The following is a 72,089-nucleotide window of genomic DNA, read 5'->3' as shown; positions in this document are numbered from 1 at the left end:
GTTCGTTAGGTTGGTAGTACGGAAGGGGAAAGTTCGTCTTCCGTTTATTGGCTGTACGTAAGGTTAGCCCGTCCAGACAGGACGTCACGTGTAGAACACTTGTGCAACCCATTGTTGATTACCGCTCTGCTGGTTGCGATCTCCACGAGGTCGGGTTAAGGGAAGAGATCGAAGGGATTCGGAGGTATGCTCCTAGATATGTAACCGGAAGGTTCGATCAGCATGCGAGTATCGTGAAAATGTCCCAACAAGTGAAATGGCAATGCCTCGAGGCAGGATAACATTCCTGTTGCGAAACATAATTGAGAGATTCTTCAAAAATGAACTACAAACTGCTGTTGTATAACCATTTAATACATTACCCGTTTCACAACGTTAGAGTTGCATCTTCAGGTACATGTAAAAAAATGAGAATAGTACATAGGGGAACTAAAAACATTAAAAAGAATAGAAATGGCAAACCTCTAGGGAGAAGACAGAATGACGTAATTTAACAGGTGGACAAAAGCAGCTTTAACCGCAGAAGACAAATTACTTATTTTCAGAAAGTTTAGAGGTTAAAGTTGAAAGCATCGGACGTCGCGTCATTCCCAGTCAGATTGTAGTGAATTCACAGAAATATCGACAAAAGTCAAAATTTAAAACATGTAGAGTGAAGAACTCGGTCGTAAAGGGGGGCATCCATTGCATTCAACTTTTTCTATTTTTCAAGAATGCATATCTTCGGATGCGGATGACCATATTACAAAGTTTACCATCGAGAAAGTTTAGAGAACCGAAATTTGCAACTGACTGCAGAACGATTCTACTTCCAAAACGTCGCGTAAGGATCACGAAGGCAAGACTAGAGAGATCAGGACTCGCACGGAGAAGGCATATAGGCACTTATTTTGTGATCACTCCATTTACGAGTGGAAAAGTAAAGCAAATTTTCTTCTCCATGTTTGTTTCCATCAGGAACACAGACCGTATAAATGAGACCGAAAGTAGGAGGAAGGGCAGTAACAGTTGTAAACTGTTAATCTGTTTATTGCAGATCGATTTAAAGTACTGAAAGCAGATACAGAGTAGCTTAAGTCGATCTTCAATAATCAGTTTAAAAATTTACGACCGACGCTGCCCTTCCTCCTGTCTTAGCAAATGAAATGGTTAGGAATGTTATAAGCCACCCTCAGTCATGGCTTGAACAGAATGTACGTCGACATGGAAACTATTCTCCGTTAGCGCTGCTCTGAGGCACTGCTCTGATGCCAGTACAATCACTGGCATACAGTAGTAACGATTTTTTGCACCTGTGTTGTGTTCCCGTCGTCCGGTTCTCTGACCTCTCAGTGCCTTTCCGCTAAAGCGACAGGCCTAAGTATTCTGCTTCTAGGTAATACTCATCAAATGCCGTGTCGGCGCACTCGAGTGACATAATGACCAGGGAGGGGCTGGATGAAGTGATGAATGCCAATCATGTATCAGCCCCAGATTTTCCTGTCCACGTTCTATCTGTCGCAGTTCGGTGTATCAGCCCACGCACCCTGAATACAGACAATCCCGAACTGTGATGACAGGAAGTAAGTAATTAGCCAACAGCTGGTGGGGGAATCCATTCCACTCAAGGAGTTACCGCACTGCTCAAAAACCTGCGTCTAACTACGTTCAGTCAAAGTCAGGAGAGTTCTTGCCTCTTAGCTGACAGCGGCGTTACGTCGGGTGATGAATAGGCGAGATGGCGCACAAACAATATCCGAGGAAAATTCCACTCTTGAAGTTTTATCAAAGTAATAGACTGAAGACCGGAATAAAGCGAAATTTGAACAGCGTCAAGTTGATCAAGTTAAGCCTGATCCCATTTATATAGCAACTGTAGTGTTGCTATCTTCTAGAAATCATCGTTTATTCTCAGTTTACGAAAAACAAAGGAAACAACTGAGTAGCAAGTTTCTTTCCGCGAATAAATATGTATACGTTTTTCTGTAGAAGTTAATCCTGAAATCACCACAAATTAACTGTCATCACAAACACACAATCATAATGAATCTGTAGAAAAAAAGATAAATCATGAATTAGAATAATGTTGTGATCGGTAAAAGGGCAGCTTTAGGGAGTGATGATGCCACGATTTTTATGCATTAGGAACAGCTTGCTTTCTGTGATGAACGTGATATTTCTGAATAGTAACAATAGTGCCATATACAAGACGTGCACCTTAATGAAACACAGACAATGTCTTCTAAAATCGCTAACTATGCATTTCAGCCTCAGGTCATACAATTACAAGTTTGTAACTCTTCAGGCTTTCCCGGCGAGATCTTGACATGTGGAATAATCAGGTCTACTGCCGGATGTTTATGTCGCTCTGGCACAATATTTGGGCCACGTAACTCGTTGCCTTCTTCTGGTGCTACCTGAGACTGCCGTATTGGAGGATCGTGTCCAGTATTTCTGCCCCGAGGGCGCTGGGTGCTCTCTTTGCCGTCCGGTACCGCCTGGCACTGCTTGTAATGCGTTGTCTCTTGCCCGGTGCTCCCTCGGACGTCCGCACCCGACTAGGTTGCCATCTGTGGCAGCTCTCCAAGGCCCGTCCTGTGTCGAGCGTTCCGTTCATGGTCCGGGCCCGCCTAGTGCTGCTCCTGAGGTTTTGGCCCTTTTGAAGAAAAAAGGACGACTTGTATGAATATCAACACCTCAGATGAAAAACCAGTTCCAAGCAAAGAACGGGAGGAAGATGGAAGGAGTGTATAGGATCTATACAATGTCAATGTACTTGAGGGCAATATTTTGGAAATGGACGTAGATGAGGATGAAATGGAAGATATGATACTGCGTGAAGAGTTTGGCGTAAGTCTAAACAAGACGTAAGTCGAAAGACCTAAGTCGAAACAAGGCCCCTGGATTAGACAACGTTCCATTAGAACTACTGACAGCCATGGGAGAGCCAGCCCTGACAAAATTCTACCATCTGGCAAGCAAGATGTATGAGACAGGCGAAATACCTTCATACGGACGCAGGAGGAGCTGGCCACTCTTCGCGAACAGCTGAGCGTGTTGATGGCCGCGGTCAGCCGTCTTCAGGCTGCTGCCTCGGAGTGTAGCGGCAGTGGGGAGTCTGGTGCGTCGCAAGGTACACCCCAGGTGTTACATGCTTCACCCACTGTCCCTGCTGTCGAGACATCTTCGCGGGTACCGGGCCCGGTTGGGCCACCCTCTCCCCAAGGGGAGTGGCGGGTTCAGCGGCGTTCGCGCGCACGAGGCGGAGGGTCAATGTGGAGGCTGGTCGTGTGGCATCGTCCGCTCTGCCTGTGAGTGGACATGTGGCTGCTCCTTCAGCAAGGTCCGAGCAGGCACACGGGGGGAGTGGTTTATTAGTTATTGGGAGCTCCAACGTTAGGCGGGTGATGGAGCCCCTTAGGGAATTAGCGGAAAGGTAGGGGAAGAGGGCCAGTGTTCACTCTGTCTGCTTGCCGGGGGGTCTCATCCGAGATGTGGAGGAGGCTCTACCGGCGGCGATAGAGAGCACTGGGTGTACCCGACTGCAAATTGTTGCTCATGTCGGCACCAATGACTCCTGCCGTCTGGGTTCAGAGGTCATCCTCAGTTCGTACAGGCGGTTGGTGGAGTTGGTGAAGGCGGAAAGCCTCGCTCGCGGGGTGGAATCAGAGCTAACTATTTGTAGTATCGTTCCCAGAACCGATCGCGGTCCTCTGGTTTGGAGCCGAGTGGAAGGCTTAAACCAGAGGCTCAGACGATTTTGCGGAGAGCTGGGGTGCAAATTTCTCGACCTCCGCTATCGGGTGGAGAAATGTAGGGTCCCCCTGAATAGGTCAGGCGTGCACTACACGCCGGAAGCGGCTACGAGGGTAGCGGAGTACGTGTGGAGTGCACATGGTTTTTTTTTAGGTTAGAGAATTCCCTCCCTAGGCCCGACAAGACGCCTCCTGAGACGCGGCAAGGCAGGAGTAGGCAAAATGCAACAAGGAATAACAATATTAATGTGCTTATAGTAAACTGCAGGAGCGTCTATAGAAAGGTCCCAGAACTGCTCTCATTAATAAACGGTCACAACTCCCATATAGTACTAGGAACAGAAAGTTGGCTGAAACCAGACGTAAACAGTAATGAAATCCTAAGCTCGGATTGGAATGTATACCGCAGAGATAGGCTGGACAGTGAAAGGGGGGGGGCGTGTTTATAGCGATAAGAAGTGCAATAGTATCGAAGGAAATTGACGGAGATTCGAATTGTGAAATGATTTGGGTGAAGGTCACGGTTAAAGCAGGTTCAGACATGGTAATTGGATGTCTCTATAGGCCCCCGGGCTCAGCAGCTGTTGTGGCTCAGCACCTGAAGAATAATTTGGAAAATATTTCGAGTAGATTTCCCCACCATGTTATAGTTCTGGGTGGAGATTTTAATTTGCCGGATATAGACTGGGAGACTCAAACGTTCATAACGGGTGGCAGGGACAAAGAATCCAGTGAAATATTTTTAAGTGCTTTATCTGAAAACTACCTTGAGCAGTTAAACATAAAACCGACTCGTGGCGATAACATATTAGACCTTCTGGTGACAAACAGACCCGAACTATTTGAATCAGTTAATGCAGAACAGGGAATCAGCGATCATAAAGCGGTTACTGCATCGATGATTTCAGCCGTAAATAGAAATATTAAAAAAGGGAGGAAGATTTTTCTGTTTAGCAAAAGTGACAAAAAGCAGATTTCAGAGTACTTGGTGGCTCAACACAAAAGTTTTGTCTCAAGTACAGACAGTGTTGAGGATCAGTGGACAAAGTTCAAAACCATGGTACAATATGCGTTAGATGAGTATGTGCCAAGCAAGATCGTAAGAGATGGGAAAGAGCCACCGTGGTACAACAACCGAGTTAGAAAACTGCTGCGGAAGCAAAGGGAACTTCGCAGCAAACATAACCATAGATAAGCCTTGCAGACAAACAAAAATTACGCGAAGCGAAATGCAGTGTGAGGAGGGCTATGCGAGAGGCTTTCAATGAATTCGAAAGTAAAGTTCTATGTACTGACTTGGCAGAAAATCCTAAGAAATTTTGGTCCTATGTCAAAGCGGTAGGCGGATCAAAACAAAATGTCCAGACACTCTGTGACCAAAATGGTACTGAAACAGAGGATGACAGACTAAAGGCCGAATTACTAAATGTCTTCTTCGAAAGCTGTTTCACAGAGGAAGTCTGCACTGTGCTTCCTTCTCTAGATTGTCGCACAGTTGAAAAAATGGTAGATATCGAAGTAGACGACAGAGGGATAGAGAAACAATTAAAATCGCTCAAAAGAGGAAAGGCCGCTGGTCCTGATGGAATACCAGTTCGATTTTACACAGAGTACGCGAAGGAACTTGCCCCTCTTCTTGCAGCGGTGTACCGTAGGTCTCTAGAAGAGCGAAGCGTTCCAAAGGATTGGAAAAGGGCACAGGTCATCCCCGTTTTCAAGAAGGGACGTCGAACAGATGTGCAGAACTATAGACCTATATCTCTAACGTCGATCAGTTGTAGAATTTTGGAACACGTGTTATGTTCGAGTATAATGTCTTTTCTGGAGACTAGAAATCTACTCTGTAGGAATCAGCATGGGTTTCGAAAAAGACGGGCGTGTGAAACCCAGCTCTCGCTATTCGTCCACGAGACTCAGAGGGCCTTAGACATGGGGTTCACAGGTAGATGCCGTGTTTCTTGACTTCTGCAAGGCGTTTGACACAGTTCCCCACAGTCGTTTAATGAACAAAGTAAGAGCATACGGACTATCAGATCAATTGTGTGATTGGATTGAGGAGTTCCTAGATAACAGAACGCAGCATGTCATTCTCAATGGAGAGAAGTCTTCCGAAGTAAGAGTGATTTCAGGTGTGCCGCAGGGAAGTGTCATAGGACCGTTGCTATTCACAATATACATAAATGACCTGGTGGATGACATCGGAAGTTCACTGAGGATTTTTGCAGATGATACTGTGGTGTATCGAGAGGTTGCAACAATGGAAAATTGTTCTGAAATGCAGGAGGATCTGCAGCGAATTGACGCATGGTGCACGGAATGGCAATTGAATATCAATGTAGCGAAGTGTAATGTGATGCGAATACATAGAAAGATAGGTCCCTTATCATTTAGCTACAAAATAGCAGGTCAGCAACTGGAAGCAGTTAATTCCATAAATTATCTGGGAGTACGCATTAGGAGTGATTTAAAATGGAATGATCATATAAAGTTGATCGTCGGTAAAGCAGATGCCAGACTGAGATTCATTGGAAGAATCCTAAGGAAATGCAATCCGACAACAAAGGAAGTAGGTTACAGTACGCTTGTTCGCCCAATGCTTGAATACTGCTCAGCAGTGTGGGATCCGCACCAGGTAGGTTTGATAGAAGAGATAGAGAAGATCCAACGGAGAGCAGCGCGCTTCGTTACAGGATCATTTAATAATTGTGAAAGCGTTACGGAGATGATAGATAAACTCCAGTGGAAGACTCTGCAGGAGAGACGCTCAGTAGCTCGGTACGGGCTTTTGTTAAAGTTTCGAGAACATACCTTCACCGAAGAGTCAAGCAGTATATTGCTCCCTCCTACGTATATCTCGCGAAGAGACCATGAGGATAAAATCAGAGAGATTAGAGCCCACACAGAAGCATACCGACAATCCTTCTTTCCACGTACAATACGAGACTGGAATAGAAGGGAGAACCGATAGAGGTACTCAGGATACCCTCCGCCACACACCATCAGGTGGCTTGCGGAGTATGGATGTAGATGTAGATGTAGATAGATACTTCAAGAAGAATATAATAAGTCCAATCTCAAAGAAAGAAAGTGTAGACTCTTGTGAAAATTACCGAACTATCAATTTAATAAGTCACAGCTGCAAAATACTAACGCGAATCACTGCAGACAAAGGGAAAAACCGGTAGAAATGTTGGAACACGTGAGGTAAACTGACCCTACGACTTATCTTAGAAGGTAGATTACGAAAAGGCAAACTAACGTTTAGACATATAGACTTAAAGAAAGCTTTTGAAAATGTTGACTGGATTACTCTCTTTCACATTCTGAAGGTGGCCGGCTTCAATTACAGGTAGCGAGAGGCTATTTACAATTTGTACAGAAACCAGATAGCAGTTATAAGAGTCGAGGGCACGAAAGGGAAGCAGTGGTTGATAATGGAGTGAGACAGGGCTGTAGCCTGCCCTGATGTCGTTGAATCTATATACTGAGCAAGCAGTAAAGGAAACAAAGGATAAATTTGGATTAGAAATCTAAACCCATTGAGAATAAATAAAAATTTTGAAGTTTGCTGTCGACATTGTAATTCTGTCAGAGTCAGCAAAGGATCTGGAAGAGCGGTTGAGCGGAATGGACAGTTTCTTGGAAACAGGATATAAGACGTACATCAACAAAAGCAAAGCGAGGATAATGTAATGTAGTCGAAGTAAGTCGGGTGATGCTGAGGGAATCAGATTAGGAAATAAGCACTTAAAGTATAAATGAGTTTTTCTATTTGGGGAGCAAAATAACTGATGATGGTCGAAGTAGAGAGGGTATAAAACGTAGACTGGCAGTGGCAGGGAAAGCGTTTCTGAAGAAGAGAAGTATGTTAACATCGAGTATAGATGTGTCAGGAAGTCTTTTCTTAAAATATTTGTTTGGAGTGGAGCTATCTATGGAAGTGAAACATGGTCGGAAAGTGGTGGTACAAAAGAATGCTGAAGATTAGATGTGTAGATCATGTAACTAATGAGTAGGTACTGAACAGAATTGGGGAGAAGAGGAATTTGTGGCTTAATTTGACTAGAAGAAAGCATTAGTTGGTAGGACACGTTCTGAGGCATCAAGGGATCATCAGTTTAGTATTGGAGGACAGCGTGGAGGGTAAAAATTGTAGAGGGAGACCAAGTCATGAATACACTAAACATATTCAGAAAGATATACGTTGCAGTAGTTACTCGGAGATGAAGAAGCTTACATGGGATAGAGTAGCATGGAGAGCTGCTTCAAAATCGCTCAGCAATGAATGTAGAACAAACGGAATTACCATTTTGGTCACCTAGTTGCATATGAGTATCGCAGGGGAGAAGTAGTGCAAAATTAATCACCGATTTCGTAGTACTACCACGTGGCTTAGCTCAAGCCAACACAACAACTTGACTTCAGAACTTTAAGTTCCATATGAAGTGATTAAACTTCGCACACAAAGGAAAATAAGTAAACTTGATAGTTTCCGACTTCTTTTTGTGCTGATACCGCGTAATCTGAACCTTACTTAGTTTGTAACTTTACACCCCATCAGTAGTTTGTACTGACCGGCTGCTCGCATCCTAATGTCTCTGTAACGAAAATGCACAATCCTTCCCCAGACACTGTGTCCAGAGCGACTTCATTATAGACGGGAGGCATCTGACCAACCACAGCGCCTGTTGAAAAGCGTGAGCCGCTAAGCCTACCAGAGCAGCTGGAAAATCGAGGGCAACCGTTGCCCCTAGGTTCTTCTTTCCCAACAGAGAAAGATACGAGAAAGATCTAGAAATTTCTGCACGGGCTTCTATACAGCCACTCAAAGAAATCAGTTTTAGAAATGGCGGGAAGGCTCATTCTGCCGTTGAGACTTATTGCTGCCAGGCAGGCACAAAGAAACCAACAAACTCTTCCATAACCCCGAGAGACAGAAAGAAAGTGACTTCCTCTGATTGGAAGCTATGTCTCATTTTCAAATCTCATCCAAATTACTGCACTAAAGCAAAATGAGGCTGTTGATTCCAATAATTAAATTGAAGATAAAATGAAAAATATCCAGCTGAAAATCCTTCTGCAATCATCGCCAAGTGACAGACAAAAATGTATCTAACAGAAATAATGAAAGAGAATAGGTCAGGGAAACATAAATTTATGAAGGAGGTGTTGTAATAACGGACCCCTCTCATCATAACGATATTACAAGTTATTATATTTCCCAGAAGCAATTTCACAAGTTCACTACAGGTACATTAATTGAAATATTGTCACAACATTCATACAGAAAAAAATCAATTATTTTCTACTGTTGCAGCCTTACTTCAAATTTCTGCCACAAGAGTGCTGCAGTGAGCAGTTAGGCAAGATGACTACAGGCGGCGAGAAGCGTATGTTGTGTCTGTAATGCATTCACGTCAGCCTACCGTAATAGTGCAACGGCACTTCAGAACAAAGTTCAACAAAGATCCATCAACTTCCCGCTCCATTCGGCGATAATATGTACTGTTAAAGCTTGAGGATTCTTTTGCAAGGGTAAGTGAGTGAAGAAACGGTTGACTGCCTACGGGCGGCTTTCGCTCGTAGAGTACATAAGTCGACTAACAGAGCCGCAGAGTTGATCATAACTTGATTGACTGTTTGTGATCTTAAGGAGGCGACTGAAGTTAAAGCCTTACCTCTTGCAACAGCTACAATCCCTGCCTGCCGAAGACAATGTCAGACGATTTGAGTTTTAGGCACAGTTGCAGTAAATTACGGAACACTATGCGTTTTGTGATTAACTCATCTTCAGTGAAGGAGCAACACTTTTTGTGAGCGGTCCAGTGAACAGGTACGACATGCGAGTTTATGGGGCAGAGAATCCCCACGCTATCGTGCAGCACATTCGAGATTCACCAAAAATTAATGTGCTCCATGCAACCTCACCGTGTAAAGATAACGTTACGGTTCCCTTTTCTTTTGCGAAGAGATTGGTCAGTACACGCGTATCTGGACATGCTGGAAAATTGGCTCCTGTCGCTATTGGAGACTGACAGTGTGGAATTCACCTGCAGGCGGGACGATGCTCCACAGTACTTCCATCATGCCTTTCATCTGAGCTCTTGATATTCATACAACTGGTTCTTTTCTTTTCAAAGGCCTCTTTAATTTTTCTGTAGGCAGTATCAATCTTAACTCTAGTGATATGTGTCTATACATCCTTACGTTTGTCCTCTAGCCATCCCTTCTTAGCCATTTTGCACTTTCTGGCAATCTCATTTTTGAGACTTTTGTATTGCTTTTGCCTGCTTTTTTTTATATTTTGTCGTTTCATTAATTAAATTCAATATCTATAAGCTCCTTATCTTGAGCGAATTGAGTCCTGTGAGTATATGGATCACGAATAGTCATTGTATGAAATGAATAATCCGTGTATCTGTAGAATTTATTGAGGTTCGGGACGATGGGATTTCCCCTCTCGCTAATTTCTGCCTCTCTGAACTCCCTGTGAGAGTGCAAATCCATAGAACATTCTAAACTATATAATTATCCCGAAACTATGAAGAAGACTTTCGTGTTGAATTCCAATACTAAATCAGAGAAACAAGCCCCTCTTTTGCTTGTACATTTGAAACTAAATTAGTATAAGATTGTCCATAATTAGCATATGTCTGATCTGGCATCAAACTTTGTAATAAATAACCTGATTTCTGAAAGCAGTTTCATTGTCATTTAAGATTAATCAGCCTACATTTTCCTTCAGAGAGTGTTGGAATGACATGAGCAATCTACCAAAGGAACTGCAAGCTGAATGAAATTGAAGAGCTTCGTCACTACATGATCGTGCCACATCTTGCGATGCGTTTATTGCTTTCCTTTTAGTCAGATAAGTTATAAAGTTTAGATGCTTTATAAACTGATAAGCCAAAACATTATGACCACCGCCCATCTCGTCGTTGGATGCCGCCTTGCAGCGTTGCGGACAAGCGACGCATAGCAAAACTATGTAGGCTGAGCAGATATGGCCGGCGGATCACCCTAGCGAAGATATGGGCTGCTAATGGGGAAATCCACTGAGATAAGCGACTTTGACAAAGATATTATTATTACTACGCAGAGCCTTTGAATGAATATCTCGAAAACGGCAAAGCTGAAAGAATGTTGACGCGCTACTGTCGTGAAAACCTACGAAAATACACTCCTGGAAATGGAAAAAAGAACACATTGACAGCAGTGTGTCAGACCCACCATACTTGCTCCGGACACTGCGAGAGGGCTGTACAAGCAATGATCACACGCACGGCACAGCGGACACACCAGGAACCGCGGTGTTGGCCGTCGAATGGCGCTAGCTGCGCAGCATTTGTGCACCGCCGCCGTCAGTGTCAGCCAGTTTGCCGTGGCATACGGAGCTCCATCGCAGTCTTTAACACCGGTAGCATGCTGCGACAGCGTGGACGTGAACCGTATGTGCAGTTGACGGACTTTGAGCGAGGGCGTATAGTGGGCATGCGGGAGGCCGGGTGGACGTACCGCCGAATTGCTCAACACGTGGGGCGTGAGGTCTCCACAGTACATCGATGTTGTCGCCAGTGGTCGGCGGAAGGTGCACGTGCCCGTCGACCTTGGACCGGACCGCAGCGACGCACGGATGCACGCCAAGACCGTAGGATCCTACGCAGTGCCGTAGGGGACCGCACCGCCACTTCCCAGCAAATTAGGGACACTGTTGCTCCTGGGGTATCGGCGAGGACCATTCGCAACCGTCTCCATAAAGCTGGGCTACGGTCACGCACACCGTTAGGCCGTCTTCCGCTCACGCCCCAACATCGTTCAGCCCGCCACCAGTGGTATCGCGACAGGCGTGAATGGAGGGACGAATGGAGACGTGTCGTCTTCAGCGATGAGAGTCGCTTCTGCCTTGGTGCCAATGATGGTCGTATGCGTGTTTGGCGCCGTGTAGGTGAGCGCCACAATCAGGACTGCATACGACCGAGGCACACAGGGCCACCACCCGGCATCATGGTGTGGGGAGCGATCTCCTACACTAGCCGTACACCTCTGGTGATCGTCGAGGGGACACTGAATAGTGCACGGTACATCCAAACCGTCATCGAACCCATAGTTCTACCATTCCTAGACCGGCAAGGGAACTTGCTGTTCCAACAGGACAATGCACATCCGCATGTATCCCGTGCCACCCAACGTGCTCTAGAAGGTGTAAGTCAACTACCCTGGCCAGCAAGATCTCCGAATCTGTCCCCCATTGATCATGTTTGGGACTGGATGAAGCGTCGTCTCACGCGGTCTGCACGTCCAGCACTAACGCTGGTCCAATTGAGGCGCCAGGTGGAAATGGCATGGCAAGCCGTTCCACAGGACTACATCCAGCATCTCTACGATCATCTCCATGGGAGAATAGCAGCCTGCACTGCTGCGAAAGGTGTATATACACTGTACTAGTGCCGACATTGTGCATGCTCTGTTGCCTGTGTCTATGTGCCTGTGGTTCTGTCAGTGTGATCATGTGATGTATCTGACTCCAGGAATGTGTCAATAAAGTTTCCCCTTCCTGGGACAATGAATTCACGGTGTTCTTATTTCAATTTCCAGGAGTGTAGGTATAAGGGCAGTGAAACTACCACCAGGCGCTAAGTGGTTGGATATCCAAGACTTCTCCACAGAACGTGGAGTTCGGAGGCTTGTCTGTTCTGAAAATAGGATAGATGGTGATATGTAGCATCTCTGCCGAACGAGCACAATGCTCCTGTACGTGTAATTGTTTCAGACCACACCGTTCCTAGTACATTATTGGGAGCTCCACAGAAGACCACCGCTGCATGTTCATATGTTACAGTGGACACGGGACCTTCGGCTCTTCGGGTGAATCGTATTTTCGACACTCTAGGTCGGTGGCCGTCTCCACAAATGGCTCGAAATGTGCGGCGCGCCACGGACTATGCTGGTGGGGCCAGTATTATGCCATGGGAGGCATTCTCCTGTGCCTGCATGGGACCTGTGTTAGTAGTCAAAGACGCTCTAACAAATGCGAACCACCTGAATTCGTTCATGATTGAGGTCTTGTCCAATGGCGAAGTCATCTTTCAGCAGCATAATTTTCCGTGTCTCGGAGTCAGACCCGTGCTACAGTGGTTTGAAGAGCATTATATTGAACTCACGTTGAAGTTTCGGCGATCAAAGTCGCCTGATGTGAATCCTATGGATTCCATCGTAGGTCACTATCTGGCGCCATCACCGCGTATGCAAATCAACGGCGTTATTTAAGCGAATTACATGATATGTGCGTGGACGTCTAACGCAACGTATCTTCACAAAGCTACAAACTGACGGTTCCCTGATACGCAGAATCAATTATGTACTTCGTTCCAGAGACGAACAAACAAGCTATGAAACAGGGTATCATGGGGAATTAGCTCATCGCTGTATTTACAAGTGACGATCCAATACGATCCTTGCACATGCAGTGCACGATTTACCTACTCATAAGGCGAGACTTAGAAAGTGAAACTTTGCCCAGTGTCCTAAATAATTAGAATTCTCCACTGTTATCGTGAGAACAACGCTCACTACTGCCCAATTTATGAGATAATATGGTACAAGTAGTTTCACATTGTTATCGGTGGTAATTATACATAATTAAGACACCGCAGGTTTGCGTAGAATGACTGCTTGGGCTTTTGCCTTTGGAATGGATGTTTTGGAATACGTACTCTTGCATGAAAAACGTACAGAATCACTGATCTTACAAGGCAAACCATACTCTAAACTCTGCCACAGTTGGAACAAATTTGGTCAGAGCCACACTCCAGTTTCAGGTACCGTTGTGCTCGCTGTCACTTTGCAGTCCACAGAACTGAAAGTGATCGCGGAAAACATCTTCACGGGTAAAAGCAATCGACTGATTTTAAACTCTTGAATTTTTTTGTCGAGGAGTAACGGAAAGATGTGACAGACAAAGTAACAAGCAATTCGAACTAGTGTAAATTACGGAGGGTGGAATACAATGTCAAGCTGAATGATATTTAAGTATATAGCCCAAAGCAAAAAGAAGCGAAGTGCACACACCAAATATTTCATGGGTGATACGATGTGGTATTGCTAAACAGTTTCTGTGCTATTATGAACTTAAAGCCTAGTAATGAAGCTGTGAAAAAGATTTTCTGCGGCGTTTTGGTTTCAAAAGGTGGCCGAATAAATGAATTAACATTGAATTCTTACGAAAAAGTGGAGATACAGAATTAAAGCAGCCAGTGGTTTTTATGGCAAAATAAAAGTTTAGTAAGTGACAGTGTACGAGGAGTATTCCCCACTAACGTTCAGTTGTTGTCCATATTGGCAGAGACAAGAACCTGTTGATCATTATCGTCTGCTTCTAAAGCTACAGACACTGAAGAAACTGCAGATATCAGTATCTAAAGTGGAGTTACGGAAACAGCCAGCGAAGCGTCATGTGTATCAAAGTCACGATGAATTTACTGTTGAGTCCCGTTTCTGTTCTTGTTCTAATTGGGCAATTATTTCTGTGCCCTGTGTTGACGCAGAGCGTGTGACTTCGTTTCACCTGTTAGGATGATGTGGTGTCTCTGCTGGCACCTCCAGTTGCTCTTTATCGAGCGTAAACATATCACGACGGTGCTGCCACCCTATTAAGGCGCTCCTTGTGGTTGACAATCTTGTGAGGTACCCCTTCTGTTCACGCCACATTTTATTTCTATATTTTCCACATCAACTATTTGGTATCATACATGCAGGCATCATATAGCATTCAGTGCGTAAAGCGGTACAGCAGAAAGCACCCATTCGACAGCAAGATTTCAATTCACACGCTGGCAGAAAGAGCCAGTGGACCATATGGCGTTGCCAGTAGACCGTGACGTCAGAGGCTATGTGGCTGCACGTCGTTCAAAGAATAAACCTGATGCCAACAAACACAAACCAAATTCTTGATCAGCGGTGTTGTTCTGCCCTTGTAAGTAGTACCAACTTTGTATTAGATCTTATTACTGTGTCACTATAATGAAACTTTAAGGCCTTCAACGTTTTTCTTAATTATACATTCTTCTTCTGTAGTGGTCAATCCAAGGATTGGTTTGCAACAGCTACAATGGCAGCTTGTCTCCATTCTGTGCGTCTTTCAGCTTTTCTCTTCATTTCTTTATAGGTGTTACATTCCACATCTTTCACGATTTGATTCATGTACATCAGTCGTGGTCTCCTTCTTGGTCTTTTTCCCTCGACATATCCCTCTATGATTGTGTTCAGGAGTCCTTCATTTCATAATAGATGGCCTGCAAATTGCACTCTTCTTTTAACAATGAAACTCCAGAAGCTTCTCTTCTCACCTGCTCTTTACAGAACCACTTGGTTTGTGACCTTGTCGACACATTTTATTTTGAGCATGCGTCTATAGCACCACGTTTCAAAAGAATTCAGCTTCTGGTCTTCCTCTGTCCCGAGAGTCCATGTTTCACACCCATAGCATGTGATTTCAAGGCTGATTCTCTTAGATGTTAAGATTTTTTCTTCTTCTTAAAAGCAGCTTTTGCTTGAGCAATCTACTTCTCACTTCTGCCTTGCTCCTTCCATCCCTGGTAATATTACTGCCCATATATACTTAAGCTATGTAATCTTCATTCCAAAAGTCATCTACAGTCACAGTCTCTGTAAGCGCTACCTCGACTCCGATTGTCTCACTGTTCATACGTATTACAAAAATGGATGACAGTGCTCCCTGCTTGCTAGAGAAACGCGTGCGCGGAGCTCTGTTAATGGCTAGAAAGAAGTTGATCTTCATGTTTCTTACAAGATTACAGAGAAAAAAACATTTTTAACATTTCTCGAGAAACGCTACGTAACAGATATCACTGAGCATTCCGTTACGTGGGTGGTGTAATCGGTAGCGTTCTTGTTTGATAATCGTGTGTGCTAGAGAAAGGCATTTCGTAACCCGTTACGGTCTGCAATTTTATTGTGTAGTTTGAATACCTAAATCAATTAAATACGAAATTCATCAAATATATGGTATTAACTCATACTTCACCATCATTTTTGTAAAAAATGCACGTATTCTAGTTTCCAGTTATATATAGCACGCAAAATTCTGGTTATCGTTTCAAGTACAAATTCTTAACTATCGATATTTTATAAGAGATTGTTAAAGAATGCTCAAGTTAAGAAAACATTTCACAATTAAATTTTTTGGACATAAATGAATAATCAAATATACTTTTTTTAATATGCCCATTGCTTTGTACGACAGATGTGGTCTCACATGAGCCACGGTGATAAGCATCGTAGAAACGGGAACCAATAATTTTCATAGCGTCGAGCACACTGTACAAATACTTCATTTTTACAGTTGTCACCGTAGCTGTGCTACCTCATTCCAACAGACCTAATCTAGAGCCAAGTTAACGGATCTGTCGCGAGAAATAACAAGACATATAAGCTGCCAAAAGTACTGGAACAATGTACGAAGTTGTTCCACAAAATTTCGGGAAAACTGCCGGATGTCTGTAACTTCCTATCACAATGTTTCGGCGCAGAGTCTACTGTCCCTCTTCAGGTGATACTGGCGAAACCACATTCGTGGTGGATTCACTTGGGGTTGCTCGTGCGCTACTTGAGCGCGTGCGCTACTTGAGCACGTTCGATTCTGCTGCGTCGCGCGCCCTCCGTGGTGAAAACTCGCCGCATCGGTATCAGTTCGATTGCCTTCCCTCGTTTCCATCACAGAGCTACGCCGGATACGGAGGACATGAAGTATTTCAACGACTGGATTACATGCCGAATTAATTGAAAACCGCCGTTTCGATTAATAAGAGGCACACTATCAGACAGTCGTATTTCCACAGGTTCATTAATAACAGAACTCCAAAAGTTTGCCATACGGGCCACAATTTTGTCCCACTATAATTCATTACATGACCGGTGGAAATACAGTGTCCGGCGATGGCAGACTTATAAGGCTGAAGGAAGCGAGTATGCCGCTGATGTTTTGCTTCATTCGCACGGAATGCTATTAACTCCTGCCTTGCGCTGCTCTAGGTCGTCTTTGACAGACATTTTGCAATGACGTTGCTGGCCAGATGAAAGTGCTGAACTTATATTTCACAGGAGTGGAGACTTTTCATAGATGCATCGAAAACAAGTCTGAAGGGTGTTTTGCTCCATAACGGAAATAAAATACCCTCTGTTCCAGTAGCTTACGCTAGTTCGACAAAAGAGAATTACGAATTCGTACAAAGGATGCTAAATTCATTAATAATAATGAACACAAATGGAAAATATGTGCAGATTTCATGGTAAGTGCTATGGTACTGTGAATGCAACGAGGCTACACAAAGTATGATTGTTTTCTTTGCGAGTGGGATAGTTGAGACCGAAATTCTCACTACGTGAAAAAGAAATGGCCTAGGCGAAGAAGGAAAGTTGGCGAAAAGAATGTACAACGTGATAGTCTGGTAGCTCCTACATATATACTACTTCCACCGCGTCACATCAAACTTGACCTGATGAAACAATTCGTGAAGGCCATGGATCCAACAGGCTGTGGGTTTGCATATCTAGCTACCAAATTCACCCGTCTGCAAAAAAAAAAGGGAAGGTGAATTTTTGGGCCCACAAATCAGGGAGCTGCAGAGAGATGCAAATTTTGAAGCATGTTTAACTGATAAAGGAAAAACCGCACGGGACTGTTTCATGATGGTGTCGGAAAACTATCAAAGCATATCATGATTTGGGATGCAATATGTCTTTGAAGGTAAATATAATGGACTCTCATCTGGACTACTTCACAGAGAGTTGTAGTGACGTATCGGATGAACATGGGGAAAGATTCCATAAAGACATTTCTACCATAGAAAGGCGCTGTGAAGGGAAGTGGGTACCTTGTATGTTAGCAGATTATTGCTGGAATATCATTCGAGAGAAGAAAGATTCACAAATCAAGAGAACAAAGTGATGTGCATTACAAGGCAGTGGCTCATTGTTTGTCAATTTTCTGTAATTTCTCATGTCAAATAAATGCTTCAAAGTGTATACACAAAGGTTACTGTGTTATATGTTAAATGCAACACTCCATTAATGTGATGCACTTATAACATCATAAAGACGTGCATTTATTTGTCGAATTTCAGGTCACGTTTGCTGCACTACATCAGAAACTGAAAAGAGAAATAAAATTGTGATTACTCATAAACTACCCATGACAGAAAAAAACCAAAAACAGTTTTCAATTCAGCACTCAAAATACAACTAGGATCACAATATTTTTTTATCAGAAATAGAAAAAATGTTTTTTTTTGTAGAACTGTGTTATCGGTGTCATAGTTGACGTGGGCTCGGTGAATCAAAGTCTTCAAAACACCCGTCGTTTGTGCCGGATGGTGGCAACTAGCGGCTTGCAAGTAAAGGTCTGTGTGACTAAGCGTTCTATTCACTGAATGACCAAGTGTGCCATCGGTCTTGCGTCGCACCAAGATGTGTAAACACGGCAGGCTACCCTTCTTCTGCAAATCCATAGTAAATTTTATGTTTTCGTTTATGGGGTTCAGATGTTGTAGGAATTCTCGCAGACGATCCACACCATGAGGCCAAACTATAAACGTGTCGATAACATAGCGCCTAAGTACTGTTGGTTTAAAAGTGGTTGAAACGAGTGTTCGTTCCTCAAAATTTTCCATAAGAAGATGGGCTACCAGTGGAGACAAAGGACTCCCTGTGGCGACACCGTCTGATTGCTCATAAAACTCGTTGTTAAATAAGAAATACATAGAGGGGGAAAGTGTGCTCAATCAGCGCTTTAATGCCAACTCCAAACTTATTGCCAATGAGATGTATTGAGTCCACAAGAGGTACATTTGTTAAAAGTGAAACCACGTCTAAACTAAGAAGCAAGACATATCTTTGTGGATGCAATAACTTATGTCTGATGATGAAATCACTAGAATTTTTCATGTGATTTGGACATTTTCAAACCATTAGTTTGAGTAAAGACGCCAAGTACACTACTGGCCATTAAAAGTGCTACATGAAGAAGAAATTGAGATGATAAACGGGTATACTTTGGGCAAATATATTATACTAGAACTGACAAGTGATAACATTTTCACGCAATTTGGGTGCATAGATCCTGAGAAATCAGTACCCAGAACTACCACCTCTGGCCTTAATGACACCTTTGATACGCCTGGGCATTGAGTCAAACAGAGCTTAGGTGGCGTGTACAGGTACAGCTGCCCATGCAGCGTCAACACGATACCACAGTCCATCAAGAGTAGTGACTGGCGTATTGTGACGAGACAGTTGCTCGGCCACCATTGACCAGACGTTTTCAATTGGTGAGAGATCTGGTGAATGTGCTGGACAGGGCACCACTCCAACATTTTCTGTATCCAGAAAGGTCCGTACAGGACCTGCAACATGCGGTCTTGCATTATCCTGCTGAAATGTAGGGTAACGCAGGAATCGAATGAAGGGTAGAGCCACGGGTCGTAACATATCTGAAATGTAACGTCCACTGTTCAAAGTGCCGTCAGTGCGAACAAAAGGTGACCGATACGTGTAACCAATGGCACACGATACCATCACGCCGCGTGACACGGCAGTATGCTAATGACGAATACACGCTTCCAATGTGCGTTCACCGCGTAGTCGCCAAACACGGATGCGACCATCATGACGCTGTAAACAGAACCTGTCTTCATCCGAAAAAATGACGTTTTGCCATTCGTGCACCCAGGTTCGTCGTTGAGTACACCATCGCAGGCGCTCCTGTCTGTGATGCAGCGTCAAGGGTAACCGCAACCATGGTCTCCGGGCTGATAGTCCATGCTGCTGCAAACGTCGTCGTACTGTTCGTGCAGATGGTTGTTGTCATGCAAACGTCCCCATCTGTTGACTCAGGGATCGAGACGTGGCTGCACGATCCGTTAGAGCCATGCAGATAGGTTGCCTGTCATCTCGACTCCTAACAATACGAGGCCGTTGGGATCCAGCAAAGCGTTCCATATTACCGTCCTGAACCCACCGATTCCATAATCTGCTAACAGTCATTGGATCTCGACCAACGAGAGCAGCAATGTCGTGATAGGCTACAATCCGACGTTTATCAAAGTCGGAAACGTGATGGTACGCATTTCTCCTCCTTACACGAGGAGTAAGGAACTGTTAGATATTCTGCTGCTTTCCATACCAGTCGGCTAGTAGGATCCTTATCGATTTTGTGGTATGATGAGTCGCTTAATAAAACAATGATCTTATTAATATAGTCATTCCGTAGTACCACTGTGTCCTGGTCTGCTCGCAAGTTCCGGAGGACTGCCCTCTCCATAGGCGAGATGTTGCTCTTCGGCGGTGTAGCTCTTGTCAACACACGACCAGACTCCTTGGGCATGTCCTCTGCTTCATCTGTAGCAGGACGGCTCACAGCTTCTTCCATGGAACTGACGAAGTCCAGCAGTGGTGGTGGAACAGGTGTTGGAGCAGAATTAGGATCTCTTGCTAACACAGACGTAGTCGCGTCATCTATAAGTTTCCCCGTCAAGTTCATAACGGATCGTCGAGTAGGAACTTCCTCCAGCATCTGTGTCGAAAATCGGATGAAATTGACCATTTGCCTTGTCGTTGCCTTGTCATGGCTCCAGTTTGTTTGGCCGATGTCACACCATCCACTCATTGCCAACCAACTGAACAGCTGCTGGCGTGGAAGTACATTATGGTGCGCACACAGAGACAGCTCTTTTACTACTAAGAACAGCGAGAAAATAGCGCAGATATCGTTAATGGATGCATCAAATTCTCAGTCAAATACGTGTGAAAAGCCAGTTTCACAAACTGTACGAAAAGTTACAAAAACAACCAAATAAATTCTTTCAGCACTATCGAATTAGTAAGAACAGTTTCAAGCAATAGGACCGAAAGTAAGAAAACAAGGCACGACATGGAGAAACTGTACGTTCTAGGAGGAGCGCTTATCAGTTACCTTGGACCAAACACACATTATTTTATTCGACAGTTTTTATTTCCCTTTTCCGTTATTGACCAGAGACATCAAGAAGATCACTACCACAAGTCGAAATTGGTGAGCTTGTTTTCTGTGAAAACTGATAAAAGAAGTTGTGCGTAGAAGTTTCTGTTGCAACTGTCAGCAGACAGTTTCATTTGACGAATACGGCTGAAGGAATGAAGTTGCTGAAGAACAAGGTGACTGAGTGGTTTTCTTACATGCATGTTCTAATGCTGTGGAGGAATTGGTGGAACCTGATGATATGTGGCATTCCTCATAACGTTCAGTATGTCTGCTTTCGATTAGTGTTAATGTTCTTCGCTTAACATCTCCGGCACGGGGACAGCAAAATTTTGGTCCTTGTTAATTTGTTCATTTTGTTTCTGTTACAGTATATGTAAGAGAGTCCTTGAATGAGATAAGTGATTACCTCTCAGTCTTGAATACATTATAATCCCCACTGGCACAGAATAAGCCCGTGTCCATCCTAGTGAATCAATAGTCGGCGCCAACTACACGCTAAAGTATTGCTGAAAAATAATTTTTGTAATTATGAAACTGTAAGACTTTGTGAGGAGATTTCTTAAGTCCAACATGTTTTATGTCGAGGCTCTACCACTTGCATTGGTGCTGTGGACGGTAAATATGTAGGACTTAAGTCTCTCAGCGTTTTACAATTACAAGAACGTTTTTCGACAATGCATTTGGCTGCAGTTAGCGCTGACTACTGTTTCACTGTGACAGACGTGGGATTGTACGATGCCTGTGGGGATTCTAATGCATTCACTAAATCTAAAGTCTATCAAAGACTGAGAGGTAATAAATATTTCAAATCCTCCAAAATTACCTCACCACGCGAAGGAGAACTTCGGCCTTTTAATTTTGTAGGAAATGAAGAATATACCTATCTAGATATATTCTGCGGCCTTATTGCAAGAGAAATCTGACACTTAAACAGCATGTTTATAAATACAGAATTTGTCCAGCTCGTAGAATGGTGGATTGTTCTTTTGAGATTTTGGCTAACAAATCGAGAAAGTTTTATCTCTCTGTCAATGTGGATGTCGGCTTTTCAGACATAATAATAAAAGCACCTTGTATTACGAACAATTTAATAAGAGGAAATGATGAAACTTTCTAGCAGATTAAAACAGTGTGCCGGACAGAGACTCGAACTCGGGACCTTTGCCTTTCGCGGGCAAGTGCTCTACCAACTGAGCTACCGAAGCACAACTCACCCCCCTTCCTCACAGCTTTACTTCTGCCAGTACTTCGTCTCCTACCTTCCAAACTTAACAGAAGCTCTCCTGCCAACCTTGCAGAACTAGCACTCCTGAAAGAAAGGACATTGCGGAGACATGGCTCAGCCACAGCCTAGGGGATGTTTCAAGAGTGAGATTTTCACTCTGCAGCGGAGTGTGCGCTGATGTGAAACTTCCTGGCAGATTAAAACTGAAATGATGGTGTACGAATAGAGGTCTAGTCGTACGAATGTCTTCTGCAATACGGTGAGCCTTTGGAAATAAGAGCTGATAGGTGACGTATGCAGATAGGGACTACTTTGCGACTCCACATGAAGCAGTATCTAGGTAATGGATTGGTCACCGCATGGAACCTCTCCTGGGAGTCCAGTAGCTGGTTTCTGATGCACCGCAACCCGTTTAATGTAACCATCGCACCCTCACATTGACGATGCAACACAGGAATCGAGTCGCAATTGAATATTACAGGCTCTATGCCGACTTCTCTCCGAGAGACTAACGTGTCTACGATCACTGCATGAAACTACTCCTGGGAGTCCATTATTTTGTTTCCGATGCACTACAAAACGTTTACTGTGTCCCTCACACCCTCACATTGCCTGAATCCCTCACATTGACCATGCAACACAGAAATAGCGTCGCAGTTGAATGCTACAAGAATGAATAAAATCTTGTGAACTATGACACAAGTTTGTTATTCCTTTCCGGTCCAGACAATTCAGCCTAGTCCGCACGACGCCGCAACACACTTCTCCCCATAACTTCTCTTTCAAATTAAGTTCACTATTCTTTTAATTTCCTGTTTTTCAGGCTGGCCCCTCTTATACTTCTGCAGTCAGTCTCTCTGAATCGGAAAAAAATAACAGTATAATCCGTAGCGCAACTCTCGTTATCAGACACGCCGCTGGCGCCCGGAACATGCCTGTCTGCGACACTGCGAAAGAGCGACGCGGGCCCGTGGCAGTACGTGTCATTCTTTCACCATCTGCGATTATCGCCTGGCACGTGAAACAGGGCTGGTTGTGTCTTTCAAATCGCCGCTACTGTTTGATCGCAAGTGTGGTCGCTCGCATTCTAGCCACCATGTTTCATTTTTGCGTCAAACAAATGGCGCGACGGTAAACCGCCAGTGCACGCCAAGCCTTATTCTGAGGCGTGGGATGTAATCTTGCTCAATATATGTTAGCTAATAGAAGTCGCTTTTTCCAATACAGATATTAGAAGAATAAAGGTCGTAAGTAGTTTCCTACGACAATATCACAACGCCAGAAGTTGATCATGTCAAAAAATAAACGAATACTGTTATACTAAGCTAACGAAAATGTACGAACGGGTACAAGTGTCTGGCGCAGCTGTTTGATTAGTTGCTGCTGTTACAATGGCAGGTTATTAAGATTTAAATGATTTTGAAGGTGACGTTATAGTCGGCGCACGAGCATTGGGACACAGCTTCTCCGAGGTAGTGATGAAGTGGGGATTTTGCTGTACGACCAAATCAGGAACGTATCAGGAATCCTGTGAAACATCAATTTCCCGATATCGCTGCACCCGGAAAAAGATCCTGCAAGAACGGGACGAACGACGACTGAAGAGAATCATTCAACATGACAAAAATGCAACCGTTCCGCAAACTGCTGATGATTCCAATGCCAAGCCATCAATAAGTGTCAGAGTGCAAACCACTCAACGAAGCCTCATCGATATGGGCTTTCGAAGCCGAAAGCCCATTCGTGTACCCTTGACGACACAAAGCTTTACGCCTCTCCTGGGCCCGTCAACACTGACAATGGTCTGTTGATGACTGTAAACATGTTGCGGGCTCGGACGAGTCTCGTTTCAAATTGTACCTCATGAATCCATGGAACCTGCATGTCAGCAAGGGACTGTTCAAGGTGGTGGAAGCTCTGTAATGGTTTGGGACGTGTGCATTTGGAGTGATAAGCGACCGCTGACACGTCTAGATACGACTCTGACAGGTGACACGTACTTAAGCATCCTGTCTGATTACTGAATCCACTCATGTCCATTGTGCATTGCGACGGACTTGGGTAATTCCAGCAGGACAATGCGACGCCCCACACGTCCAGAATTGGTACAGAGTGGCCCCAGAATCACTCGTCTCAGTTTAAACACTTACGCCGGACACCATACTCTCCAAACAGGAACATTATTGAGCATATCTGGGATGCATTGCAACGTGCTATTCAGAAGAAATCTCCACCCGCTCGTTATCTTACGGATTTATGAACAGCCCTGCAGGATTCATGGTGTCAGTTCCCTCAAATGATTCAAATGGCTCTGAGCACTATGGGTCATAACTGCTGAGGTCATCAGTCCCCTAGAACTTAGAACTGCTTGTACCTAACTAACCTGAGGACATCACACACATCCATGCCCGAGGCAGGATTCGAATCTGCGACCGTAGCGGTCGCGCGGTTCCGGACTGTAGCGCCTAGAACCGCGCTGCCACTTCTGCCGGCTCAGTTCCCTCCAGCACAACTCCAGATACTAGTCGAGTCCGTGCCACGTCGTGTTGCTACACTTGTGCGTGCTCGGGAGGGCCCTACACTATATTAGGCAGGAGTAGCAGTTTCTTCGGCTCTTCAGTGTAGGTCTGTCGTGAGAGGATGCTCTCAGGAAAGTGTTAGATTTCAGTTAATCATTATTAATTGCGTCGGTACTATTTCTTTATGGTCTTTAGGAAATAAATAAATCATAATGACATCCCTTTGGAACGTTATTCCGAATAAAATAGTTTCCCCTTTCATCTTTAAGAAGCATAGGAAGTAGAACCGCACTTGACAGAGAACACGAAGACGCTGACACAGCTTCTGCGAGGGACATAAACTTTAGGAGCAGCTCGGGAAAACAGGCAGAAAGCATCCTGACAACGACTCACTAAGGACTGTTTCAATCTCCGTAAAACTTTGACGGAAAAGCAGGAGCAGTCATATAATACGTCTCTTATGAGTAGTTCCAGGTCTCTCCTGTTTGCAAACAGGATGCACAGAATTACAAATCACTATTCATACACTCTTCCAGTTTCCATCTTGGCTGTATTAGGATCTTAGTAATATATTCGACACGATCAGCTGATGTGCCATTTTGAAGTGTCATTCATCCCCAATGCGTGACAACGCCACGAAACCTACCTGACGCCACAAACTAACTACGACAGCCAGCAGGGTCTTGACCCTGGGAACCAGGATGCTGGACCTCGGAACACAAACATAAACTTAATGTGAATGTCAGTGGACGGGGAAGTACGGAGTCGGAGTACTGTGTAGAGACGGGCACTGAGAAAGGCAGAAAGCGCGAGCAGAGAGAATGGCCAGCTAGCGCACTGAGCCGAGAGCACGGTACGATGCGGAGGTCAGCTCCGAGTCGGTCGATGTCAGGGTAAGAAGTGAAGGCCGGGCCAGCGACGGCCGGCAACTAAACACCGTAGTCAGTGGCTCTGCCCATACAATAATTGTTGGGCGCGAAAGCTCGCAACACTACTCTGCCTTAAGGCTTCCGGCAGCTGTTCCACATCAATATCTGTATCTACAGCTACATGATTACTCTGCAATTCACAGTTATGTGCCTTGCAGAGAGTTCATCGAAACACATTCAAACCTCTACCGTCCCATCCGAAAGCTGCGCGTGGGAAAAACGAATGCCAAAATCTCTTCTCGCGAACTCTGATTTTTCTTATTATTTTATGGTAATCAGTCCCCGTATATAGGTGGGCACCTACAAAATAGTTTCGTACTCTGAGCACAAAGTTGGTGATGCAAATATCGTGAGAAGGTCCTCCCGGAACAAAAAAAAGCCTTTGTTTCAATGACAGCTACCCCCATCGATGTATCAAGTCTGTGCCAATCTCTCCCCTATTTCGCTATAATACAAAAGAAGCGATCCTTCTTTCAACTTTATAGATGTCCGCCATCAATTCTATGTGACGCGGATCCCACACCGCACAGCAGTACTACAGAAGCATAGTGTAAGCAGTCTCTTTAGCAGACCTGTTACATTTTGTAAATATTTGGCAAATAAATCGCAGTCTTTGGTTTGCTTTCCCCACAACGCTGTCCCCTGTCGGTAACTCTCACTACCTCGAAAGAATAATGAATTACGTGTGTTTCGGAGGAACGCTGTTTTCTGAATCCGTGTTGGCTATTTGTCGATAAATCGCTTTGTTCAAGCTTACTAATAATGTTCGAGCACAATACACATTCTAAAATCCTACTACAAATCGCCTTTAGCGATATGAGTCTGTAATTCAGCGGGTTGCTTGTATTTCCTTTCTTGGGTGTTGGTACGAATTGCTCAAATATCCACTCCGCGTCCATATTGATGTCCGCTCTTGGGGATACTAAATAGTGCTTACTAATAGCCCCGTAGATGTACAGGGTTATTTCGCTAAATGTGGACACACTGCAGGAAACGATTCCTGAGAGAAGAAGGAGAGAATAATTGGTCGTAGGGAGATATGGCTGAAAATACATTGCAAGGAAGGTACAGCCACTTAAAGGTGGAGATAGAAGATATTTGACAGTGCAGCTTTCAATGCTTAAAAGCACAGATGAGTACACACTTGCCACGTAGCTGTAGTTTTATAGATTTAGTTTTAAAATTGCGTTCATAATAAAAGATTTTCATGAAACATCTCATTCCCATTTCACCCCCTTAGGTGTTCAGTTTCCAAAAACACTGAAACACTCATTTTTTCATCTCTAACCGACTAGTCAATCACCAACTTTCAAAGATTTAGCTATGAAAATGCTTTTACAATGAAATATTTTCTAAGCCGTTTCACCCCCTATTTTACCCCCTTAGGTGCTGACTTTGCAAAACAGTAACATGTGTATTTTTTATTTTTAACAGAGAAGCCAAACACAAATTTTCGTTGATTTAGCTTTCATCCGCAGTTTCTAGCACTGATATCAAATTTAAATTTTCATAGATATAGCTTTAAAATGTTTACCTAAGCAAACATTTTCATAAAATATCTCATCTCCTATTTTCCCTGTTTACACGTTAAATTTTCAAAAACTCTAACACATGTATCTTTTTATTTGTAAGGCAGAAGTCAAATACCAATGTTCACAGATGTAGCTATAGCAGTTCTTTAATAATGAAATATTTTCAAAAGAAGCTTTCACCCACTATTTCACCCAAATGCTGAAACACATATTTCTTTGTTTCTGACCGAGAAACCAAATACAAATTTTCGTAGTTCCAGCTTCAAAATTGCCTTAATAGCGCCATTTTTCATAAGAACCATTCATCCCCCATTTCACTACCTTGGGGCTGAAATTTCGAAAATCCCTCCTTAAACGACGCCTGCAGTGTAAGATCCACACCTTCCCCAAATTTCAAGTTTCTATGCTGAAACGGTTTGGGCTGGGTGATGACGAGTCAGCCAATTAGTCAGGACGCTGTCATATATATACTCTTTTTACGTAATCCATAAATCACAATTGCAAAGCACTTACTGGTGTAGCGTCGTTGGCGCCCTTTCGTGAGTCTGGTGCTTTTGTCTTTCCTCAGAGCGTCTTCCGCCGACACCTTTCGTTAGGGTTGGACGCCAGCGCAACGGTTCTGTGTCAATGACAGTTTGAATTGAAAATACACATCACGTTGAGAATAAATTCTGTACACTCAGTAAGCCTAGTGGTTATTGTAAAATTACCTTTCTAATTATTCAGTCACCAGATAGTCAAAACTATCTGGTGACTGAATAATTAGAAAGGTAAACTGTCTTTGCGACATTCATCATTCGCAGTTCAGACTAACCTCTGTCACTTTTAAAATTTGTTATATTTTGTTTAAGTGTGTTCGTCCTCGTCTGGTATGAATTACACAAGCTGCAAGGAAGAGGAAAACTGGGAAGAATTTGGGTAGTGCGTTTGCTCACTCGCAGTTTGCGTTGTTGCTCTAGTAGCCCTGAATTTATCGCGGTCACAATTTAGTTTGCTGTTTCTTCTTCAAAATTCTGCACTATTTAAGCCATAGGAAGACTGATTCATATTCCACGTGAGGGATGTAATTCGCCAGCACCATTTTTTACAAATCTCTAAACGAGCAGTTACAATTTATTTTTTACGATTTGATTCGACAAAACGAAATTTAACGGCTGTCTGTAGTAGACAGGACAGCGTCGAAACAAGCATTGGAGAGCAGTGTTCTGTATGGTGTATCATGAACTTTTGTGTTTACGTACTCACGCCGTAACGGCAGTGAAGTTAATTAAATCGTTGACAAGTAGAGTCGTACCGAGTTCCCCCTAGCAGAACTGCCAAATCTGCCTCCTCTCCTCTATCTAAGAAAAATAATCTATATTATTAAAAAATACTTATATTACTAAATGAGCTATACGAATGAAGACTATTGCACACAATAAGTTAAATGTATCCAAGTGGTAAATAAATTAAAAACTGTACAAACGTTGTCAAAAAGTCGAAAGTAAAGCAAACTAGTCTTAGTGCTTATGGCAGCTACTGTGTTATTAGTATGACGTATGATAAAGACCAGATTCTTTTGATCCCTGTGGGGTATTTGTGCAAATTAATTATTGACTACAAATAAATGAAAACGGGGTACAACTAATGGTTGTGAACACATTCCTTTGGAAGAATTTCTTTACAAATTTTTATTTAATTTTGCTTTTCATTTTCTTGATTTGAGCGAAGCAAGCTCATTGATTGTGCCATTCCAATCAAATTTAGGAGCTAAGCTGTATTCTATCTACAAGACGGCTAAATTTTAATCTGCTTCATCTATACACGATTTCTTCTTATCATCTGAGTACGCTGAGACTTCCTGGACTAGATGCTGCTGTCATTGGAATTCTCATTAGCCTCAAAGATATTTCTACATGTATACATCACGTAACCTATACTCTGAAGAAAATATCTTCAGTCTATCCGAATGGGAACCTGTGTCAGCGCCTTTCATCAGTTCTTTCTCTTGGAAAGCTCAGCTCTATCGATATTCGTGGTATATTTGACACCAAAATCTCCTGTACCCATATTTTTGAAAAGGAGATACAATGCTCTCATTTAAGGCTTTCTCAACAGTAAATGAACATGATCTGTGATGGTGTGTTTTATGCGAGATCTGTTTGCCATTTCACTTACCGTTCTACCAAGCACTTTGAAGCACTCGCAGTCTAACTTGAACAATTTCACTCCAATCCTCAGTTGCCATAAATCTGCAAACGGCGCTAGCCTTGAGTCGAACAGTGTTGTTGATTTAGCATCCGATCGTGAAAGTTTTAGATCCTACAATACCGCAACGAAGTAACATCAAAAAACTTCATTTCTTGAACTTGAGGTATTTGTGTAAGTGGATTTCTTATGAGCCAAACACACTTTTGGTACAAAGCCCCTGTGACATCTGTTTGGTAGCAGTCATTTCTTTATGATGCTACTTGCACGAAAGGACACTGTGATAACGGCGGGCATTTACAGTCTCAGGCTGGTGTAATGCTTCTTCTCGCAGGCAGAAGAAAGGAATACGAAGAGTGATAGAATTCTCATGTACCTTTATACCTGCACCCTTGGCGAGCGCCTAGGTCACCACAGATTCGGTACGCTCCTGTTGAGTAGAATGGAATGTTGACCACATGAGAGTCTGCTACGTCAGCAGTTATACACGCACTAAGAATACGAATGGAACGGAAATAGGTCGACGTGATGTACGAGGGTCATTACGAAAGAAATGCACACTATTTTTGTAAAAATACGGATATAATTATGCATGTGGGAAAGTTTTAAAGTGTAGATACATCCTTCCCGCTTGTTTTCACACTTAGTTCCACCTGTTCCCGTTAGTGGTGCCGTCAGAGCTTGTCTTCAAGTTGGCTGCTACACATGACGTTCGTCAGATGCAACATGCTGTCATACGATTCCTGGGCTGTGAAAACGAGTCAGTGGGAAACATCCACAAGAGGTTGAAAAATGCGTATGGAGATGCTCCTGTCGATTGCAGTACAGTTAGTCGGTGGGCAAGCAGATTACGTTATGAAAGAGGGCATGACAATATTGAGGATTGTCCTCGCAGCGGCAGGCCTCGTACTGCCCGCACTCCAGACAGTGTGCAGAGAGATAAAACATTGGTGACTGCTGACAGATTCATCACAGTGAATGAATTGTCACGCTACGTTGGCATAGGGGAAGGAAGTGTTTGCAGACTACTGAAAGTGTTGGAGTTAAAAAAGGTTTGTGCCAGGTGGGTTACCAGGGTGTTGACAGTGGCTCACAAAGAAACTTTTGGAACAGTACGAGAATGGTGGAGATGAATTTCTTGGAAGAATTGTGACAGATGATGAAACACGTGTCCATCATTTTTCACCAGAGACGAAGAGGCAATCAATGGAATAGCATCATGCAGATTCACCTAAGAAAAAAATTCAAAACCACACCTTCTGCTGGAAAATATATGGCTGCGGTGTTTTTCGATTCCGACGGACTCTTGCTTGTGGACATCATGCCAAGTGGAACCAACAAAAATTCTGATGCATATGTGACAACACTGAAGAAACTTCAAGCTCGACTGAGTCGTTTTCGACCACATCGGCAAAATCAGGATGTTTTGATGTTGCACGCAATGCACGGCCACATGTCAGTCAAAAAACCATGAAAGCGATCATAAAACTCGGATGGACAACACTGAAACACTCGTCTTACAGTCCTGGCCTGGCTCTATGTGACTATCATCTCTTTGGGAAACTGAAAGTCTCTCTTCGTGGAACAATGTTTGAACGTGATGACTCCCTTGTGCACGCTGCCAAACAGTGGCTCCAACAGGTTGCTCCAGAATTTTACAGTGCGGGTATACAGGCGCTGGTTCCAAGGTAGCGTAAGGCTGTTGAGAGGGGCGGAAATTATGTGGAGAAATGAAAATATTGTTCCTAAAGGATGTATCTACACACTGTATAACTTTCAAACATGTAGAATAAACAGAATGAGATTTTCACTCAGCAGCGGAGTGTGCACTGATATGAAACTTTCTGGCAGATTAAAACTGTGTGCCAGACCGAGACTCGAGGAGAGCTTCTGTAAAGTTTGGAAGGTAAGAGACGATGTACTGTCAGAAGTAAAGCTGTGAGGACTGGGAGTGAGTCGTGCTTGGGTAGCTCAGTTGGTAGAGCACTTGCCCGCGAAAGGCAAAGGTCCCGAGTTCGAGTCTCGGTCCGGCGCACAGTTTTAATCTGCCAGTAAGTTCCACGTAGAATAAAAGATGGATTAAAAAAATGGTGTGCATTTCTTTTGGAGTGATCCTCATACGTATACAGAGAAACAAATGATCACATTTCCAGAACAACTGGATGATTTATTCAAGAGAAAAAGCTTTACTCATTGAGCAAGTCAATAAGTTTGTCCGCCTGTGATCCGTATGCAAGCAGTTTTTCGGCTTGGCATTATTGAAAGCATTGTTTGATTTCCTCCAGACTGTTATCGTGCCAAATTATGTTCAACTGCAGCGTTAGATCGTCAAAATCACGAGCTTGTTAGAGGGTCCTGCCCATAATTCTCCAAACGTTTCCAACTGGAGAGCGATGCGTTGACCTTGCTGGCCTAGGTAGCTAGTGGCAAACCTGAAGACAAACAGTAGAAAGTATAGCCGTATGCGGGGAGGGCGTTATCTGGATGAAATGTAAGCCCAAGATGGCTTGCATTGAAGAGTAACGTAATGGGGCGCAGAGTCTCGTCGACGTACTACTGTACAGTAACGATGCGGCAGATGACAACCAAAGGAGTCCTGCTGTGAAATGAAACGAAACTCCAGACCATCACTATTGGTTGTCGGGCCGTATGGCGGACTAAAGTCAGGTTGGTATCCCACCGCTGCCTAGGGCGTCTACAAACACGACTTTCTTGGTCATCGGGGTTCAGTTCGAAGCGGGACTCATCACTGAAGACAATTCTGCTCCAGTCAATGAGATTAAAGACCGAAGACGTGTCTGGAGACGCTGCGGACAACGATGATATACCAAATGGTCTGTTGCCCTCCACGTGGCCCGACAGTCAAAAGTTATTGTCTTGGCTGCCATATAATTTCATAGCAAGACCCCTTGGATGTCAACAGAGTGGCGTGGCTCAGTGTTCAGCCCATAGTGTTTAGTCCCATTCGGGAGGACCACGGTTCAAACCAGCTTCTGTCCATCCTGACAGATTATCCGAAATGTACCTGAATCACTTAAGGCAAATGCTAGAAATGTTCCTGCGTAAGGATGAGGCCGTTTATGTCTCCATCCTTTCACAATCCGAGTTCACGCGATATTAAACATTAATCTCCTCCTCCTCTTTTTTTAGTTACCACCTGCGGCACCCTTAGATCACAGCGGCTCGTCGACGACGTTCTGCTCCGTTCTGCTGCCCCTCGTGGCAAGACATTCTGGGCTTCCATTTCAGCATGGTAAGATTTTCTACTGGTTGCCAGCATACTTATCGAAACCTACCTTTGCCAGCAAGGTCTCCGGACCTCTGTCCAATATGAAAACTTTTGGAGCATTGTGGACAGGGTCTTCCAGCCAGCTAGGCATTTTGACCTGCTAACGCGACAGTTGGTCAGGATTTGGCGCGATATGCGACAGGAGGACGTAAAACAATCCTATAAATCAATGTCAAGCTTAATAACTGCTTCTATATAGGCCGGAGGTGAACCATCGCGTTAATGACTTGATCAATTTGTGAAGATCTTACTCTTGAATAAATCATCCTGGTTTTTCCGCCTTAGTCTGCATTTGAATAGTGGCGTGAATTTACAAGCATGGGGGTAAGGACTTCAAACTCATACATTGCTGAAATCAGTTGATCATGTGAAATACATGTCTGTGATCATGCTACAGCTGAGGAGGAAAGTCGAAGTGTCTTCTGATTAATTTGTAGCTGCGGCGCCCGATATGAAAGAAACAAAACCTTTATACCAGTATCGTTCACATGCACCTGTTGCAGGAACGTACCTCCAGTATTCTGACGCTCATGGAAGAAAAGAAGCTCATCTTGGAATCGAGGCACATTCAATAAAAAGCACTACTGTGAAAGTCATGTTACCTATTTTCGCACACACTGACCGCAAACAGCAGAAGCACATCAAGAGGTAAGTTCCATTTAGAGAGACTTGGGAAAGGTGTAGGGTACTTTACCATATTCTTGACCAGTAATGAAAACAGAGAGCCAGAAAGAAATGCAACATCCTCATAGACAGTGGGTATGCATTTACATACAGTTTCGTTGTAATATTATTGACTGATGACCAAGAAGTTAAGTCCCATAGTGCTCAGAGCCCTTTTTGTAATAATACTGATTCATTTCTAAAGGTCATCGGCAATCAGATGGCGCTCAGGGGGCTTCTGTGTGCACACTCTGCTTTGACTATGCAAGGCAGTAACTGTGGTGAGTTTAAAGGTAAAGTGTGTTTGCACAATCCGTTCTGGGGTACAGCCATGCCCCGACGACAAATACGTTCTTCTGTCGAACAACTTGAGCCATTTGAACAGGATCAGATTGTTGTTGTTGTTGTGGTCTTCAGTCCTGAGACTGGTTTGATGCAGCTCTCCATGCTACTCTATCCTGTGCAAGCTTCTTCATCTCCCAGTACTTACTGCAACCTACATCCTTCTGAATCTGCTTAGTGTATTCATCTTTTGGTCTCCCTCTACGATTTTTACCCTCCACGCTGCCCTCCAATGATAAATTTGTGATCCCTTGATGCCTCAAAACATGTCCTACCAACCGGTCCCTTATTACTGTCAAGTTGTGCCACAAACTCCTCTTCTCCCCAATTCTATTCAATAGCTCCTCATTAGTTATGTGATCTACCCATCTAATCTTCAGCATACTTCTGCAGCACCACATTTCGAAAGCTTCTATTCTCTTCTTGTCCAAACTATTTATCGTCCATGTTTCACTTCCATACAAGGCAACACTCCATACAAATACTTTCATAAACGATTTCCTGACACTTAAATCTATACTCGATGTTAACAAATTCCTGCCGGCGACGGTGGACGTGCGATTCTAGCGCTGCAGTCCGGAACCGCGGGACTGCTACGGTCGCAGGTTCGTATCCTGCCTCGGGCATGGATGTGTGTGATGTGCTTAGGTTAGTTAGGTTTAAGTAGTTCGAAGTTCTAGGAGACTGATGACCTAAGATGTTAAGTCCCATCGTGCTCAGAGCCATTTGAACAAATTTCTCTTCTTCAGAAACGATTTCCTTGCCATTGCCAGTCTACATTTTATATCCTCTCTACTTCGACATCTGTAATTTTACACCCTAAATAGCAAAACTCCTTTACTACTTTAAGTGTCTCATTTCCTAATCTAATTCCCTCAGCATTAGCCGATTTAATGTGACTGCATGCCATTATCCTCGGTTTGCTTTTGTTGATGTACATCTTATATCCTCCTTTCAAGACACTGTCCATTCCGTACAACTGCTCTTCCAAGTCCTTTGCTGTTTCTGACAGAATTACAATGTCATTGCCGAACCTCAAAGTTTTTATTTCTTCTCCATGAATTTTAATACCTACTCCGAATTTTTCTTTTGTTTCCTGTACTGCTAGTTCAACATACAGACTGAATAACATTGGGGAGAGGCTACAACCCTGTCTCACTCCCTTCCCAACCACTGCTTCCCTTTCATGCCCCTCGACTCTTATAACTGCCATCTGGTTTCTCTACAAATTGTAAATAGCCTTACGCTCCCTGTATTTTACATCTGCCACCTTCAGAATTGGAAAGAGAGTATTCCAGTTAACATTGTCAAAAGCTTTCTCTAAGTCTACAAATGCTAGAAACGTAGGTTTGCCTTTTCTTAATCTTTCTTCTAAGATACGTCGTAGGGTTAGTATTGCCTCACGTGTTCCCACATTTCTACGGAATCCAAACTGATCCTCCCCGAGGTCCGCTTCTACTAGTTTTTCCATTCGTCTGTAAAGAATTCGCGTTAGTATTTTGCTGCTGCGACTTATTAAACTGATAGGTCGGTAATTTTCACATCTGTCAACACCTGCTTTCTTTGGGATTGGATTTTATATAGTCTTCCTGAAGTCTGAGGGTATTTCGCCTGTCTCATACATCTTACTCATCAGATGGTAGCGTTTTGTCATGACTGGCTCTCCCAAGGTTGTCAGTAGTTCTAATAGACTGTTGTCTACTCCCGGGGACTTATTTCGACTCAGGTCTTTCAGTGCCCGGTCAAACTCTTCACGCAGTATCTTATCTCCCATTTCGTCTTCATCTACATCCTCTTCCATTTCCATAATATTGTCCTCAAGTACATCGCCCATGTATAAACCCTCTATATACTCCTTCCACCTTTCCGCCCTTCCCCCAAGAGGACGCCATCATCATTTAATCATACAGTAAAGCTGCATGCCCTCGGGAAACATTACGGCTGTAGTTTCCTCTTGCTTTCAGCCGTTCGCAGTACCAGCACAGCAAGGCCGTTTTGGTTAATGTTACAAGGCCAGATCAGTCAATCATCCAGACTGTTGCCCCTGCAACTGCTGAAAAGGCTGCTGCCCATTTTCAGGAACCACACGTTTGTCTGGCCTCTCAACAGATACCCCTCCGTTGTGGTTGCACCTACGGTACGGCCATCTGTATCGCTGAGGCACGCAAGCCTCCCCACCAACGGCAAGGTCCATGGTTCATGGTTGGGGGGGGGGGGGGGTAGAATCAGATTATGGTCCTTATGAAAGTTGGATGGATGTATCAGTGGGTTGCTACACATGTTGGGCATAGTGTATAGCTGGTGCGTTGCTTCTTTCAGGAGTGATCTGTGTAGTATTCCCGCACTCTTAGAGCAGCTTATTGTAGTCTACATAGTACTTACACATCTCAAGATCGACGCATTCGAAGCTCAACCGTGACCGACTGGACGTCATTTGGAAAAGAAGTCTGAGCTCAGTTTTCATCTGATGCGTCACTATGGGCCATCGGGAACGCCTGTTTGCAGCATAACTAAGGTCGCGTGTGCGTCTGACCAGTTTACCAACGACACATGACGCCACGAAGCACGATTCTTCCAGTGTAGTAAAGGAGTCGACTGAAACATGAAGTGTCACTGGGTTGTCTTCAGTAATGAGAGTAGATTCAGTCCGCATGAGAGTGACGGGCGTACACGTGTATGGTGCAGACCTGGAGGCCTATTCCGCAGTACATTCGCCCATGATATGAAGGTCTCACCCAAGGTTCCATTGCGTGGGGGAAGGGGCACCAGGGACAGATCACGGTGTTCAGATTACGGTGTTCATGCAGGGTAAAGTAACCAGTGTCCACTACATTGCACTGATTGTCATCCCTGTGAGACCGACATTTCTTCGACAGGATAGTGATGTGCTTTTCAGCAGAAAAGTGCATGTCCACGTACGGCTGCTGCGACGCAACATGCTCTTCAACGTGCAATTTGTCACAGGATGCTGTTTTGCGCTTTTACGACCATTTATATGCGAGAATAAATGCTTGAGATGCTCCCCCCCCCCCCCCCCCCCAGCCCGACTCACCAACCCCAGCATTACGAATGTTGGGCCTCATTCACTGTGACATTTGTGTTTAATCTCGTTCGAATTTGTTATGATGTACTCCTACAATGATGAGCTACCAGTCATATCACTTGTCAGTTAAATGGTCTTCTCCTTGATAGTGTTGTATTTTTTTCCAGTATTTCATAGAGATTATATTCGAAAGTAGGTGCTTGCCAAAGTGAATATTAGACTAAAAGCATGAAGGCCTGACGGTGAGTGATCAATAGCAATGAAAGCAACGTAGGTTGTGCCCAAAAGAAGCATAATATCATTACAAATGTTCTCAGTGTACGAAAATGATGTATGAAACAGGACCAGCGGTACTACTAGATAGTTTGGTAACAATGTTATTGCCTACAGGACGGTATTGCTGTCGGACAGTTCTAAACAAATAAGGAAGTTTCATTATGTGTGACTTGACCCACACAATTACACTGCGAGCAATGAAAATATTCTGGGCACAAAAAAAGCTTATCCTTATGAATTTCCATCTCCTGAATTCAAAAATTACCATCAAAGTGACCTACTACATCTTACACTTGATACAATAATGTGTCATTGTTTTCCCAGTCTGTACTTTTAGTGTTGGGGTAATTTTGTTTTTGCAGTTGTCACACTTGTTATACAGGATGTTACACAAAGGTACGGCCAAACTTTCAGGAAACATTCATCATACACAAAGAAAGAAAATATGTTATGTGGACATGTCCGGAAACGCTTACTTTCCATGTTAGAGCTCATTTTATTACTTCTCTTCAAATCACATTAGTCATGGAATGGAAACACACAGCAACAGAACGTACCAGCGTGACTTAAAACACTTTGTTACAGGAAATATTCAAAATGTCATCCGTTATCGAGGATACATGCATCCACCCTCCGTCGCATCGAATCCCTGATGCGCTGATGCAGCCCTGGAGATTGGCGTATTGTATGACAGCAGTCCACAATATGAGCACGAAGAGTCTACATTTGGTACCGGGGTTGCGTAGACAAGAGCTTTCAAATGCCTGCATAAATGAAAGTCAAGAGGGTTGAGGTCAGGAGAGAGTGGAGCCTATGGAATTGGTCCGCCTCTACCAATCCATCGGTCTAGAATCTGTTGTTGAGAAGCGTACGAACACTTCGACTGAATTGTGCAGGAGCTCCATCGTGCATTAACCACATGTTATGTCGTACTTGTAAAGGCACATCTTCAAGCAGCACAGGTAAAGAATCCCGTATGAGATCATGATAACGTGCTCCATTGAGCGTAGGTGGAAGAACATGGGACCCAATCAAGACATGCGTGCCCAAACGTTCACAGAAATTCTGTGTTGATGACGTGATTGCATTCTCGTCAGCCCACACATGTTGATTGTGAAAATTTACAATTTGATCACGTTTGATCACGTAGAGAGAACATTTGGACTGAAATGAGGATTGACACATTGTTGGATGAACCATTCACAGAAGTGTACCCGTGGAGGCCAATCAGCTGCTGATAGTGCCTGCACACGCTGTACATGGTACAGAAACAACTGGTTCTCCCGTAGCACTCTCCACACAGTGACGTGGTCAACGTTACCTTGTACTGCAGCAGCTTCTCTGACGCTGACATACGGGTTATCGTCAACTGCAAGAAGAATTGCCTCGTCCATTGCAGGTGTTCTCGTCGTTCTAGTTCTTCCCCAGTCGCGAGTCATAGGAATGTTCCGTGCTCCCTAAGACGCTGATCAATTGCTTCGAACGTCTTCCTGTCGGGACACCTTCGTTCTGGTAATTTGTTCTCGATACAAAAATACCGCGCCAGGGCTAGTGCCCCGTGCTAATCCATACATCAAATGGGCATCAGCCAACTCCGCATTTGTAAACATTGCACAGACTGCAAAACCACGTTCGTGATGAACACTAACATGTTGATGCTACGTACTGATATGCTTGATGCTAGTACTGTAGAGCAATGAGTCGCATGACAACACAAGCACCGAAGTCAACATTTGGCCAACTGGCGTTGAATCGAGGAAGTACAGTGCATACTGACGAAACTAAAATGAGCTCTAACATGGAAATTAAGCGTTTCCGAACACATGACCACATAACATCATTTCTTTATTTGTGTGTGAGGAAGTTTTCCTAAAAGTTTGGCCATACTTTTTTGTAACACCCTGTATAACAAAGCACAACTTTCTACAGCTATCTGTGGGTAATACACATTATTAAAACTGTGTGCCCGACCGAGACTCGAACTCGGGACCTTTGCCTTCCACGGGCAAGTGCTCTACCATCTTTTTTTTGTGCCTAGAACCGCTTTTTTTACGCTACCCCTTTTTTATCTTTTTTTTCTTCCCCTTTTTTTCTTTTTTTAATTTATTTTTTTGAAATAATACCCCTTTTTAGACACTTCCCCTTTTTTCTTTGTTTTTTTATTTTTATTTTTTTATTTTTTAATTTTTTTTCAAGTACGCTGCCCCCCTTTTTTATATTTTTTGTTTAGACCCTACACGCCCTTTTTTCTTTTTTTGCTACCGCTTTTTTACTAACCCCTTTTTTATACCTTTTTTAGTAATTTCCCTTAAAAAGCCCCTTAGTAAAATGGAACTAAAAAAAAACCTAAGTGCCACCGCCACTTTTCATCCTATAACAAAAAATCTGATCCACTTCAGGCGTTGGCTCCTAAGTAAACCCATCCCAGAGAGCTGCCTATATATCAGGGGAAATATGGGAAATCAAGGTTAGGGCTATCCTTTGCCACTTTCTTTTTTTTTTTTTACATGGTTACATTTAGGGAATGTGTTCAAATGAGAATTCTAGTAACTAAGTGTTACAAGTAAGTGTTACAACAACAAAGGTGGTATAAAAGAGTAATCCAGAAATAAAAACATAAATCACTGATGTAATTAAAACTAAAAGGTTCTTCAATAATGTAACTGGTTCCACTTGGAGCCCCGTCATCGTTATCTGATATCACCAATTGCGCCTTTGAAGGGCATCTGCAACTGACGCATTCAGCGTCGCTAGTGCCTCAAGGAAAACAGCATCCTTGCAGCAGCTTGTCTCTTCCTTCGCTCATGACTGACAAGGCAGAACGTTCAGCCGTTTGTGTGATGCGGCACAGAACATTAACCGCAGCTCGGCACTCCCCAGCTGAGTGGGGGGTTAACGAAAACGCTGCGTAAATAATTTGCGAAGAGCGTACGGTATTTCGGTGTGCGTTCGAGGGCATTGTGAGCATTTTGCAGGAACCACCAGTAATCAAGCTGCTCTTTCTCTCCGTCGCTAAAGATATAGGCGACGGTAAGTCCTTTGAACCATGTAAGCGCATGATATTTTGCAGCCGGAAAGTAAGTTCCATCGGGACAGAGTAGAGTCTGAGGGTCAATCATATCAGGTAACAAGCCAATATCTTCTGTGTTAGTCGCCAAACTCCGGACGATGATGCGCAAGTAAAACGATGTTCATCAGTAGCCAAAAGATGACAATCTGGGCAATAAGGGGAGTCTGCCAGTCCAATAGTGTGAAGTCGCTGTAGTGTGGCATATTTTTTGTTGGCGATCTGATACCACTTCGAACGCACCGTGGAGGACAGAAAGTTGTGGTGTATCGTTTTCCACACTCTTGGCCAGTGAACCGTAGGGTACTTGTTTTCCACCACGTTATGGGGAACAGCACGCAGAAGGTTGGTATAAAAATCTTTCGCCTTTGGTGGACGCGTGGCGGAGAGGTTCGAGCTGACAGCTGTAATCAAGAATGAAGGTCGACACATGGGAGAGCTGTGGTGCGACGTGCGCAACCGACACCGGCGGGACGTTAGAGACTGGCATCAGAACCTGTAGTAAACAACCCGTGAGAGAGGTATACTGACTTTTCCATCGTTTCCTCATGTTGCTCATGTAAAGGCTAGCTGCTCTCGCCCTGACGTTGACCAATCCCAGCCCTCCTTTGTGCACTGGGAGGGTAAGAGTGTCGTATCGTACTTTAAAGATATGACCTGCGGAAACGTAGTAACTGAAGGCCGCTTGAAGCCGGCGACCTATCTGCAGCGGTAGTGGGAGGACTTGTGCCACGTGATTGAGTTTTGATGCCACGTAGAGGTTCAGGTATTCAACACGTTGTAGCTGGTTCAAGTCCCGGAGCAGGTTCTGTCGCACCATTGCGCGTATGATCTGTAATAACCGTCGGTAGTTTGCTGCAGCTGTTTTACGTACATCTTTCTTGAACGTGATTCCCAAATATCGCAGATCAGAAACTGGTGGGAGGGGAGCGAGGGCTTCCGGTCCGAGACCACGCCCAATATCCAACGCCGCCGACTTGTTGATGTTCAGAAGACTGCCTGCGGCCTGTCCGTATCGCTCAATCCAGGTTAGTACGCTTTGAACTTCGTCATTGGAACGAACCAGCAGTAGCAGGTCGTCAGCGAATGTCCTATAGCGAAAGGTGACGTCCCGCAGCGTGATGCCAGATAGGCGGTAGTTAAGGCCCACTAGGAGTGGCTCGATTGCGATGGCATAAAGGTAGGTAGAAAGGGGACAACCCTGTCGTAGAGACCTCTTAATGGGTACTGGTCTTACCGTCCTTCCATTGACCTGGACGTGTGAGCTGGCTGCGGTCCAAAGACGCCGTAGGGTGTCGATGAGGCCCGGGGGAAATCCCATACAGTCCATCACTCGTAGGAGGAAGCTGTGGTGCACTCTATCAAAGGCGCGGTTGAAATCTACGGAGACGATTGCCGCTCTCAGACGGCACGCAGAAGCGATTGCTATTAAGTCCCTGCAGTCACCGGTGGCCATGTGTATGTTGGCTTCTCCCCCCTGCGACGTCTGTTCTGGAGCGAGGATCATCGGCAAAGTCGTCTTAATACGGCTCGCCATAATCCTGGTGAAAATCTTGTAATCGGCCTTCAGCATTGTAAGCGGCCGATAGTCGTTAATCGATAGCCCTCCACCTGGCTTGTGTACCGGTATGAGAAGACCTTCTACAAACGCTGGCGGCACAACACAGTCTGGAGACATTAGTTCGCGGAACATTATAACCCAGCAAGGCATCATGATGTCACGGAAAGTCCGGTAGAATTCGATGGGCAATCCATCATGTCCTGGAGACTTATTGGCCGCACCTTTGTCCACGGCGTCTTCGACTTCTTCGAGTGAGATTTCCTCTGTTAATGCATTCACGGTAGCCTCGTCGATAGTACGTGTTACCTGCTGTAACACTTCAGTAGTGGCCTCGTCATCGAAGATTCTTTCCTTGTAAAGATAACGAAAATGATCCTCCACCGCCTTTACTATGGTTGCTTGGGTCGTACGTAAGCGACCGTCGTGTTTCCTGAGTTGTGTGATTAAATGTTGGCGTTGTCGGCGCTTATCCGCCACAACGTGGTGCATAGTGGGTTCCTCTGCAAACGTTCGGTCGTGCAGTCGCGAGCGGACGACTGCACCTTCTAGTCGGCGCTTCGTCAATGACAGTATGTGAGCCTTGATTCTGCTTTGATCATGTTGTCTCTCCGGGGAAGGGGGTAAGGCGTCGAGGTCCCTGAGTGCCGCATAGTAAAAATCGAGAGTCTGTCGATGCCACGCAGTCACGTCCTTGCCATATTGCATAAGTGTCCTACGGATTGCTGGTTTGGCACAGAGGAGCCACCACTCCAGGGTCGAGGTGTATCGAGGGTGGCGGCGTTCACAGTCAGCCCACGTTGCTGCAACTTGCCGACGGCTATCCAGGTCCTGGAGATGAGTTATGTTGAGCTTCCAAAAGCCATTGCAGCGCCAGACTTGTTGGGAGCGTAGGTGTACAGTGCAGATATAGGCACTGTGATCAGAATAGGCTTGAGGCCATAGTTCGGCGTCCACCACACCTTGTGTGAGATCTTGTGACACATATATGCGGTCGAGTCGGCTGGCCGAATGACTGGTAAGATGAGTGTGGCCAGAGCGGTTACGGTGGACTTTTTCCCACGTGTCGCACAAGTGAAGTTCTTGGATCATCGCAACCAGTTCCGGACAAGGCATGTAATGTGGGATTTGGTCCTTGGGGTGATGTACGCAATTAAAATCGCCGGCGAAGACGCTGTGGTCGTATCGTCCAAGGAAAAGGGGAGCGACATCTGTGGAGTAGAATCTGGCGCGGTCGTGACGTCTTGTGGTACCCGACGGCGCGTAAACATTAATGAAGCGGGTGTTGAGTGCCGTAAATGCTATCCCTCGCGCGGAGGGAAGAAACGTGATGTCGGTAACTTCAATACCTTCACGCACTAATATTGCCACTCCGGCATCTGCAGGGCTACCGGGCGTCACATGTGTGGTGTACCCGTAAAAGTGCGGGAGTGCAGTCGTTTTCGCTTCTTGTAGCAAAGCAAAGTCAACCCCCATGGCTCGTATGGTTTCTTTCAAAAGTTGGATCTTGATAGGAGAACTGATCATGTTGATATTCATTGTCGCCAGGCGGTAAGCCTGGCAAAGAGTTGTTTGGGCGAGATTATCCATGGTGAAGGTGGAGAGAAGCGAACATCGGAAGTGATGTCACCCCCCGCCGAACGCGGTCCTCCTTGTGCTGCTTACGCTGCATGATCCGGCGGCGCCTCAGCTGGCCGCGGGTCGTGATCTTGTGTCTCAACGTCCTCGGTCCATGAAGCGGGCGCGGATGTCTGTTCATGGTCCATAGCCTCAGAATGTTTAATAGTAAGGCACCGGGCGACTTCGCTGCCTGCACTGGTACCTTCCCGCTGCTCACTGTTTCTGTCAATGGGCTGATGGTCGAAAGCTGCATGTTTTTCTGTCTGTTCTGCTAGGTTGGAGTCAGTGGAAACAGTTTCAGCTTCGCGGCTGGCTTCTTGAGTGGTCAGTCGTTCTTCCCCGGCCGAATGCGAACCGCTGTGTTCCGACACGGTACGACGACGCCGCTTTCGGCGTTTCGGTGATCGCTGTTTCCGTACGTGGCCTTCATTGTCAGAAGGCGGTACTGACTCATGCTCCGCCGGAACAAACGCTTCGGTCGGTACAATAAGGGAATCAATTGCCATCTTACTGGCGTCAATGTCTGTCGCGTTCGGTAGCTCCAGATTCGTAGTAATATTTTCCACCACTGGCCAGGTCGGCGGATCATCCAGGTCTTTGTCCGTGGAAAGTGATTCTTGTACCGCTGAAGGGGTCGGCCGTGTCTGTTGTGTGGAGAACGTTGTGAGCGCCGTCGCGTAAGTAACGGGTAGAATAGTCTTCGCCGCTGGTGGTGCAACGTCCCTCGGTGGGAGTTGTGTGATCCGACGCTGGAGGCACTCGGAACGAAGGTGACCTTCCTTACCGCATCCGGAACACGTCTTCAGTTGACCGTCATAAATAACTATGGCCCGGCATCCACCTATCTGTAGATAGGATGGCACGTGTAGTTGGAGATCTAGGCGCACTTGGCGTACTCCATTGAGTACTGGATACGTCTTAAACTGGGTCCATTTTTCAGCCACATGTTCGTGTACCGTGCCGTAGGGGCGGAGCGCCGCTACAATTTCTGCCGCCGGGAGTTCAAATGGAAGTTCGAAGATGCGTATAGTCCGCAGTCCCATTGCGGCATGGCCGACCTCGACGTTGCCAACATTGCCATCTGCGTGGCAGAAGCGGAGTTCTCGTTTCATCTCTGGAAACACCTTGTCGCAAGTAGTTTCGTTTATGAGCTTTACTTGGACGTGCTACTGACGATCGAAAAGTGAATGCCGACAATGTCGGCAGCCGGGATCTTGGCTTCCTCTTTTAAAAAACGTTCGACTTCGAGCGCCTTTGGTCGGGTAAAGTCGTTCCGAAATGTGAATTTTAAGGTTGATCTTCTGTATTGGTTTGCCATGGTCTTGTAGCGCTACGGCGTCACGTTAGTGTCGGCCGAAAAAAGTAAACAAGGCGCGCAGGCCCTCTCTGCCAGCGGAGAGCACACACCGCACGTCCGCTTCGCTCGGCTGCGAGAGCCGCACTGACCATCTGAGCTACCGAAGCACGACTCACGCCCGGTCCTCACAGCTTTACTTCTGCCAGTATCTCGTCTCCTACCTTCCAAACTTTACAAAAGTTCTCCTGCGAACCATGCAGAACTAGCACTCCTGAAAGAAAGGATATTGCGGAGACATGGCTTAGCCACAGCCTGGGGGATGTTTCCAGAATGAGATTTTCACTCTGCAGCGGAGTGTGCGCTGATATGAAACTTCCTGGCAGATTAAAACTGTGTGCCCGACCGAGACTCGAACTCGGGACCTTTGCCTTTCGCGGGCAAATGCTCTTCCATCTCGTTTATTCAAAATGCCTCTAAAAAGTGTAAATGCAGTAAATATCTTTTGTTGCATTTGTGATGAAATAACATTTTCGTCACAAAAATCCAGTCTGATATCTCTGATGACGAGACGCAAATTCAGAGTGGCCATCGAAACACTCAAACACCCTAACAACATGAACAGGGAGGATGGACTGAGGCTTGCCCCATCTTGGCTGCCAGCAATCAGAGCCCAACAGACCACACTGTCAACAGGAGCCACAAGCACTACCGGGCTGCCGACGTCCAGCACTTGGTAATCAGCAGCAAACTTCTTATTCGACGGTGACCACCAACCGTGGTGCATAACACAAGAGCCAATGGACAATAGAGGTCACGTTCTCCCTCCACCGCAATAACCTATTAAAATAAAGTTCCCACTCCTTATTCCTTAAGTGGCCAATAAACCAACTACCTCTTTAAAATTATGGCGTAATGGCATGTGCAGTGAATAGTAACAACAAAATATAGAGGACACTGCATAGCTAGAAAGCACCATTAGACCCAGAAGAAGGCCGCTGCAATCGTGGCCGAAATGTTGGCTTTTGTATAGCAGCACTAGTTTCTACATTATGACGCGGTTCCAAACCCAGAAAACTTACATCGACTGACTCTGGCCGCGGAAGCCTAAGCAATTATATTACTATAAAATACTTTCCACTACAATAAAGTATTTCCAACTTTTGCTTAACACAGAAAGTGGAGATAATCAGGTTTTTTTCTGTGTAATATTTGTTCTATTTAACCCAAAACTAGTATAGAGGAAGTATGAATAATAACACCTTGACAAGGTTTTTCGTATGTGATTGAGTAACTCGATGCTCTTACGATCCTGCAGTTCCATCATCATGTGCAAAATGTTTTCTTCTTCTTGTCGCGTGGGTCCCGCAACTCTGTCGTCAAACGTCTCGATCTTGTCATTCTTCTTCATCCTCTTCTGTTCCTCTTGTCTCACTCGCTTCTTGGATACCATTTAGCCACCCTTTCCATTGTCGTCCTCTTTTTCTCATTCCACGAAGTTTCCATGATAGTAGCCTTTTTGGCCATCAGTCTTGATCCACTCTTTTGACGTGCCCAAAGCATACTACCATTCTGTCTGTAATACTACAGGAGCCCACGTCCTTTCCCTTATTTCCTCACTTCTTAAGTGATCAAGTCGGGAAATTCTACATGAACTTCACAAGTGATCCATTTCTATAACTCTTTTTTTATTATTTGTCTCTGCAGGCTCCCAGCACTCACTCCCATATCTTTGTTTTGCTACTATAATGGCTTTGTATAAAGTACGGACCAATTTTTGGATAGCCGCTTTACCCTGCTACCGTTTTAATACAACAATTACTTCTGTTCTTAACTAAGGTAAACAATGTAGTAAAACGATTGCGCGACCGTGTCTAAAACACATTGTGTAATTCAATAGAACACGAAAAATGTTTTGACTGATGACGACATTATTCACACTTCCTGTGTACTGAATACAGTCGCGCCCACAACTGCAAATTATGAATGAAACTAAACGAAAAATAATACATCAACACTCGCCATTTCCAGAACATGGGAAGGAATTTGCCCATTGTCCTCCTACTATTAACAACAATAAAATTTTGCACTTTCCCCATAAGGGATGAAAACTTAATAGACTTGAGAAACCTGAGATCGCTAAACGCACGGTTTTTAGTGTTGATATCCTCTTCAATGATCAGCTGATCAGCAAGAATCAATTATTTTCTTTATACAATGGAGCCCCCATTCAAAGACGTTTAGCCTTAACGCTTCGAAGTAAGCTGGTATCTCTTTCGTTATTTGTTTGACTCCTTTATCTTTAAGGCGTAATTTAATTCTTGTTCTTTTATCCTTATGACGACATTCTCATAAAATGTTAGCTTCTGATCAGATGGATGCCAGTTAACTTTACTATTACTTTTAGGGCTGTCGCTTTGGAAGTGAAGTACATTTTGATTTAAAAGACTGTTTTATGTTCTATGTATGAATACAATCTTGAACGATGGTTAACGAATAGATTAGCCAGCGCCATCTGTCTGCGCCGACTGCATTACTTACTCTCGAGGCCCGACTATCACACTTTTCCACATTCTACTCGTATATTTGTCAGTGCAATCACTCATACAAGTTGGGCTTCCGCATTACTGCTGTGCATCTGTTCCTAACTCGGGAGGTGTCCTTTACAGATGACGAGGAATTCAATTAAAAGATGTTTTGGTTTTTATTTTCACAGCCTGCTTACCCGCCTTTTTCAAATCTAATTCCAGTTTATCAAACCTAAAAGTTTTTTCACAGCAACCTTCCATCGTCCCCTTGTTTCCAGAAAACCACTTGATAGGTATTGGGAATTTTCAACTTTTACATGTTGTAACCGCATTGTGACGATGGACTCACATAATGTAATCATTGTTATGGGCGGCGCGCGCCGTGATCAGTTTCTGTAAGTTTGCACAAAATCGTTCCCCAGAGATTCCGGAGATTACGTTCTTACGCAAGGTGGTACCAGGACCTTTCCTTACGCCTTTTTTTTTTTTTGTAACTTTTTGTTTTTAGGTAACCGAAAGATGCAATTTTGTCATATGATGACATGATGGAGACGTGGCTGTTGTTTCAAGACAAATGTTGATGGTGTTAGGACAGCAATCAGCCACAAATTTGCTTTCGGTTCCTTTATTCAAAGGCTACCGTTACCGGTTTCGAATCGTTGTGATTCATCCTCAGACAGTTTACATGCTTTCTTTATGAGATGTGGTGTGTTTTTTACAGATTAATTGTCCTAAAAAAGAAAAAATACATAATTATAAACACGCCACAGACAGATGGTTGCGTTACAGATTTTCGTTGCATGTGACTTTCATGAAACGTCGGTTTCGAGTGTTTGTTTTCATAAAATTCGTCCATCTGATGTAAATGCATTCCCACTGCATTCTTATTGTTGCACACGTAAATTGTTCTCACTGAACACTTAAGATTTGCAACTGAGATGGTTTCTACCACGCACCACATGTTTTGATACATACAAAGAGCTTACAAATATATGAGTATCATAGATGCTATAATATATCGTAACATTTGACGATGATGTCCTATGTTTGGAAAGGATCATATATTCATTTACACAACTGTAATGCCTTTTACATTAGTACGGAGATACTGAATTTTTTTAGTTGATATTGCAAAATAATTATAAAGTTTTATATATATAGAACTGTATAGCTAATATACTATATTATTTAGTTATATATTATATTTAGCATCATAGCACCATGAGAATTATAGTAACATATAAAATTGCTACTTGATCTGCAGATAGCCGTACTAATATTATTTGCTTTGGGGGCTGTAAAGTAATATCTGGAAATTTTTCAGGAAAGGGGTGTTAGCTAACTCTGTTTGTTCGTTAAGTATATATTGTCTGGGGTGCTGTTTTGTGTGTGTGTGTGTATTTATAATTCTTCTAATATATTCATAGTGGCTCCTTTTTCTGCTAGATGCAAAATTTTTAAGTCGTCCTCAGTTTTTCCCACTGAATGGTTTTCTTCAGCAATATGGGCTGCAAATGCTGATTTGTTCAAGTTAACAAGTCTGAGAACATCAATGTGTTCTTTATATCTAATTCCAAAATTTCTGAATCACAACGATTCGAAACCGGTAACGGTAGCCCTTGAATAAAGGAACTGAAAGTAAATTTGTGGCTGGTTGCGGTCCTAATACCATCAACATTTGTGTAATCCAAAGATGCCTAACAGAGGTAAAATGCGTCATTCAGATTTGGAAATAAGAGACTCTGCAGCAAATATGTATTTTTATCTCGATGATTAATATGATATGACTCATGAAGTGAAGGAAATTCACTCTCCTTTTTTGACAGTCTTATGATTACAGACTCCATGCAATTTTTTCGAGTATGATGCTGCCCCCCAGGTTGCCAGCCACTGGGTTAGCGTTTCCGTTCAACGAATTAACAGACTGGTGTAGAAGAGAGCACTCTGTAAATATTTATCTAATACAAGAGAGCCAAAGTGAGAAGAATGTGCCGGGGCGTAAACGACGACAGGCAGCTGTTGGCGGCATCACAAGGCTCGTCACTCGCGGCAAACGCCGGCGCTAATGATCCGGGTCAGTTCGAGGGATCCGCAACAGTGCCTTACGGGACACGGGGGTGCCGCGACGGCAGCGCCGCGGGCGGCGGCGGCGGGCGGCTGAGCGGTGGCCGGCCCGGCGCGGCCAGTCGTGAGCGCGCCGTGGCCGTGGCTGAGGCGAGCGCCCGAGCCGAGCCGAGCGCAGCCGATCCGAACCGAGGCGAGCGCGGGCCAGGCAGCCAGAGCGACTGCGAGCGGCCGGGAACATGGCGACCGGGGGCGGCGGCGCAGCGCGCCAGCAGCAGGGACCCGGGCCCGGGGGCGGCGGGCACGGCCCGGGGGCGGGGCCGGGGGCGGCGGCGGCGACCACCGCCAAGGTGCAGGTCAAGCCGTTCACCAAGGAGTCGCTGGACCGCCTGGAGAGCAAGACGGTGCAGCTGGTGCGCGAGTACGGCTTCCAGCCGCGCCGCAAACTCAGCGTCGAGGACGGCTCCGTGCTGCCCACCAAGTTCGAGCCGTTCCCGCGCAGCCTGTACGGCAGGCCGCTCGAGGAGATTGACAACTTCATCTACGAGGAGGTAAAACCCGCAGGCGCAGACGCTAGCCCGCCCTGTTGAGCTAGCCGCCGCGGCGGGACCTTCCTCAGGGCCTGGAACGGAGCCTGCCCTGTCCAGTTGTGTACACGTCGCACGGTTCCCTAAGTGAGCGCCAGGTGGTTCGCCAAATAGTGGCCACACGGATCTGAGACGAGCTACGATTCTTGTACATCTCAAGCGATCGAGCTGTCGACCAGTAGGTGACGGTTCACGCGTAAACAAATTTTGTTTATTAATTAGACAAGATATGCAGATTTTATCACGGACGTTTCAGTTCTTCTATCATGAAGCGAAACCTAAAAACACCACTCATCGATTGTTTACGGTTCAAATACACTGCCCTTGATCCTGCACTCCCACGAGTGAACTCGAATCGAAGAATAAAGGTCAGATTGGTGCAAACGACACGTTCCAGGCTTTGATGACAGTCCTTTTATGGCATCATATGTATCTTCCCAATTTTGTTTGTATTTTCAACTTCTTGCAGTTGGAAATGGAAGTGCTCAATTCGCATTTTAGTGCTTACGTACAACTAATCATTTTTGTCTCATACGTTGCCTAAAAAAGTGCGTTCATAAAGTTTTGGTTGTTAAAGAAATAGAATGTCCCCAGTTTATCGATTATTAGTGAACACAATCAACGTGAACCCATCATATTTTCAGGCAGTATTCCACTTGAGAATGAACTCTTAATTTCAAATTAACAACGGTAAAATTCTTCCCTGTTCTTCCTATTAATCTGGCACTATATCGCCTCTGTTGATTAGCGTTCAACACTACATATATTTCTACGTGAAGTATTGAAACTGCCGACTGCCAGAACGTGGAAATTGAAGTATTCAAACTTCTTGTTCTTGACGTTACCTAAAGAAGGTCTACAGTAAACGCCTAAGTGGTTTAGGAATGTCTATACAGTATCTGCGAGGAGTAGACGGTTTAACAACTGTTTGTTCTTAGTGCAGTGACTAAAGAAGTTATACCATCAAAGTTAAAGTGCTTTAGGAACGTCGATACAGTATCAGCGGTTTGTGGTTTGAATAACGTAACGTAAATGCAACATCCGCTTGTTCCTGAACCACGAGGTTTTGCAACGCGAGTGAAGTGTTAAACGTAAGCTGATTGTGAAAATATTACTCCACGTGTTTGCCCTGAGAGTGACAGTTTGCAGCATTTGATTACTGCCTGCTTAAAGAGTGTATACTGTGGTGTCTTCACTGTCTCTGGATTTGGATTTCTCGCAGAAATTACTATGTACAAACAATGAACTTGTGTCAACTAGATTTCTCGAAATATGTAATTAGGATTCTCTACCTCGTCATTGGTCCTGGGTTCCATCACGTGTGGATGTGCAATAGCTTGATCGGCGTGTTCAGTGCTCTACAGCATACCTTGCAACACTCAGTACGATCCTTTCCCATTTTCAGGACGATTTCGTCGTTGGGAGAGCGGTGGAAAATTAAGTGCGCTTCGTATCGACTGATCTTTGAGACCTGTATCGAAATGCCGGTGCGCCATGTCAGTGGAATGTGGTACGCCATGATGGTTTTGACCTCAGACATCTTCAGCGACTCATAATCACGTTGTTTCAACTACAGAAAGTGTTTGTCTCATGAACAGCGTGATTTCGAGTGTCCTGTGAGAAGAAGAATCCCTTTTCATTTGCAATATTTAGACGGCTGAACTCGTTTTCGACTCCTCCGTAAATCACAATGACATGAACTTTTAACAGGAATTACAGATTTCGGCCGTCATTACCTGATGGCCTGCAGTGTCTGCTAAAGTTTTTGTGTGTTTGTGTCAGCCAGTAAATATTTGTAAGAAAAGTAGTGGTCTTCATCCTGAACTGTCTCGACCCAATAAGAATGGTTGGAAAAACGGTGGGCAAAAAAGGAACTGACAACCCAGTAGTACGCTTGGGAACACGACATCTACTAATCACATCAACAGACCTTCAGGAATGCCATCTATCTCTTTCGCAGTCTATTAAACACGTGAAAACAAATTCATTGTCGCAAGCGTGCTGATGGTTACTGATAAACTGTAAAAAGCATGCACGTAATCCCTAAAGAATTACAAATTATTAACCGAAGTATCCGTAAGAAGCGCTTCTCCTTGGACTGCAGTACATCTGTACCGCGATGTGGCTATACCAATGACAGAAAATGAAATTTGTCCTTTGCGCATGTTGTTTATAGAGTAGGTGTTCTGCTGTTGTCTGCACCATTTCTTCTATTAATTTCTTTTATTTAATAAACGACAAATTCAGTTGCTTAAAATCTGTAAGAGATCTAACAGCAAACTTCCTTTCTTAAATATTTTTGTGAGTACCAATGTACCGATTGGTCACTATCAAGTTTTGTCGTTCTCGATTGATCTACACTGAACGAAAACTGGACGCCTCTCACAACAATTGAGCGCTCAAACCCATTTCTGTATGAAAAATAAAAATAAAAAATACCTAAGAATAGGTCGGGAAAGCTAAACAGTTAGTGCTATTTCCTTCCAGACGCCCCCAATATTATGTGGACAAGCAACACACAGCATTCTGTAGAAATGCAATTGACTTATCCTGAATTAATATAGGGTGTGCATATTTACCAATAGCACAAGAAATGTTCCCTGTAGTATTGCTCCAAATCGTTGGTCACAAATTACTCAAAAAATCTGGGAATAATTTCCTTCTGCATTGGAAAATTCTTTAAATCACGTTCATACAATTTTGTTCAGAAATGGCACGTGACTATCTTTCATTGTTGGCCAAAAGTCATTCATTCATTTATCTGCGTATTCAACGCATCTCTTAGACAATTACACCAATTGTGCAACATTGCGCCATCCAACATGGGAGTTGCTTAGAAACACTTTTAGAGTACAATTTAACATTTTTTTCTGCTGTTGTCCTGTTTATACCTAAGTTATATGTATGGAAAGTACAATGCAGTTAAAAAGGTGACTGAGTAAATTATGTAGCAACTGTCATAGCGACTATCTAATCTTTTCTTAGCGCAAAAGTTTCTTAACTATAGTAAAAGCTGTAACCGAAAATCTTGGAGTTCTTAGACGCTGTTGAGATGCTATGCTGCAGGTTTAAAGTTGCGTAGCTGGGGTCCGTTGCGGTGGTCAGACGGAAATGCATCTCGGCAAAGGATGCTGTTTACCACATATTTCATCGACTGTCCCTTCCTTAACGGCAACCGAGGCACGGCTTCTAATCGCCTACCAGCGAATTTTCTAAATCTCTGGTGGGACCACAATCGCGCATTCACCCGCATTCTTGTTCGTTTTAAGACTGCCAGAAATATAATGTCACAAGAAAGGCGATGTGATTTGATCTTTTTCTATAACCACTCGCGTCAACAAGTTTGCAACTCTTCCCCCCCCCCCCCTACTATGCAGTTAGGTATCGTTAGGAAGCTTTCTTAGCCGGCTCCTGACACTGCATGCTGATTTTGCACTAAAACTTACTATTTGTGGAAAGTTTTAGATAAAAGGAATTTTCAACTATCACAAGCAAAGGGCATCATGGATGCCCCATAGTAACTGAGGCCATTGCGGCAGTCTAATATCTCTGCCCATCGAAAAAGCTGACTTTTCTAAACTAACGTATTTTCCGAAGATAGAAACATGTTTGTTATTGCAGCCTTGGATTGTGATTTACCTATTGCTACTACGGCATAACGCGGCTACTTTAACTGAAAATGTAGTTGTGTTAAAGTTATATGTCACGTGACCGTGGTGGTAAAGTTATATGTCACGTGACCCAGCTGACTGTCGAACAAGCTAGGAAAAACCCATTTTTACACACATGGAAATGTATGTAGAATGATGTATCATAAATTCACAATTATTATTTCACATCGCTCGGTTCATTTTTAAAGATATTTTCTCCTTATTTCCACAATTATCCTTACGTCAAAGACTATACTTATTCCAAATACTGTCATTGTTTAAAACTATAAAAGTGGGAAAGTTTTGCACTGGTCCTCATGTCACACAAATTTAGTCACACGACTCTCTGGTTTTCCTTACGAAAGAGCATATTACTTAGATGTTCGTTGCATTGCAACAGAGGTGGTCACTATAGTGCGAGACGATTGTGTTGGCGGTTTTATTCGAGAAAGACTTGTCCCCGAGTAAGATAAATGTCTTTTCAGCTATGGAGGTAAATCTCCAATAACTCTTTTCCGCTGACAGACTATTTTTCACTGAGAGCTTCTAATATTCTGTAGTGCTGAACCTTCCTATCCGGAAAAAATATCGATGGTATGAAAAGTTTTTTCTGCCGAGAAAAGGAAGAATGAGAAAATAGGAGCGGATGAGGAAATAAAAAAGAACTGCAGAGCCAAGAGGGTCATGTAGACCAGAAACTTCCGTCAGAGAAGGTAGTAATAATTTAAGTTCCGCAGGACAAGCTACAAATTAGTAACAGATATACTGAAAAACTAGCCTTGTCATAAATTTTTAAGGAAGAATGAAAGGAGGCGAAACAGGTAGCGCACTTAAAAAGAGATTCGTTTACCCTTTACATAAGGCCCAGAGTTTCCAATAAGTTATTATATCTTTAATGATAGAGAAAAACAAGTTCTTAGACACTTGTGCTACGCATCAAAGCTCAACTGGTTTCGACATAACGTCAAAGTTCCGAAGGTAGTATACGCGTCATTGGTTGTGCCACTAAATTCGTAGAAAGTAACATATATCGCTTTAAAATTTTTGTCCGGAGAATAAAACAGACTTTTATAGTGCGGATGAGACAACACGTGATGCGGAGTTAGGTGAAGCTTTTGGTGTACAAAATAAATCATTATAATATTTCACAGAGTAACTGCCTTGATTTTCGTTCAGCTTCAACTTCACGTTCACTGAAGTTGTGTGAGTTTCCATGAACGTAAGTTAACATTGCAAAGTAATAGATCCTGCTCGTGCCAGGTTTTCATGAGGCAAAATTAGCAGGCTTTCAGTTAAGGTCCATGAGATGTTTGGTCAAAGATGAAATGATCGTGGTCGTCCGTGGGCTATGTTGATTCCACACACCAGACGTGTGGGTGCTGAACGTTTGTTATCATGTCAAGCTGCTAGATTCGAGATTTATCGGTACCAGAGTGAGTTTTGGTTTCCTAGAGTCGTTAGACATTCACTATTTGTATAGCACAAATTATTATGCACTGCGCATCGCTGTACGTAATCGTGTCAGTTTGGCATTATAAACAATTGCTTGAAAGAATCAGTCAGTACTGAAAATACATAATTAGTTGCTTATTCATCCACGGATAATTTTAAAGTCTTAAATGACAATCCAGCTCAATACAATAGTAAATAATAAGTTATCAAATTTCAAAAATGTAAGCTCATAGTTACTTACATTGCTATTTTTACAAATAAATATTACCTTGAGCAGAATGCTCACTTATATGTACATACTAGCAGACAGCCGTTAATGATAAAACTAATGTTTCACACTCCATTAACAGCTCATCACTTCTCATTAGCCGCACTTCATAGATTCGATGGGTACACACTCACCTTTCAATTTAAATCAGGGTCTTGACAATAACTTCACCTTTACAGTACATTATTCTTTTTTATCACATGTTTGTCTAAAATTCTGAATCAGGAAGATGATGGGAGGTTAATGTTATCCATCGCAAAATCTTTGGCTCTTGATTCTCCAGCAAAAACCATTATACCTTGAAACCGTATTGTAGAATGACAATGTTTATCAATTTATGGTACAACTATACTAACCCGTACATGGCGTTACTTACATAATCCCTCTCTGCATAGTATCTATTGAATGAGAGGTAAGCTTTAATTAGCTTCATCATATTTTGCTTTGTTACACCTTTAATCTTCTAAAGAAATTTTTAGTATATTTCACTTCCCTCTAAAATTTACTTCCGTCGGTAGAGAAGCAAACAGCAAACTTTTCACTCGTTCATATTCCACCAATGATATATTTATTTGCTAGTGTTGTAATAACCATTTATCTTGTTCTGATGTTCATGATGGGACAGTAAGCATGTCATCTGCGCATGTAGAGCTGATTGACATGCCATTTGCGTTGACAGGAAGGTATACGTGAGACTCTTTGGAGCGTGATTCATCCCTATCACACCCAAATTGTTCTCCTCTGCACTAACCTAATTTCCACATTCTAGGAAACTACAAAAAATGATATCAGGGAGAATAGAATTCCCATGTATTTCGAAGGAGAAATGGGTTTAAATATGTCAACGTTTCTTTCCATATACTCTTGGCTGAGTAGGTTTACGTACGTGAAATTCTGTTTAGACCCGTACGTTTAGTGTAAGCAGCGTATCAAGGCATACTACAAAAATTAGGAAATAATTGTGTGGATATGACCCATAAAGCAATAAAATGATGAAGACAGCTGAGCGATACAGTTATTTAAAACTGTCATCGTACTGCAGTAGGTTAACGTGAAGTCTCAAACGGCCTCCATCATGAGTGGTCAGTTTGTCTATGATATGACTGACGCCATGTGTCCCGAAGTATCGCCTTAGTGTCAGCAGAACTAAATATATGTGAGGGGGATAGCTTTCTGTTGTTGCAATGTTGTGTCAGAAGTATCATGGCGCCGACCTCGGGATGCTTGAACATATACGAAGCAAATATCTTGTTCACTAGATCGGCTTTATTTAGGACGGGCGTGATGAAAGATGTTAGCCTCGACACCAGATTTGTCCCTGCTGACTTTTTCCCCAAACATACACTAGCTTGCACGTTCAGTACGTGTTATTTCGAACAGGATCTCAAATCTTTATTTCTTTATCTCTACGCGTTATTACTGTTGGTAGTCTATTTATTGTACGCTTAGCACGGTGACTCAAGCACAGTTTGGTTTTCTGTATGGTTCGCGTACATGTACTGTACACAGGATATTTTATACCAAATTTTGGACCAGACATAACAGATACAAGTATTAAATAACGAAAATAAGCTGAAGTGAAAATTATAAAGGGATGTTACATCAAAACTTGTGGTCAGGCTGCGGCATAAACAAATATTTGATATCGTTTCAAAGTCTCTCAAGTCCCATTATTTCCAACAAGTAATGTTCCTGGTCGTGATACAGTCTACATTGACCTCTATCAACAATTTAGCAATCAAAGTACACCAATGTTAGTGAAAATAACATATTAAAGCAGTAACAGTCGCAGGATATTGAATGTCTCTTGAAAGAACAGCCTTCTAAAATCAAACATAAGCTTGTTTGTGATTTGTGCACTGTAGTACTTAGTGTTTCAAATCGGCATCGTTACTTTGAGTGTGCTCGCAGTTGTTAGGTAAATTTTTATGCAGGTAAATTTTTATGCAGTGTATATGTTGTTTGTAGCACATGTACCCGCCGTTAAACGGATTATCAGCGTGACCTGCCAACATTCCAAAGCTGTGGCACAGAAGATGTATCCGACGGTTTTACTGCAAGGCTTCTCCCGTTGTAAGTTGGAGATAGTTGCTGTACCCATTTCCAATCATGATGACCAGAGTTGCAAAATTCGCTTTGAAAACATAATTTTGGATCAGCATTAGCTGGAACTTGTTTCGGCAGTTCTCTTCTTTCCTATAACGTCATTTCTTTCATTTTGTTGGTAAGACGCTAAACACAAACTACCGTTCCTTCCCTTTATCTTCGACAAATTCAGTGACAGTCTGTTATGATTCCCCTTGACTCTTATGTTAATTGTCCGTACCGCAGCGATGCACGACAATATTTGAAAAACAGACTAGTTGGTAGCTTGCTGGTCTCATTTCAAATTTGGTAATATCTGTAGTAATTTATATGAAACCAGATTGCTTTTGAAGCAATTTGGGTATGACAAGCACTTGTTATAGATAGCTTTTTTGTATATTTAGCAAAATTCTAAATAGTCTAAAAAATTCTAATAGTCTAATAGTGTAAAAGTCTTGAGGATAGTGTTTCATACTTCCTGCAATCTCAATTTTTTTTTTATACGGAATATAGGTGTGATACCGTGGTAAAACGTGTTAGTCGTTGTAGAATCTCAACGCGCGTTATAAAAAATTGCTGTCACAGATGCTACGACAGAAAATTGTTTCCTTTCTGCGAAAGGCTGCTGAATCTGAAGACAATTATGAAAACGACAGCAAAATTAAAATCTCTGAAAAAGTGCTGTGGAAAGTGCAGAAGGCGAGTGTAGTTACTGTAGAGCATGGTGCAAGAAGCATTAAAGGTAACAGATTCTCTCAACAATATGAGTTGGCGACCAGTTCTTGCTACTGGTATATAGAGAAAGAAATCAATCTTGGATGAAAATAATGGGCACCATCTCTTCTAGGATTCGGGCATTCTAGCTAAACTAAATTCCTGACGTAGTAGTACCGTGTGAAACAAAGTTCAGATGTGTAAATGTAATGAATCTTAGTAGTTCACTATCTGATCCACTGTTTCATGTTTGTGAGCATTGGATGTAACGACTGATGAAGGGATTTTATTTCTTGTCTGGTAGATGCGAAACGGATCGAACTTTATTGTGGTGTTAATTTGGCAAAATAATTATTATCATATTCTCTAGGATAATAAGTTTTCCTCAACTGCTTTACAGTAAAGTTTTAGTTAAAGGATATAGGAAAGAAAAAGGAAGGTTATCGTCACGTCACACATTGAAAAATTTATAGTTCAAACCTTAGTTGGTTCTAGGACTTTCTCTGTAATTTAACCTTATGAATACCAAGCTAAAAGAAAGTGGTATTCCAAGGAGGGTACTAGAGAGCCTGAAAGTAAAGTGTATTGTGAGACATGGTACTTGTACAGAAACCAAAGTAATCACATACAATAACACTGTAATGAAAGAAGAAGGGTCCTTTGCAATGATGCGTAATGAAATATAATTTCTTACTGCATGCGTGTCGGTAACAAATTATGAATTTTTCTAAATAAAGTGTGTATTAACAATTTCACACATGTTGCATACATTTTCCGTTTTTATAACTACATGTTCACAGCACACAAAAGAGTAGCATTTGGGACATTTTGTTTTAAACTTCCTGGGGGACAGTTTGAAAGGCTAACACAGGTAGTCCCTTGCAAATGTGCTATTGGACTTGATTGTTGTGTCACTAGGCTGGCATCTTCACCAAACAATAATTCGTTCATTGCTGTTCTCGTGTTTGTGAACATTCCATTCAGCTTCTGCATTCTTAGCTTCCCATGAGATCTAACAAAACTTTTCTGCTGCTGTCGTGTGCAAGAGCCTTCCAGTCAGGATCTTTTTTCTTCCACATAACTTAGACATACAAATACCATCGTGTTGAACAATAGCACAAATGGTGATCGCTTGGTTGTGATATTGCATGAATACTTACTTATCACTTTGTTCATTGTATTAACAGAACCTTTATTTTTACTGTAGTGTTGAATAATATCAGGGCTGAACTCCGCCTTTCCTGGGTTGCAATGGTCATCGTGATGTTCAGAACTCAAAAAGATTAGTACATTCTTCTTTTTGGCCACTTATGACACTAGTGTTACATTTTTATTGAATGTAAACATAGATGAAAATGGTAATTCCAGAAGCATTGGTCGAAGTTTAGATGGGGTTTTGCGCTTGTTTTTTTATAAGAATACCAGTCAAAGTTAGTTATTGTTTCAAAAGCTTCTGTGCAAGTGGAACGCTCTTGAAAGAAGTCGTCTGAGGTCATTCCATATCCAGTTCCCAAAGGGGATGTAAGGTCCATTACACCTCTAGCACATTGATTCTTCTCCATAGCTCCTTCTTTCCCTGTGAATACCTGGAAGTTGAAAGCATACAGGGATTGAAAATCTGAGAGGCCCAAGTATTTATGACGTATCTGGCTGCTGTGGACTTCAGATGTACCCTATACGGGCAGTTCCCACGAAAAGCTACCAATTGCTCATACACAGTCGATTGACAGTGTAATGTACACGGCATTGCTGTGTAAAGGCTGTAAATTTTTTAATAAATTTACAACAGTGTTCATTAGCCTTCGTTCCTTTTTAGTGGTCATGTCGTCGAATCTGGTCTAAGAAGGGTGTTCAGAAAACCTATTTCTCGAAAATGAAGCTAGATATATTTTCCTTTGGTGTATGACTCCGTGGACCATAACATAGAAAGTGGTTTTCAGCTTATAGTACTCCAGTAGTTAGGGCAAGAACCCATATGAAACCGAAAATTTCTATTGTATTTGCTGCGATCTACTTACGTTTGTTAGAAGGTGAGTCACATTCCATGAATTATAAACTGGCTCTCCTTTTGGTTTGTTTGTTTCCCAACTTTGTGCGCTATTTTCGATGTAATGAACAACATGAAAGTCTACATAATGCAATGCATACTCTTGACAGTCATTATGAGATCGCTAGATTTAGACAAAATTTTCTTTTTCTTATGCCTGCGGGGCAGTCTGTACATTGACTGCCATATCATTCCATTTTTTTCTGGACTGTTTAGGTTTCTCTGGCATCTGAATCTCATCAATCACTTTGTTGTACCTCCCTTCAATAACGCCCTCAACCATGTCCATTTCTTCCATACTGACTACTATATCTGAAAACACAGTACACACATGACGATCTCCTTGTTCTGATTTTGCTTCTAGGACGTGAATTACTTCTCCTAGATCTTGTTCACTGCGTAAATCATATTTCTCCTGCAATTTTAGTTTTTTCGAACTGATCATTTCACAGCACAATATTCTATAGGAGCAGAGTTGAAGAAAGTGAATAACAAAGAAAACGTTTGATTAGACACCATTAAACTCAACAATGCACTAAAATTTAAGACATTCATTTCACATTTGAACAAACATAACTATCTAGATTGTGCGTTTAGAGATGTTTTCTTGTCACTGGGGACTGCAGACGGGCTACCAGACACCCCAATAAACATTTAAATTATCATTTATTATGTCGTTAAATGTACTTAAAAGCTAGACATCGCTAGTGTTTAATGGGGTCAGATTAACAACGTCACATAGTCTGGAATATGTAAACTGTTTTAAAGGGCTACAAATAATAAAAATAATAGTTATGTCGGGCTTCTTCAGCACCCCACTTGGTATGCAGAAGATTAACATTTATTTTGCCTATTACAGTGAAACTGCCATGTCGCAAATTTGTTCCGAATGGACGTAAGACTTAAGCCCCTTCGCCGACCCCGTCTCCTACCACCACTTGAGGGCCAGGCCGTACTATGGCCAATAGATCATTAAGGCAGAGTAACGTTCAAACCACTCTCAAGGTTGAGAAAGATTTCTCATACTTTTTAGTAGGTATGTCAGAGAAAATAACGAAATTGTAAGGCATAAAGAGAAGTGATTTACTGTTCTATCAGAGGTCATTACTCATTTTCGCCATTAAGCACCTAAAATCGTGAGCGATTTATTATCTTCTTTACCTTAATTATTGGCTTTTCATTTCATGACCACATAACCATACCTAATTTATGTAGGGTGATTCGGCTGCCCTACCTATGTCGTTTTGTGGGACCCACACTACGCCTGTATTACGAACGGTATCGAGAGAGAAGACGGCCATGCAATCGATAATTTTCTCCCTCAGAGCTTTGGGCGATTTTTATCAGACGTAATTGTACCGTAAAAATAAAAAGTGAGGATTAAGTCATGAGTTACACGGTATTTCTGGACCAAGATATACCTTACTTCTGCCGTACTTATCCAAATGTCTCCAGTATTTCTTTGACAATTAGCGGTGTAGTCATACAACCTTTGTGTGTCTCTGTATGTTTCTTCCGTTAATAGTACTTAATCTTTCGTAAGTGGTTCAGAAACTTTGCCTTATAAGGTGTGTTTCAATGAAACCAACAGGAGATATCAAAATGGGATGCGTGGTAGTAACGACGAGGGATGTCCAGAAAGTAAATTACGATCGGTCGCGAAATGGAAACGACTAAGAAAATCCGATAAAGCTTTGAAAATATGTGTTGGGCAGTGTCTCTAGTATGACTCTAGGTAGAATTATCTCGCTCTTTTCATTCCTGAGCTTTTAGTGAACGCGTAAAGATGTTATAGAAAATAGTGTCTCCCGCCAAGTACGACGGCCTGGTGAGAATTATCCCCTGAAGCTATGCAACCAACATTACATATCTGTCGTGCGGTTTCTTCTTCAAGACAATTCTCAGCCTCATTCTGCAGGGGCAATGAAGATGTTCCTGCCTCGTTTCAATTGGAAATGTTTGGATACTCACAATACAGCACAGACAACGAGCTTTAGGCCAGCGTAGAGAATTGGCGGAAAGCCCAGGCGGCTACCTTCTATGATGAGGGTATTCTAAAGTTGGTACAACGCTACGACGAATGTCTGAGTCAGAACGGCGACTACGCACAGAAGTAACTGAAAGGCGTAGCTAACTGTTACAAATAAAACATTTCTGATTTTCACTGTGATTTTCATTTCGCGATCAATCGTAACTTACTTTCTGGACCGCCCTCGTATATGACTCGCCGCTTCAATGTACTAATCTCGTTTCATAAACAAAATTTGTGCAGTAGGGGCAAGATGTATTTCTACACTTTACCAGTTATTCGAACACATTTTTACAATGTGCTTCACATCTGAAGAGAGGGCTGGGAAACACCATGGTCCTGCCACGTGGGATGAATTGCACGACATCGGCAAGGACACCTGAATCGCAGCATAGCAACAGTTCTCATTTTTGAAAATTGTCTACACACAATGACGTTTACACACAAATTACGAGACTACAGCCACAAAAAACCATTTTAAGTGTTTAGGAAATACTTTTGCTAATCTGCTATAAAATGTGTTATACCTCTGCTCTACAATGCGAGTGTTCACTTCATCTTCCATGGTGTTGGGTAGTTAGAGTCATTCACCCAGGCAACGTCTTCGTTCATTTTGGTTGTTATCGCCGCCTTTGTGGGCACCTCAGTGTGGCTGTGTTCCTGTACTGAAGGTCTTACCTTGTTGATTCGTATGCAAAATCGTTGTTCTAGTGATGTTTGCAGCAGAAAAACACATTCTCCGGTGCCTAATTATACGGTTGCTCTGAATTCCTTGAGGTACGAAATGAAATAGAGTGACTCTTATTTCTAGTAAACTTCCACTGTGACATGACTTTCATCGATCACTATGAGGTATTGTTTCCTTTACTGCCACCATTTCGTGACGTAACTGAGTGCGTTGGACATACTTGCGCGGATGAAAAATTTTGTAATGTTCTTGCTTGGAAGGTGTGCTCCCAGTGTGACCTCACGACGAGAACAAGGCAAATGTCATAACTTAGTTTCCTAGGAATTTCATTCACTAGAAGGGAGGTCAAAATAAGCGATCACGAGTTCCGGCTTATTCGCAGATAATCAACGACGATAGTCAAACGACGGTCAACGTTTCCGAAGTACATTATGTAGCTTTTAACCAGTAAACAGTTCAACCAAAGCAGTGCACATGCCTAGTGCCGCTGCTTCGTACATTTGCTCCCCGTGTTCGAAACCATATTATTATTATTATTATTATTATTATTATTATTATTATATTCTTCATTTATCTACCCATGTCCGTAGAAGATTACTACATAAATATTTTCGAAAGTGTACAGGAATAACGTTGTCCTTATTTGTCTTCTAACTGTATGTGCGTTGAATGAAAAAAAGGGGAAAGTAGCTTGAAATTGCTTCCGGTGAAATTCTTGTAGTTTATCTTGATACATCATCCAAGTAAATGGACCAGATCTTCCGAAAGGTTAAATATGAGAATCAAATATATCAATTAAGAATTTACATAAGAATTTAATGTAAGAATATGAGGATTTAAAACGTTCGTAAAGCGTGAAAATGCCATACTCACATATGCGTATTATATAATAAATGTTCGACACTTATAGTGAAATCCAGATGCAATTTTACAATTAATGTAGCACCCTTGCGTCCCCTAACTTGGTAAGAAACTGCAGTAACCTGCTACCGACATTTCCAAATAAATGAAAAAAATAAAATAAATGAAAAACAGTAATCGGGTTTCAAACACTGGACGCGAAAACGAGAGGCCACTATGCTAGCGACTGTGACATTAGTTGGACTGACGTAATTGGACGCCACAAGGCATCTAAATTACATCGGAAACTTTGACGGTCGTTTTCCCAGAAACGGTCGAGCTTCTACAGATAAGACGAGATACGTGTTCGCTTACTTTGACTACTCCTCCACTGATCAAAGTTTCTGGGAAATTTGGTTGTGTCAGTTGCCATGTTCTCGTGTCAGTTCCTGCGTGCTAGCAGGGGGCGGTCAGTGAGTCTCATTAAGAGGGGTGCGCATCCCCGAAGAGTTGGGAGCTTTCGTGGAAGCTGTCCTGCGACCTCCTCCACTCTTTTTGTTGGCTAAGACAGCGCTTGCCCTCGCTCAGGACAGAGGACGTCTTACTGCCACTGCCGTCTCCGGAGAATAACTGCGGATGACACTTTTGCCTTTTCCGTTTGTACATGTAAGGACGGGGCGTCACGGTACGGTCCAGCCATAGCGGAAAATTCGGTTGCTTTCACTCCATTTTACTCCAAAATTTAGGGCTATCGAACCAAACAAGTCACCCTTGCCTCCAAGATTGGCGATAAAAGACACTGCTTAATGGGAGTAACAACATCTTGTCTGCTAATGTGAATTTTGCACTCCAAGAGTATGCAGATTCTGCAACAGTATTGGTTAAAAACAGTCTTCGTTGCAATTTTAGTTTTTTATTATTCAACTACGCGTTTCGCCTTATTAGGCATCTTGAGGTTATCTTAATATGGTATTTCTTAGAAGGATCTTTTAGTCAGTGTAGACAAAGGGCATCGTCGAATATATCAGGCCAGCATCGCCTTCTGTTGTTGATAATTCTTCCGGGGTATACGGTCGTGGTCCTTGGAATTCTTCTATTCCTAACGTTTCGTCCAATACTGCGTTGCACATCCTCAGAGGTATGGCTGGTCCTGCTGAATCCTGGCAGTCGGCAGTCCAACGTAGTGAAACTTCGGGGCAGATTAAAACTGTGTGCCGGACCGAGACTCGAAATCGGGACCTTTGCCTTTCGCGGGCAAGTGCTCTAACGACTAAGCTACCCAAGCACGACTCACGCCCCGTCCTCACAGCTTTAATTCCGCCAGTACCTCATCTCCTACCTTGTTAGAGCAATTGCCTACGAAAGGCAAAGGTCCCGAGTTCGTGTCACCGTCCGGCATACAGTTTTAATCTGCCAGGAAGTTTCATATCAGCGCACACACCGCTGGAGAGTGAAAATTTGATTCAAGTCCAACGTAGTATTGGACGAAACATTAGGAATAGAAGAATTCCATGGACCACGGCCATATAACCCGGAAGAATTATCAACAACAGTACCATTCGGTCGTGAAAGCATTCATTGCAACATCGCCTTCGTTAAACTCAGTAAAAACTTCTCTAGATGGACGCGAGAAGCTCCAAGACCTGCATAACGCGTTCTCATTCACAGTAGCGAGTAACAGAATCATTGGCATTATTCTTACTACCTGAGCCCCATCTTACTCTGTTACTCGCTCTCGTGAACGCTTTATGCAGATCTTGGAGTCACTCGCGTCCATCTAGAAGAGTTTTTACTGAGTTTAATGAAGGCGATGTTGGCCTGATATATTAGACGATGCCCTTGGGCTACACTGAATAAGGGATACTTCTAAGAAATACCAAATTAAGATAACCTGAAGATGCCTAAATAAGGCGAAACGCGTAATTTAAAAATAAAAAACTAAAATTGCAACCAAGACTGTTTGTGACCAATACTGTTAAGCACTGGTTTGCTGTATGCCATATAAGGATCGGAAGACTCTGCTACGTTTGGATTGTCTGTTCTTAATATAGGCGACATTCTTACTTATCTCACTGACTACAAAATTGAATCGCCCCCTTTGGTGGAGATTTTTTTTTTTAAATGAGCATTTGAGTTCTGAGCTAAGATTCTGGGCTATTCGTCTTCTCGTTGCAGTCTGTTGATGATCAGCGCAGATTAGCTGATTTTTTTGGAGAAATGTCGTAGTCGCGATGGCATGGCACTTGTTATGAGCAGCTGATAATTTGTTGGTTATAATTGTGCCCTTCTTATTTCTCGTTAACTTCGAATTTAAGAGTTCCCCAGACGAGAAGATCTTGTGTTTTCTCCGTACGGTCTTCGGTACACCCGGTGAACATTAACTAAACTGACAAACTACAGGGACGGATTCGTGACTGGTAACGGAGGAAAAAAGGTGCTTTGGCCGTATATCCAGAAATGCATCTTTGCCAAGGTAGATGGCGTTGACGACTGACAGTTCCTCTCACCACGTGCAGTGAGTTCCTTCGGTGTTGCAGGCTGTGTGATTGACGCAGCGTGCTGTAAGCAACAGAATGGTCCTGTATTCATGTCGGGAACAAGCCGAGGCAGTGTTTGTGTACCTCCTTGAAGACGGAAACGGTCGAGAGGCAGCACGGCTATGTCAAAGCAAACACCCTCACAGACACCATCCTTTCAGACATACTAACTTGCAGGGAGGCGGCGAACGGTGCGTGAACCAGATGTGGAGGACCGGTTTCTACAGTATATTGAGACGAACTCCAGGCAAGTGGCCCTCCTACATAGCTCAAGCCACAGTGTGGTTATGCGCATCCTTCATGACACTCGCTACTATCCATGTGACGTGCAAGCCCATGGAGGTCACTTTGAACACCTATTGTGATGTGGACTCCATGCATCTCTGTATTCTGTTCCGGGACGATTTGTCATCGTTGCATGCACACTGTCCACTTCCGGACACATGTTGATAGTACCTTTTTTCCTCAGTTTTTAGTCAGGAATCTGTCCCTGCATGTTGTTGGTTTCATAATGTTCACTCTGTGATTCATTACCTACCAACGACGTTAGTGCCATTTTGTAATTTCATTTGTGCTTTTAGAGAACTTTGCACTGCATTAATTGTATGCCAATTATGTCCATAGCTGAGGGGAAATATATACACGATGAGTTAATAGGAAAGGCACATGAAAAAGAAACTTTACATGGACATATATCCCATTCCGAATGGTTCCCAACATAGAACAACTTTAAAGTCAGTTTTGTACCTTTATCTTGAATAACTCAACAACCGCTGCCTCTAGCGAACACGTGTCGCAGAACAAAATTAAACTACAGTTCATTTCCTAGAAAAAAGGTCCTGTCCATTTACTCTGTAGGGATAATAGTTTGGGGCCAAGGGAGAAAGAGAATATTGAAAATCTGGTGCACCGTGCATGTATTGTAAGATAGCTTGTTTTGTAGGTCAATTTGAGATAGTTTCCTAACTTGATAGACCGCAAGTATCTGGTATCAAACTGTTCGTCTCGAATTCCTCTACACTACAGTGGTCGTTTCAAGCAAAGACAATATACTGAATAATATAGAAAATAAGTAACAATGTACATTAACCATGTTCTATCTCGGAAACCTTTCGGAATAGGGCCCATCTCCAGATGAAGTTTTTTTTCAGATTGACGGATACATTGACTCCTTAAAGCATCTAGCTTACTTCTTGGCTCAGCCTGTACCTGTTACGCCTAGTCTTTACTTAGCTGCCGGCCGGTGTGACCGAGCGGCTCTAGGCGCTTCACCCTGGAACCGCGCGACCGCTGCAGTCGCAGGTTCGAATCCTGCCTCGGGCATGGGTGTGTGTGATGTCCTTAGGTTGGTTAGGTTTAAGTAGTTCTAAGATCTACGGAACTGATGACCTCATAGTGCTCAGAGCCATCTTACTTAGCTTTCGAGATCGCTCACTATTCGACAGCTTCTCCAAGGCTAGGCGACCCACAAATAATTCATGTAACCACTTGTGTTCCCATGCTGTTGATCTCAAAAATATGGTTCAAATGGCTCTCACCACTATGCGACTTAACATCTAAGGTCATCAGTCTCCTATTGATCTCACTGTGAACGTGTTTTCGTTGTTATTAGGGACCAAATGTCACTATGAGTTACTTAAACATTCAGAGCCGGAAACGAGTGTTGTTTCTCTTGGACGGGTATAGCTTTATTGACGAGAAGGAGTGGTTCCGGCGTGCCCTTGGTTTATAGCGTTTCTTCTGCACGACGGCTGACGACCTGTAAGACAGAGGTCACAACCGTTTCTGTCAACACCATGTAGATCCCTCTTGTTGCATTTCTTTCGCATGGTCCGCCATCGGCCCTGGAGAGTACAGAAGGCGTCACCGGCCGTCGCAAGAAACGACCCTGTCACGACATGCCTCTCGACAGCGAATGGATCTCAGAGGCCTCCGCGGAGACTGCCGCGCGGCGACACGTAAACAGAGCTGTCCCGCTGTGTTTGTTTTCGGACGGTTCCAGAGTGCAGCTGCCGTCAGTCGGGCCGTGTCGTTCCCAGGTTTCAGTTACACACATATGCTCGTGGGGACGGAAAGGGCGCTAGACGATGGATGTGCCGAAATAAATCAGCCAGGTGATGCAAATTAGGTGGCCGCTCTAAACCAAGATGGGGAAGTCCGGAGTTGCATCTAAGGACACTACATCTGCACTTCACATCTCATATAATGATGTGTGGCGGAGGTTTTTTTTTCTGTACCATTGTCACTTACAACTTGTCCATTTCAGTCGCGAATGTTCCGCGGGAAGAAGTATTTTTGGTAAGTGTCTGTGTGACGTCGCACTTCTCTCTCTTCATGGTCGCGAGAAATATGTAGGATTATGCAATACAGGATTTCAATAAAAGTGTCACATATTCCTGCAGGAGGTACTATCAGTCAAGTCTAGAAGAAAACATTCCTGTAACGGTATGTCCGGAATACAATACCTGTTGAGACATGGGCCAATCCTCTTATTCCCATCTGTCTGTTACTCAGAAGTAAATACTATGGGCAGGGTTTAATGCGATTACGAAGCACCCTGATACATCCTTCAGCCCTTTCCGCAATGAATCACGCACTCTTTCAGATACGCCTGGCTGCATTCGAACTGTGTCACGTCTGCTGATCCTCGCTTCTGTAACGTCTGTGAACCGTCTATGGGTTCTGCAAATACTAATAACTTGAAATGTCTCCACACCCAGAAATCCAGTGGATTCAGTTCTGGTAAACGAAGAACAAGCTACTTCAAGTCCTCCCTCGGGCATGGGTGTGTGTGCTTGTCCTTAGGATAATTTAGGTTAAGTAGTGTGTAATCTTAGGGACTGATGACCTTAGCAGTTAAGTCCCTTAAGATTTCACACACACACCTGAACGTCTCGAAGAAATCGTAGTCCATTAAACGTATCGATGAGGTACTGCTGCACGATCTGTAGAAAATGGGGCGGTGTCCCGAAGTGTGTAAACTACAGTTGTTGCCTTTCTCCAAATGTAACGTTCAACAATAGCGCTGATACATAGCATGTTGACGCTCTTGATAAAGTATATGCCTCTATGACTCCGTCACCGACAATTCCCGTCCAAATGCTAATACTGGAAGTGAGTCATCACTTCCATTAGTGTTCGAAGACCTGTGTCTGCCCACACGTGCATACTGTGGAAATTTACTATGCTATCTCTTGAAAATACTGCCACACACAAGAAAAACATATTTTCAGTGGCCTATATCTCAGTAGGTATTGGTTCCTGGATGTGTTGGAGCTTTTCTTCTAATTTTGCGTTATACTAATTCCTATAAAAAATTGTGAAATCTTTTTTAAGCTTCACATTAGTTGACTCTTCTAGGAACATACAACCTCAGAACTTCAACAGTAAACAAGGACACATTGCACAACGCCTCTGTTCTAGGGTCTTTCGGAGGGAGTTGTCTGAGCATCTCTGGGAAACTTCAGTGCTTCGTAAATAAATCTATAACGAAACATTCTGCTCTTCTTGGGTTCTTCTGTATTTCGTCTGTCATTTCTACGCGATAGCAATCCCTGACTGGCGAACAATATTCACGTATTGGGCAATCGAGGCATTTGTGGGTGGAATGCACATTCTGAGAGTTCTTCCACTGAATCTCAGACTGCCATTAGCGCTATATGAGGTTGGTTTTATGTGGCCATCCCACTACTATTCGCTACATATGCATACTCCCAGATACACTTAAGGACGGAAATCAGTAAATTCATGTACGTGTCCAGAGAAACAAATGATTACAATTGCAGGAAAATTATTATTCAGGTATTCAGGAGAACGAGTTTCACAAACTCTGCAATTCAATAATGCTTTGATCACTCCTGGCACATATGCAAGCAGTTTTTAGGCATGGCATAAGTTGATAGAGTTGTTGGATGCCATCCTGAGTGATGTTGTGCCAAATTATGTCCAACTGGCGCTTTAGATTGTCAACATCTCGAGCTTGTTTGAGAGCATTGCCCATAGTGCTTCACACGTTGTCAGCTGGGGGAGATACGACTACCATGCTGGCCAAGGTAATGTTTTGCAAGCAAGAAGACAAACAGTAGAAAATCTCACCGCATGCGGGTTGTCATTATTTTGCTGAAAAATGAACCTAGGGTAACTTACCCTGAAGCGCAACAAAACGGGTCATAGAATTTTGTCGACGTTCCGCTGTGGTGCCGCAGTGACAAACAGTGGAGTTCTTCTATAAGATTAAATGAAACTCTAAGCATTGCGGGAGACAGACAGCTTGTTGGTATCTCACCACTGGCTGGGCCGTCGTCAGATATGACCTCGTTGGTCATCGGTGCTCAGTTCGAAGTGGGACACATTACTGAAGACAATTCTATTCTAGTCAATGAGACCGCAAGCCGAAGCCGTGTCTGGATATGCCCCAGACAGTGGAGAGATACCAATGTGACTGTTGCCCGCCGTTTCCTTTCATAGGAGTCAGTGGTGTCATTTGTTTTCGTAGCAGGACCGGTTTGGTTTTCATCCACAGCACCCTTGAAGCTCAGCGGTACGTTGACGATATTCTACGCCCTATTTTAATTCCAGTTAATGGCAAGCCATTCGAGGCTTCCATTTCGGCAAGAAATTGCCCGTCTGCACACAGCGAGAGTTTCTAATTGTATTCTTAGTGCTTGACAATTCCTACATTGGCTAGGTTCCCTGATCTCCCGCCCCCCCCCCCCTCCCGCCCGCCCCCCCCCCCCCCCCAGTTGAGAACCTATAGAGCATTATGGGCAGGGTCCTCTAACAACCTCTAAGGCGTCAATAGGACAGAATGCGGCACGATACCCCTCAGCACGACATCCAAGAGCTCTCTCAATCTGTGTCAAGCCATAGCTGCTTGCATAAGCGCCACATGTGGACCAAGGCGTTATTGACGTGCTCAAGTTGCGAAGCTCATTATTTGGATAAATCACCCAAATTTTCAGAAACTGTAATGAATTGTTTGTATGCACATGTACATCACATCTACCAAGTCTGTGGTGTCATTTGTTCTCATAGCAGGACCGGTTTGGTTTTCATCCACAGCACCCTTGGAGCTCAGCGGTACGTTGACGATATTCTACGCCCTATTTTAATTCCAGTTAATGGCAAGCCATTCGAGGCTTCCATTTCGGCAAGAAATTGCCCATCTGCACACAGCGAGAGTTTCTAATTGTATTCTTAGTGCTTGACAATTCCTACATTCCATTCGGATAAATCCTTCATGGTTGCGTGTTTTTTTCCCTTAAAAGTGTATTTAATGGTTTCAACTTCTTCAGTGATTGTTCTGCAATCGTGTCACACAATAATGTGTAACATTTTCAGTTATTTGTTTTGTTATGTGTGATTTCTCCGGCCCCATGAAACCAGTTTATCGCGACATATCTAATTCACAGGATGCCAGTAAAAGAATAACACACAAGAACTACATTCTTGTAAGTAACACAGTAAGGCGGTAATCTCCACGCCAACACGAGGAAATTTTGTACAGAATAAAAGGAGTGTGCCGCCTTGCAACTTGCCACACGTTCTTGAAACCTTGAGGACTGTCACAAACATTTTTTACTTTTTGTAGAAGACTATTAAAATAAAACGCTCTATGAAATATTCAGCTGTCTGTGCAGTGATTGTGTGTTAAAATAAAACGCTCTATGCAATATTCAGCTGTCTGTGCAGTGCTCAAGAAACTATTAAGTGCAAATCTTATTTACTCAAAATATTCTCTTCGTCAATGCTCTTCCTCCTTTCTAATTTATACTAATATTACACTGAAGAGTCAAAGAAGCTGGTACATCTACCTAATCTCATCTAGGTCCCTCGCGAGCACGCAGAAGTCCCTCAAGACGACGTGGCATGGACTCTACTTATGTCTGAAGTAGTGCTGGGGAGAAATGACACCATGAATCCTGTCAGGTTGTCCATAAATCCCTAAGAATACGATGCAAGGCATTGCAGATATGCTCAATAATATTTATATCTAGGGAGTATGGTGGCCAGCGGGAGTGTTTAAACTTATATGAGTGTTCCTAGAGACCTGTACCAATCTTGGACATGTGCGGTGTCGCATTGTTCTGCAGAATTGTGCAAGTCCGTCGGAATGCACAATGGACATGGGTGGATGCTGGTGATCAGACAGGATGCTTACGTACGTGTGACCTGTCAGAGTCATATCTAGACGTATCAGGGGTCCCGTATCACTCCAGCTGTACACGCCCCAAACAATTACAGAACCTCCAATAGCTGACATGCAGTGTCCACGTATTCATGAAGTT

The 72,089-nt window shown here is 43.4% G+C and overlaps 1 non-coding gene across 1 annotated transcript; it reads left to right on the top strand.

Moving 5' to 3' along the window:
• Positions 1-31,121: 31,121 nt before the first annotated feature.
• Trnas-cga (transfer RNA serine (anticodon CGA)) lies at positions 31,122-31,196 on the top strand. The gene has a single exon. It is a non-coding gene; the product is annotated as a tRNA-Ser (tRNA).
• Positions 31,197-72,089: the final 40,893 nt, after the last annotated feature.

The sequence above is a fragment of the Schistocerca gregaria genome, chromosome 5 (genome assembly GCF_023897955.1).
Source record: "Schistocerca gregaria isolate iqSchGreg1 chromosome 5, iqSchGreg1.2, whole genome shotgun sequence".
NCBI classification, from domain to species: domain Eukaryota; kingdom Metazoa; phylum Arthropoda; class Insecta; order Orthoptera; family Acrididae; genus Schistocerca; species Schistocerca gregaria.
This window is presented reverse-complemented; position numbering and strand designations above follow the sequence as displayed.